The sequence below is a fragment of the Cheilinus undulatus genome, linkage group 8 (assembly GCF_018320785.1).
Source record: "Cheilinus undulatus linkage group 8, ASM1832078v1, whole genome shotgun sequence".
NCBI classification, from domain to species: Eukaryota; Metazoa; Chordata; class Actinopteri; order Labriformes; family Labridae; genus Cheilinus; species Cheilinus undulatus.
Window position 1 is genome coordinate 16370158 of NC_054872.1, and position 72089 is coordinate 16442246.

The window sequence follows — 72089 nt, forward strand, 5'->3', positions numbered from 1 at the left end:
TTGATAAACTTAAATACAGTGTGAATATGTGTTTATATTTGAGGGATAAACAATAGATGTGACAGACTGAATCATAGCTTTTTAACTCAAGCACTTCTCAGCTAAGACCACCTGTAGATTAAATATTTGCCCTTATTTGTCTTTCCTCCAAACTATAGAAAGCATCAATAGTGGTATCGATAAGGACTCAGATCAGCACTTTCAATGTGCTGTTCATAGAATTTAAAGAATAAAAATAAAACACCTAACAATAACAACCTTTAAAAATCTGTAAACATAAATATATAAAAATTAGGGCTGTCAAAACTGACACGTTAATGCGGATTAATCCATCATGATGTTTAATCTGATTAAAAATTTTAATGCAATTAACCCATCTACAGAGCAGAATGACTCAAAATCCCTGAAACATCTCTTGCAATGCATTTCGGGCAGTTTGTCCAAGTAGAATTACAGTTGAGCATGCCGCTGCACATGTGCAAATGGGCTCTTGATCTGGTAGTGACCAACTCCATATGGAAGACGCTAAACAGCACGTTGGCCCTCTCGATGTGAAACTTGAGTACCAAAAAAACCCCAAGACGGAACAGTCAACCGACATAAAGTATTATGCACATTCTGCAGGAAGGAGTTTTCTTTTCACCGAAGCACTTCCAGCCTAAAATACCACATTAACGCGAAGCATACGTTCGTCGTAGATTGAGTCCGTTTGCTTATGCAGAATGAAACACGATTAATATAGATTAAAAATGAATGATAATTAATCATGAATAATCGAAATTAATCCACAGAAACCCTGTGATTAATCGGATTAAAAATTTTAATCATTTGACAGCACTAATAAAAACATACTTAAACTATTTAAAAAAATGCTGTGATTAATCATGATTAATCACAGTGTAGTGATGTGATTAACTTGATTAATTTTTTTAATCGAGTAACAGCACTACTTAAAACCCAATAAATTATGCAGAGAAACCGTGTTCGTCCGTGAGCCTAGTCTCCCCTCTTAAAGGGGCAACGCTCAGATTACTGGGGGCTAGTGCCTTAAAAAACAGAAATAACCCTTCAAGATCAGACGATCCACACCATGAAGTAGAGTGGCTGTCTGTAACAAAGCCTTTGCTCAGTCACTGAGGATTGCTGCACAGGTTTTATTTTCATGAATTACACTGAATATGCATTAATTTGGATATCTATGGGAGTTACTGGGACACTTATTCATTCCATCTTGAACCTTTTAAGTGGGAAGTTTCCATTGATTTTTTTTTTATTTCAATGCATTCCTTTATGTAATTCTCTTTAACTGTCTCAGAATAATGGGTGAGGAATCTAAATGTGCAGAGAGACAGATGGAGTAAAGACGTGAAACAGAGAACCTGATCTGCCGCTCATGACAAATGTAATGAAGATGCAGTGAAAAATCAAATGACCAAACGTAGTGTTATTATCTCAATGAGCCATATCCTACAAGATTCACATGTGCAATGGGAAACCAATTGGCCTTGTAACGATTGTTATTGTTGAGCTCACTGGAAGACCCAAAGCATGGATGTGATGTGTGATATTTTCCTCCAAAGGTGATTACAATAGATCACCAATAGTTTCCCATATTTAGGCCTTCACAGCGTTCATCCAATTTTAGACTGCACTCCAAATATGTTTCATTTATCAAAATCATCTCCAGGCTTCATCCTGCAGCTTGTCTGGCTCTGGTACCATCTGCTGATGCCAGGACAAAAGCTGCTTTTTATTACTCAAGCTATCAGCATTCACACGCCACATTTCCACGGGGGCATCGTCGTCAGAGACCATTTTATTGATAATAAGAGCCGCTCCATCATCCAACCTCCGGTTCACCTTGGTCCAAAACCGCCCACTTGACTACACGGCAGCAGCCTGCCCTCTCAGCTGATCTGTTTTCATCAATGTGAAACACAGAGATCATTAGACATATAAGCTATATCACAGATCCTCAGTGTGTGTGCTGCAGTGTGTGACAGCACGTGCAAGCAGGCGTCCATCTATTTGAAAGTTCACTGGAGTACCAGTGCGTGAATGGTCATCTGTGTGCGAGTGAAGTTGTGCATGTGTAGGCGTTGGGGGAACCTGATCTGACTGTGTGGGAGGAACCGGTTCCTTTTTCCGCGCTCTCTGCCGCTCAGACAGACGCTCTGCTAGAGAGATCAGACTCTCAGACTAACTGGACCAGAAGTCATTAGGACATACTAGACACACATAGAAGATTTTTTTTTAAATCTATTGCTTCCTTTAAAAAATTCTCTCAGCAGTAAGATCATCTACTTCCATAATAGAACTAAGATCTTTTAAACAAGACACCCGGCGCTTTTTAAACCCTCGTCTCAGGAAGCAGCGAGCAGCAGGGACCACTTAGCCTCAAACAGTGCCCTGAGATTTAGTCTTTTGTTTCCCGGTGTTACGTTTTGGAAGGAAAGTTTGCTCTGGCACTTGAGTTTAAAGGGCATTTCAAACACAATGTGCCAGAACATTCTGTCTGTGATATAAGCGATTCTGCAGGAAGGATTTTGCAACAATCTTGGTTCGTTTTTTTGACTGCAATTCATACTTTTTGTTTAGATTTCAGCACAAAATCAACCCTCTAAATATATACAAACACATTTCCAAAAAAGTGAGGACACCATCTTGAACAGAATGCATAGAAACCCCTTTTTGAACTGAAATTGGTGAGAAGACATCATTTTCTAATCGGGGTGAACCCCTCCTCACCTTCACTTCAGATAGACTCAGTCCTTCTGGATTCCTTTGAAGTACACAGTCACATCAGTAACATGTTTCAGTTAACATCAAAAACAACTTTCCTGTCCTTTGGTGCCACTATCCTAATTTCTTGAAAGGCATTGCTTCTTTGAAAGGCATCAGATTAGAAATTTCAACCTCAACTTCAACTTTATAGAACTTCTATTAGGAACTTTATTTGTCTGAAAGCATTAGTGGGCATGTGGCTTAAATGTCAGCACAGCAGAGGAAACCATACATGAACATGAAATATATCACGTTCAGTGGCCAAAGTGCAACCAACCGTGGTGAGTAAGTAAAGCCTGGAGGCCGTTATGATAATGCTTGCGCAATAAGAAATATATGATGCCTGAATGTGAATATTGTCTTATAAAAGAACAAGCATTAATATGAAAACTAGTCAATAGATAGACCTTTGCATCTGACGTCACAATGTTTGTCTCACCTCAAGCTGGAGGCAAAAGGGACACGTTACTTATTGAACACCAGTGCTAAATAAATACTTTCATCCGCAAAATCCTCACTGTGATCTCTGCAGTGCACATTTTGTAAGGAAAGCTTAGAAAGCTTGAAATCTCAGGCAACAGTTGTTGTATGCAGCTGCTGAAGCTTGTAACTCCTTCACAGTAGAATAGTTGTCTTGGTGGTCTCTCTCAAGAAGTCTCCTCCTTGCACGATCACTCAGTTTGTGAGGACGGCCTGATCTAGGAAAATTTACAGATGTGCCATATTCCCTACATTTTTTAATGATGAATTTAACTGAACTCCAGGTGATGTTCAGTGCCCTGGAAATGTTTTTGTCTCCATCCCCTGACTTAAATTTTTCAATAACCTTTTCTCTGAGTTGCTTTGAGTGTTCTTTTGTCTTCATGGTAGAATGGTACCCAGGAATACTGATTCACCAGTGAATGGACCGTCCAGACGCTTATGTCTTTATAGTTCAATCACTTGAATTTTTATAGGCACTTGAAGGCAAACATTTCCTGTCTCTTTAAAATAAATGTATCTGAAGTAGGCTTATTTGATAGTATCTTTGTGTTATTTTTTAGTCAAATGTAGAGTTTTAATTTTTTGATGATCATCAAGTTCCTTATTATCTATTTTACAGAATGTCCCAAGTTTTTAAAAGGAGTTGTATTTCTGATTTATCTCTAAATCTCCACCTTTCTGAGTTATTTCATGAAAGTTTTTGTGACCTCATCCTCCTTAGCTCTCATGTGGAATGAGAGTGTTCAGAGGTGTTTAAAGTTCCTGGGTGTTTGTGAAATTACTCACACAATAAATCTGCTTTGTTTTTAAACGCGGCTTCCACTAAAAACTGAGTTTTGGCAGCAGGATCAAGTGACGTTCAAATTTTTGTTGGTATTTTTTTTTTCTTCCCTGGGCACTTGTCACATTGAAGGGAAAAAAATACTGTGTAATTGGCACCTCGGTCACAGAAACAGCTTGTTAGCATTGTTAAAAAATAATTTGGAAACACTGAAGTGGAGCAGCACAGGGGTCAGCCTCCATTAAAAGAACGGCTCATTTACATTCAGCTTAGTGGTGGAAAATGGAATAGAAATACACTATTATGAGCTTTAAAAAGCTGAGGTAGGACAATATAGACGGGGTGCAGACTGAACTGTAACATGTTTGGACTCTGAAGCTATTTTTGTCACCAAAACGGGCCAACATCTCTCTCGCTCTTCAGCCTAAGTGCACAAAGCTTTCAGGTAGATTCCAAAAACTGAAATTAAGCCAGCTGATGTGTCTTTTTCTTATCAAACATATCTCCTTTGGCCTTCTTTTCAATATTTCACTCAGCATGGGGCTCAGTTGTGTTTATAATCACTGCTATGTTTATGAGCTGCAAAACTGCATCCAGTTGGTGATGCTTCCTGGTCCGATCGCTCTCATTGGTTATTACAGGTCAGAGACAGTTAAGAATGGGGAGGATCAGACTCAACTGGCAGCAGTAAAATAATTGTACTGGCACCGCAGACTTAAGTATTATTTAGATAAATAGCCAGTTGTGACAAGCCCTGGATGGGATTGGTGGGTTGGCAAATCACACCAAAAACGCCTAAAAACTCCTGTATGCAGCTTGCCGAAGTGTAATGAAATATTTCCACTTGAAATGATACAAATACACTTGGATCTGAGTTTTATGGTTTAACCTCAGCTCTTGTTTCAGTGGAATGAATTTCTGCAGGACCTGTAATTTAGCTTTCTTTTAAACAAGTGACTGACTATAATATCACAGCTTCATTGACAGGGAGAAAGGAAAAAACGTATGTCTGATTGAGGGAAAAGAAGACGATTTTAATGAAACTGGCATCATTTAAATTAATAGGAGAAACAACTGCATTCCATTTCTAACTTCCTGATCGTTTTCCATAAAGGCCACTGGGATTTGAAGAAAATCAGAGCAGTAAGATGCTGGAAAATGTGGGACAGGGGCTGGAAATGTTGGAAAAGGTAACAAGAAAAAGGAAACAACTTAGTTAAAGAGAAGGAGAGAGGGGCTCACTTTCAAAAAATGCAGGAAAGACTTGAATGTGATCTTTATTTGAAGAAAGAGCAGCAAACTGGAGCACAGAATTACCCAGAAATCATGTGGGCTGACAGTTGAGATATGAGATTAATGTCCTGAGATGAGAATTCACCAAACCAAAACAAAAATAGGCTAATGCCATTTCAAACATGCATTCCTGGATATTTCAAGAAAATGTGGCTGGCTGTCCCTTCCAGCGAAATATCATCTCTACCTGATGGTGTCAAACTTTCCTCATCAGCCAGAAGGAGTGGAGTCCAAGGGGGCAGGACATGACGTAGAAAGATCCATACAGGAATGGCAGATCTGATGACAGCTTTGCCTTTAGATCAATGCTAAATATAGTTCTACCTATTTATAGACAGTTTAACAATTAGATAAGATAGGACATTGTCTGAGGCCTCAAGATATAGTCATTATATACAGTATGTGCATCAAATATGAGATATCCAGTTAAAAACCTTTTCAATGCTAATGCAGGTCCTTTAAAAAGTATTGCGCCCCTGGGATGTTTTACCATTTAATTGATTTGATTAAATCAATAAAATCAATCACTTCTTTTGCATTACATTCACTTTTGTCATTACTTTGTAGAAATCTGTTTTCACTTTGACTTTAAAGAGTTTTGTGTGTTTTTTGTTGGAAAGCCAAATTATATTGATCATGATTGATTTATAAAATCAATAGAAAAGGTGGCGCACTGAAGGGGTGAATACTCTGTATACTCACCCTGAAAATGTGGGAAAATTTCAGACACATGAAAATGTTGTATGTCGATAAACAGATGCAGAGCAGATTCACATTCTTCATATTCACAACTGTATTTATTGAAAAACTACGTTTCCCCATTTTTATGTGACATTTAAACATATACCATATAGAATATAGTTGTCCAGTTTACTGAGGTTACCTGAAGGCATCACATTTTCCATCTTTGAGCCCGTAAAGTTCACTAAATTACTCTAATTCAAGCAATACTGAATACTGAAACACTGTGACAGATCCATGGCTGGAAATGTTTGACTATTTAAAGACTCACTGAGGACAACCTTTACTATTGAGAGAGGACACCACAGACAGATCTGGATCCCTAAAGAAGAAAGACTGTGCACCCACTGCAGCCAACAAGAGGTGGAAACAGAGCTGCACTTTGTAACCACATATCTTTTATACAAGGACATCCAGGATAAGTCCTTACCACCTTGCAAAACAAAAAGACTTCAGCAGCACGAGCAATGAACAGAAACGTCCATATCTGCAGGAGTGTGCAGATGCTGCTGGGCATTATGTGAGTTGTGACAAAAAAGAAGAGCCTTAAACACCACACCACCACCATGGACAGGGCTGCTATGTATTCAAAAAAGAATTATATAGAGAGGGTTTTATTAAACATCCTTTTTTTGTTGTTTTTTTAACCAATATTTTGTCTTTTTTGAAGTTAAACACTGGTTTTTGATACCTATACCAATTATAAAACTTCATTTTGTTTTGTAATTTCTTCTTTGGCCATGCAAACAGATGTTTTTCCATACCAATAAAGCTTGTTGAAGATAGATAGATAGATAGATAGATAGATAGATAGATAGATAGATAGATAGGAACAGAAGGTAAGAAAAGAGGTAAATGGTGTGTAGCTAAACACACTGGAAAGCCATCACCCGTCAGACTCGGTCCAGTGGCACTCCAGGGAAAAGAGAGGAAGAGCAGAGGAGGAGCAGAGGAGAAGAGCATGTGGAAAGGTAAAGAAGAGGACAGCAAGGGGACACAGGCAGATGTCCAGGCAGCCGTACCTGCAAATTCAATTCTGCACTTTTTTCTCCCTCCGTCTTTCCTCTGCTTCCATCTTCAAACCCTGTCTGTCAGTTCTTTGCCCCAGGCAAAAAAAAATAAGAAAGATGGTGTATGTCAGAGAGAAAGAAGACAGAGAAATAGATAGAGCGATGTCAGAAGTCAAACTTAGTGATGTGAGCTACAGGTGTAGCTGCCAAAACTCTCTTTAATGCTCGGTTTAAGGCTTATTTCTAAAGGGAATATGCTAAAAACATACAAAAAAATATATAATCTTTCATTCACCTAAACAAAAAAGTATGATAAAATCATCATTTGGTATAAAAATAGACAATATAGGAAAACGCCAATACATGGAAATAATTTTACTCCCAGATATACAAAACATTTATTGGTCATCTTGATCTATTTTCCAGCACGATGACATTTTCAGGAAGTGATTATTAGAAATAACCAATACCACAAAATGTTCCAGCATGTTTTTTTTTCTAATGCCATGGCTTTTGTCAATGTTTCTGCACAGTTAAACCTTTCATTATTCATCATGAATGCTGGTTAAATTACATTGTTTCAATATATAATGTTATATCACATAAATATACATTTATATTTCAGTTTACACATCAATAACACACAGGTTTTCAGGAGTACAAATCTGTCTCTCATGTGCCTTAAGTTCCTCAGACTCTGAACAGAGAGTCACTTTGAACGATATGTTAAAAAAGTCCACCTTAAGTGTTGTTGGAGATTCTTCATAGCCTCGATACGAATGAGAAAGATCTTTAAAAGTACCGCTCAACTTTAAGAAGTGTTTCAAGCTTATTTGAAAACACAGTAAACGTTCTTGTAGAGGAATAAAAGAAAGAAAGGAAAAAAAGATGTTTGGTAGATTTCCTTAAACAGTCCTGTATGTGCTTAAAAGTTCGCAGAGTCTTTGAATGCATCACACATCTGATGAGTCTTCAGGTTGGAGAAATGTTAAAATCACTGAAAGAACTGTGAAGCAGTTTGTCCGTGTGGTTAGTGTCCTCGTTAACTTCTGATGGCTGTCTTCCTGTCTCTGTCTTTATTCTGCAAAAGAGAAAGAAAATATCCCACATTACTGAGGATTCAGAACTGAAATCCAGGACACAGCTTCACTTTAAAGTGTAGTCAAATATTTCTCCAGTACCAGTGGCATTTTCTTAGTTTCACATTAATCAAAGCACTCGAATATGCGGTTTTGATTTGTCATTTTAGCATTTTTAGTACTTTTTTATTAGACCAGAAAGTTGAAGTTTCACAATGAATATGCTCAGTCAAGAATTCACGAGTCAAACTTCTAATAACTTAAATGATCTTTATTTAAAAACATCAGTCATATATGGTCATAGGTAAGGCTGTCAAATAGCGGTGTGACAAAACTCTTAGCTCACAAGACGAGATGTAAAATGCATTGTTTTATTGAGATTAAATTATTAAGACAAGTAAATAATATCATGTCACCTGTTACATTTTAAAGAGAGGCTTTAAGTATGTCAGATACACGTTTATTTGGTCAAAGAAAAGAACAGTTTAATGTTGCTAAAGTTCAATTATTCATGTTACAGTTTACATCTTCAGTTTTAAACTATTAAATTCAAAATACACAGTAAATGCTCAATTTTAACTCTTTGACAAATGGTGTTAAATTTCTGTATCTAAAACAGAACTGATACTGAAGGATTCCCAGCTATGACATTTTTAACACAGCCTATGTAAATTTTTAATTGAGTAAAGTAAAACTCCATCCGGGTTTGTTATCAGATCAATGTTCACACTGAATAGACAGTGATTTCCTCAGCTTAAGCTTCACAGACTCTCTAACCCTTTTTTCTGAACCCTCTTTCTGTAATAGTTCGCATTCATTCAGATTCAAAGATCCTGCACGATCACAAGAGTACGACTGAAGAACCAACACACTTTTAAAATAGAAAGGAAAACCAGTGAATCAACTCAAAGATGCAGTGTGTCGTGGGAGTCATAATTCCAAAATATCAAACATGTCAGAAATCTTTTGATCAGGTGAAGCAGCTAGTCGGGTCGTGGCATGACAAACGAGGCACAACCCAACTTAAAGCCTGTTTCAGACTGGGAGCGTGACACACACGTCTCGACTGCAACATGCCTGGATTTTCAGTTTGATTGCATGTTAACAAGTCAGGGCTTTCAGACTGCCTGCATGTGCGCTGCATCTCGCACACCTGATACGCGGGGCTCAGGCTTGCAGAATTTAGAGGTTCAAAGTCTCGCCTATTTTTTCTGCACATTAGACAGGAAAATGATAAATGGAGAGCCATGTTTACATCGTTGTAGCAAATATGCACATCGAATATGTTTACAATGTGTTTCCTGATAAACCTGAGGAAGGCCACAAATGTAAATGCACCTGTTTGATAAAGTTGTTCTCCAAAGATCTACTATTAGTGAACTTTCTGTCTCCACACTGGTAGAATATGTCACAGGGAAGTTAAACCCAGTAAGTGCTTTTCTGGATTGTGCTTTTCAAATTAAAAGCCCGGTATAGCATTTCTGTAGAGAAACTCTTTTCACTTGTACAGAATGCTTTTGTTTTGAATAAATCCCGACATACTTCCTCTATACACTGAATCAAGTAGTTTGTATTTAGGTTTATTCAGGTAAAACTTGTGAAGAAGTTTAGGGCTTTGAGAGCAGGGAGATGCAGCTGACACGCAGCAAACTCGCACCCTGGGTGAAAGTCATACCGGCAGGAGCTGGAGCAGACGCGTGGCACACGCAAGCAGCAAACCACACTCTCAGTCTGAAACGGGCTGAAGGTTGGCACAACTTCCAAGTGAATAAGACTTGAAATTCGTGGCTGAATCAGATGGAATTCACAACGGTGTACAGCTGGCTTTAGTGGGTGAAGTCTGGAGGTAAGAGGGGAGGGGGTGCTAAGGGATGAAGAAAGCATTTTTAACTAGAGCATGTATTTTGATCTGAAAATCTGCCCTGAAAGTCATGCAGTCTGAATCAAACTTTCTGAACCAGGGTTGAAACTTCATCATTTTTAGTGTAGACTCACACAAACATACTCTTTACAGTAGCATGCATTCTTAGCAGTAAGTAGGACAGTGGTAGCTAATTGTAAAATACATAAAGAACTGAAATATGGCCTACGGGGTAACATCATGATCTGCATGATGAAATGCTTCTCATTTATCTGTGGTATATCAGGACACAGAGGCCTTGATTTCCTGGCTGCTGGGGAGACTTTCTCTATCTGGCCAGGAAAATAACATCACTTTTTCCCTCCACACTTAACCTCTGCTCCGCTCAAGTCTCAGGCTGTCCACTCCTAACTTTCCAGCCCACAGCCTCAGGGATTCATCAAAAAACACCACTGAGTGATATGCAACACAAGCTGCCTTCATCTTTCTCATTAGTTTTCACAGTTAATGTTTAATTAACTTACGGATGATCTTAAGCTATCATAACTTTAACTGTGGTCAGCAAAGATGGTGAAAAACTGGCTCTCTGGTTTCATTCAGAAGTGATGACGGGAAATTTAATTTGTAGTCAAAGTACACAAAGGTGCCGGATGAAAAACTCTCACAAGTGATCAACTTCTGTGCACCTCCTCTCCCTCTCGTATCGTCTCGTCCAACCCTCACCTCCCCCCCCTCGCCTTCCTCTCATCAGCCCAGCACCTGTTCCACATTTCCTCTCAGACGGAGAAAAAGGTGTAGGTGTTTGGAAAAATCCGTCTGACTGACATCAACAAAGGTGGGTAGGTGTTTGGAAGCATATCAGGCAGTAATGAGAGGGTGAGATCATCGGAGCTGGACAGAAATCAGTCCTCCTACTGACGGAGGTTTATGTGAGGCACATAAACAAATAGTTCAATACTTCCTCCAGCTGGAGCGGGAGAAGGCAATATTATTATATTACCATTACTTAGAACTGAATCAGGACCATATTTCTTCTTGGCAGCATGTGCAACATCATTTTGATTTTCTTTTAAATTTTTTAGGAGTATTTACAGTGACATTTTATGAACATTCTGTTGTTTTCAGTGTATGCAAACAGTATGACCATGGTGACATATGCCTGGTGGAATTAAAGAAACAGAGATTTCTATGAAACAGCAGAACTGCCATAGAAACACTGTTATTGGAGAGCTATTTGAAACCTGTTACACTAAAAGTAATAAAGAATTAAAAGCAAGAAATCCACCTCAGTAAACACGACCAGTTTTATTGCAGCCACAACACTTGAGTCTAGTTATACTGATCTAAAAGCCAAAATTTCTTGGACAAGTTTTGAGTCATTTTTTGATTTTGTAAATATAGTGTCAACTTGAGATCAGAATTTATGCATGTTTTCAGGGTGCTATGTTGATATAACATTAGTATAAATGTGTTCTTAAATATTTTAAGCCTTTTTTATCATAAGGGTGCTTGTTTATTGCCAGTAGATAATCGTTTCTATTTTTAAGTAACCTCTAGGGTCTCTCATGAGGGGTAAATCACATAAAAATACTGAAGTACTCAGGCTACTTTTATTGTGATACAACACCTGTTAAATACTCTAGCTCTTTATCTTTCTCAGTATGCAACTCTGAAACATAACAAGCAGTATTTGGTTTGTTTGCTTCCTCAAGTCAAAGCATTTTGTCAACCCATCTTTTTAAAGGTGCTATATAAATAAAGTTATAATCATTATGGTAACTGTTAAAAGTAAATCTAACCAACACTGCTCATGACATGATAAAAGCAGGAGATTATCTGGTGGTCCAGATAAAAGTCCAAAAGACCCTCACAAACTGCAGGCAGAGTTTTTTACAAGAAAATTACAAAAATAAAAAAAAAATTAAAAAAAATAAAAACCTCTGTAATGTCAAGGTGAAAACAGATTTCTTAAAAGAAATAAACAAAAATACATAATGTAAAATAAGAGACTACATAAATATTCACCCCCTTTAAAGTGACTGACCTAATTCAACTGAGGTCCACAAAGTAGGTGCTAGTAGTCTCACAATTAATGAAATGGGGATCACCTGAGTGCAGTGAATGTGTCTCAAGTGATTTTAGTATAAAGCCAACTGTGTCTGGAAGCTCCAGTCACTGGTTGATCCATATTCCTGGCTACCATTACACCATGAAGATAAAAGAACACACCAAGTAACACAGAGAAAATGTTATTGTACAAGTACAAAAGTACAAGTCAGTGAATGTTACAAAAAAACTTCAATTAACCAAACATCCCTGGCACTTAAATCCATCATCAAGAAATGGAAGGAATACTGTGCATGTGTAAATCTGCCTAGATCAGGTCATCCTCACAAAACTGAGTGACTGTGCAAGAAGGAGACTAGTGAGAGAGACCACCACCTATAACTACTCTTAAGTAGTTACAAGCTTCAGCATCTGAGATGCTGAGAGACTCTCCCTCGTCAAAGCTTTATGGAAGAGTGGCAAAGAGAAAGCCACTGTTGACTGAAGTTCACCAAATGCTGTGTGGGAGACTCCATAGTCAAGTGGAAGAAAGTTCTTTGGTCTGATAAGACCAAAATGGTGCTTTTTGGCCATCAGACAAGATGCAATTTTTGGCAAACACCAAACATTTCACATCACCACAAACACACCATTACCAATGTACTGGTACCGTGGTGGCAGCATCATGCTGTGGGGATGCTACTCAGCAGTTGGCCCCAGAAGGCTTGTAAAGGCAGGGGGTAAAACAAATTTGGCAAAACATAGGAAAATCCTGGAGGTGAATGTTCTGGAGTGGCTGAGTCAAAGCCAAGACCTCAATCCAGTAGAGAATTTGTGGCTGGACTTGAAAAGGGCTGTTCACACCTGATCCCTGTGCAACCTGACAGAGCTTAAGCAGTTTTGCAAAGAAGAATGGAGTAAAATTACAGTGTCCAGATGTACACGCCTGATTGAGACCTACTCACACAGACCCAGTGCTGTGATTAAAGCCAACAGCATCTACTAAATACTATCCTGAAGGGGGTAAACTTGGCCTAACTTCTGTGTTGGTGTGATTTTCTGTCTAACTCAAACTTTTTAAAGCACCAGGTGGATAAAACAAGTGCTGTTGTGATGTTTGTTGGCAAGTTTGTTCAGAAAACTGTTGGTATTTATCAGTGAAATTTAAAAAAGGATGCAAGTTAGAGAATAATAATAGGAACAAAGAAAAGTGTGCATGGAGCTATTTACAAATTGACATAAATGAGAGTGAAAGCAGAGTGAGCGCTGAGCGCCAGTGTTGAAGGCACAGCTGTAGCTGGTTCAGTCAAAACAGGCGGCGGGGGCTTTAAGGGCCGCCTGGTAGTCAAAACAATCTGCTGAAGACTAATCGGATATGCTCAGATGACTTCTCTGCTTTCTTTTTCTCCAAACACCCACACAGACACACAGAAACCAGCACAGACATACCACACAGATCCCTGGGGGGTGATTTGTCCAATACTAATCTGATTACCTGATGCTGTTTACTCTAGATACGATTTAAAGATATAACCCCATGGAACAGTATTGTTTGATCATAGTTTACTATAATTATCATAAACACTCTTAACGGCATCTTCATCATCTTAAACCTTTAGGATGTTTTTCTGATTCTCAACCCGCTCTGCTCCTTTACCTATAAAAGATGATTTTCCACACACACACTCTCCCTCTTTTCCTGCGTTAAGCCATTCTGTCAAATATAAACATCTAATTTAGTTTTTGGCTGAGTGAGGAGAGGAACGACCGGTTGGAAAAAATAATTCCACTCGGGTACTGGCCTGACATTCGTAAAGGAAGATTGGTATTCAAGCGTGAAATGAAAACTGGTAATATCCCTTTAGTTTATTGAGTGAAAATATGTGAATATGAGTCGCTGCTCTCTGGTGTGTCTTAGACGCTGAAATTACCCTCATAAATGATCATCGATTAGAGGAGTATAGTCGGACGTAAAAGGGAGAGCAATGAAAAACACATCAGAGTTTTGAAATGATGCTAATGAACAAACCAAAGAAGCCACAACCATTTATGTGGTTTGGACGTCACATATGTACTTCAAGTTCACTGTGGTTTGTTCATAAACATCCTGATGTATATCTCAGATTGACTAATCACATCAGCTGTCCTTGAAGGTATTTCAATATTAAACTCAGCACAAGCCTGACTTCATTTACACCAGTCTAGGGTTTTCATGGTACTATATGACACTAACAGCTGCTTAACACCATAGGATTAAAAGTCTTACACAACCAATATAAAGTACTTTATACTTTTAATACCAAAAATAGCAGGATCATATCTTCACACTGTCTGAACTACACATTTGTTTTAGTGCTAAAATATATTTGTGTGATTCAGCCCAGTGATTCTCAACTTCACACACATCAAACTTTTATTTTACACTTTTTCCCATTATGATAAAAGGTACATTTGGATAGTTTTCTAAAGATCTCAACTTATTTATCTAATCTTTGGAAGCCCCAGGCAAAGATCAGTACGAGGCCCCTCCCCATTGAGCAAAAACAGCGAGATTCTAATAAAAATGTAATCAGAACAACACCTGATTCATATGACAACATAAATACAAGTCTTAGAGAGAATATTTTGCAAGGCTTTGTTTATCCACCTTATTCCTGGGGCTGCTACAGTAAATCTGAATATGGGCGAAACTGAAGTACATAAATACATGTGTTCTAATACAGCAGCTAACGAGAGAAGCTAACAGAATGACAGTTGTTTCGATAGGAATTCACCTTGAATTTGTGAATATTGATATATTTTTGTAATCACACATTCACATTGTTTGTATTGTAAGCTGTAAGTAAGTAAGTAAATAAGGTGGAGACCACATTATTGGTGGTCTACAGTAGCTATGAATGTGGGTGGAACTTCCCGTACAGTAACAATAATAACAAAACGCGATTCTTCCAAGGGCTTACTAAAGTGATTTAGTGTCAACAGTGGTTGTTCTGAAATAAATAAATATTTGCAGCAATAAATACTGCTTCATTTTTGTTAAATCAATATGAGCTAAAAGTTTTAAATCATATTTTCTGTAATGCTCAGTGCCTGTTGCTTTGTTCTTGGTACTTACATTGTGACAAAGTTAAATTTGTCTCTCACAACAGAGTTTTAAACATGCTGTTCACTGTCTAAGAGCATCTGGGATGTGATTCTTTCAATATTAATTTATCATTAATTCTTAATACTAAACTTGACTTTCACCAAACTGAAGAGCTGGATAGTTTTATCAATATAATTCCCACATTTTAAGAGGGATTAGTTTGTGAAATAAAACTTTCAGCATCCCCACAAACTAGAAATTTATCTGAAGATCGTCTCTTTCTATACTGACATGGAACTAATAAAGTTAGCTAAATATGTTTGTCTCGGTTATCTGAGGTAATGTCGTTACATTGTACTCTCAAGTAGAGAGTGGAGAAATGATAACGTTATCCTGATTGAGGTGGAGCAGTCGAAGTTTACATATTTTGATATCCAAATTGCTCTAATAATCACTTCCAGCGTCTCATTTGTATTCAAAGTCCCATTTAGATAGAATGGAGTGAAAGTTGTGCCCATATTTCATGCAAAGAATCATGGGGCATAGGAATAGGGTGGATAGTCTTAAAATATGCAGTAAAACTTCTACAAAGTCTAAATTGTCCAAAAACATTGTAAATATTTCTATATCTTAAGATTGTAAAAAATTTCCCATATGTTTCAAATAGCCAAAATCTCGCCTAATTTATTAATTTATTAAAAATCCTCATGATCTTAAGTCATGGATTTATCCAAGCAAGACAGACCACTGTCCAAATTGCAGAAATAACATGGTAAAATCTGGAAAAAAAAAAACAGGTGGAACTTGCAAGGAATGAGGCAAATATGTTGGCAGCAATTGGAAAATTGGGTGGATGTGGCTGGGAGCAAGGGCTTCCAAATGTTAGCTGTTGAATGTCCCATTATTTTATAACTTGCACCCTTTTTTACTTGTGCGGTTTAGACAGTGTTCAGGAGTTTACCTGCAATTTCTGGCATTCAAAAACAAAGAACTGTCCATTATCTAGTTGAAAAGATATACTTTTTAACCCCTACCTATGAGGACTGTATCTATTGTATCTATCCCCAGGTAACTGCCTTCCTTTGCCTAATGGTAAAACCACCTATGCCCATTAATGTGTTAATTTCTAGAGATCCCTAGAAAACAAACACATTTACATGTGATCATTGGAAACTGAATCAAATGTGGGCATGTTATGTCCTCCAAGGGCGTCTGTGATAATGCACATTTCATAAATATGTATGTTTTTTTTTCCTGTTTCTTTGTTCAGTCATATGTTTTGCTCCATCTAAGGTCCAAACTGCAGCATTTTTAATACTTTTAATACATTTGAGTGGTTGGAAGTTTTTGGAAATTTGGGTCACAATTTCTCTAAAGGAAATGAGGTGGCTAGACCATTTAAGAATCTCTGGTGAATGACAAGAGAATTATGTTTAATGTTTTTAAAACTTTGGCAGTTTTAACACTGTCAGTCATTTAAATTACATTGAATTATAATCAGCTATACATTGATTTAAAACCAGGGCTGTCAAAGTATAAAAAAAAATTTGTAACAGACAATATCAGAATTTCTGTGCAGCTCACACATTTTGAAATTTCACCATCTGCATTTTTAACAGCATTTTCTTTTTGGATTTTGCTACTGTCTTAACCCTTAGAGTAATCGACTTCCTGTTTGGATACATACCTGATTTTATTTTGAAAGAAAAGGAATTTTGGGTAAATCAAAGATGATGACATGAACTTAACCATGGGAAAGGACTTTGTTATGGATTCTAAAGGAAACAGGAAAACAGTAAAAGGGTAAATGTTTGATATCAATAGCTGCAGATGACTTTTGATGTGTCCGTTGAGCTGGATGAGTTGTTGAACAGAAATGAGTCATTGAGGAGCAATGGTCGACTCATTTTACATCACTAGATGACACTGCAGTGGCTTAACCAAAATGTGCTGGAACAGACAATAAAATATGGTATTAATGCTATTAAAATGATAATGCACTAATAATGAAACTTGATTAATCATGACTAATGAAATAACATTGACAGTTGTATTTAAAACATATGGTAATATAAAGTACCAAAGAATTTAAAATTGGGGCATAATGGAAGGACGAACAGAAGTCCTAGGTGTTCAATGTTGAGTAATTTCTCGATTGACACCCCATAAAATTATGCTGGCAAACCTCTGCACAGTCTACATCACATGTTTGTTTGTAATATTTAAGGACAAAAAAATGTGTGTCATATACAGTTGTGCATACGTTTAAGACACGTAGGGCACTATGGATTCATCACATGTCACAACCTGAGGCTGAGGGTTCAACACACGTGTGAAGCTCGGCAACCAAGGTCAAGCTTGATGGCATCTCTTTTGTCCAGGCCTTTTCACCCTTGGTTATACAGCCAGAAACTGCCTGCGGTTTTAAGGCCCTTGGGTCATCCACAGCATGACCAAGGCTTCTAATCCTACCAACCCCCTGAATGAATGGTACCCTTGGCCTTACTCCACCCCAAAGTTGTGGACATTGCTATATTTTCAACATGTTATTTCCCCATGCTCCTGGTCATATGCAAAGACATCAAGAGCACAACTTGGGTTGTGCCAATCTTCCTTACTGAAACCTCAACTTTTGTCCCAAACATGCCTAAAACTTATACACATGTGCAAATCTATGTTTTCTTTCTTCCTTTCATGGCTGCTTTTGGTGAAAAGCAATATGGGTCATTTTTTACTTAGACTCAAGAAGAAAACCACTAAATCGACTCTGAGGTGCATATCAACACTTGGAGTTTATCACAGAATCTTTTTTAAATGTGTATCAGCTATTGTCTGCTAACACAGTAATTCTTAAATGGTTAGTCGGGGCCTAACAATGGGACAAAGACTCCTACATGACCCTGTACCTGGAACTAAAACGCACCAAAACCCCTTTAAGCCATGCTTGTTTTGTCCTGTCTCTTATATTTTTTACATGCTTTGTCCTGTCTGAAGTCCTAACTATACTTTCTTTCATTAAATAAATCTGATTGGTCCAAAGACAGCATTTATTTTGTCAGAAAATGTGCTCTGAAAGTCACATTGTAATCCTTTAAGGCTTTTGTACTTTTTGACACTTTCAATCATTAAAACTGTGGCTGTATCAAAAAATGCATAGCATCACAGTTTCTACGACTGACAACCTTACTCAAGCCACAGATGCCTCCACTGTGCTGCATTAAACACAAGAAATCCCTTCATCATCAGAGCTAAGATTAGCACCCTGTGACAGCCAATATGTCATTAGCCTTAGTAGATATTTATAAAAGAAACTGCTTAATTTAAACATCCAATTTCTGCTTTTCTCTGTGTTTGAGTTTGTTCTTCTCCTGGCTCGACTTTCTGTGTTTTTGTTTGAATTCGCTCTGCGAGCGGCCCTCTCCCTAAAGACCAAATGACAACAGAATGATAGTTTTGCTAATAGATTTTGTTAGTTATCTGAGCCGACTTCTTGTGTTGGTGTTAAATTAGAGTTTAACTGCTTCCATCTGTGCTGAAAATATACAGACAGGTTCATGCATGAAGCCTCACGTCATACACAGAGCCGGGTCCAGACACAGGCACACAGAACGTGGGTAAGAATATCTTTGAAAATCTGCAGCTGTACATAAAGCTGCCTTCGATGCACCTCATTAGCATAGCTTGAATGAGAAGCAAACAGGCTGTGCATACAGCATTACCTCTCGGCAGCGGTGTGCAGCATTTTATCAGTAAATGAGGGTCATTTTAGTTTTCATCTCTGACTTTATATATTTTATGCACACAAGTGACGTAAGGCTTTTTTTTTTCCATTTAAAACTCACTAATAACCAAATGTCTGTGAAAACCGCAGCCATTAGTTTACTCCTGCATCAGTCTTATCCGTGCATTAAGACTCTCGTATGGTGCACGCTCCACTTCATCTCTATAAAGAAGCAAAGTGTAGCCTAAAAACCAACTGTCCAAACCGGAGGATAAATAGCTGAAGTTGATTATCCCGCTGAGTCGTTGGATATTTCTCTGCCTCTCTTTAGCTCCTTCTCCATCTCTGTTTCCACAACTTCCTGCACACCATTAGTTCAGAAAGTGTTGAAAGCTCCGTAGTGATCCAAGGCTGCTTAAATGACTAATCATATATGAGGCTTTTTTTTGGGGTGTCTAAAGGCACGATGAAGTGCCGTCTAGCTGAGAGGAAAAAATAGCAGAAGTGGAGAGACTTTGATAAAGCCTCTCTGAGTGTGGTGGTGCTCTGTATTTCTCCGAGTGAGCGGCGAGGGCGTTTCACAGAGTGGTTTTCTTTAACATCGCCATCAAAGCCTGTCGTCAATGTGTTTCTAATAGCAGCAGCCGAATTAAACACTGGCTGAACAGGCCTCAGCAGAGGATAAATCATTTACAGAACAATTAGCTCATTTGTTGCTCTGCTCTGCACCGCCAATGACTTCCAGACACAGGGAGCCCGCCAGTGTGTGAGCGTACTGTACGTATAAAAGCTGTAAAAGTGTCACTCTGTGTCAGTCACATCCATCTTAAATTAACAAACACACACAGATCAAATACCCACAGTGTTCCTCTCTCAAAAAGCACATTTTACTTTGCACATGCACAACAAGACTCACAGATAACTCAGTTTCCAAATGCACAGCACAGTTTTAGTGCCACTGTCTTTCCACACGCCCTGCTTTCCAGCCACACGCCAAAATCCTCACGTGTAAAAGTTTTACTGCAGCCTGGGATGAAAATAAAAGCTCTTCATGATATTGGGAGCTGTCACTTGTGCTCTCTGTTTGGCTAAATTTACACGTTTCTTTTTAATTTCTCTAAATTCCAAATAAATAACATTCCTCAAAGCCTCAACTCGTGGCTTTAAATGCTTGTAAACTCAATTCAATATAACCATCTCAAAAGGGCAATGCTTTTTTAAGCTACCACACTGTAAGTATTAATTTTTATTTCGTTTCCAAATGTGTAAATACTCCTTTAATTTGTAAAATGAGCTTCTGTAATAAAATGTTTTGGAGTTGAGAGTGGAAAAACAGCAGATTGATTGCTGTTACTGGCAAGTCTCTGTTTGCGTTCGTCACTGAATTGAACTGACCCTCTCACTGTGTCAGGCCAAGAGAAACAAGACAGCAGCACAGGAAGATGTAAAAATGTTTCAGAGGTTGTTGACTAAGGACAACAAAGTAGTAGAAAAGCTAACTGAAACCATCTTTTTTTGATGAAAGATTTTATTTAGAGACATTTTATTTAAAGAAATTTGTAAAGTAGCATTAAAGAGATTCTCAAAGGAGTTTTTAAAGCTACTGTGAGGAAATGTCTGTCTGCTTTTATTTTGGTGACACTCATAGACAAAGCCATATTTTTATAGCTTTGTCCTGTACATAAATGAAGGTCATTCCTGACAAAGGTTTACACAGTAATCTTATTAATCAGATTTTGCTTTCTGTCATCCAATTTTTGTATATTTAGTTTTTTCAAAGGCTAACTAAATTGTTTTCTAGACTTAGAATTACAGTTTATTATAGGACCTTATCTGTCTTTTTCTCATTCATTAACTCTTAATTATGGAGACCTTATAATAATATCAGAATGGGCAATTTACAACACAGAAGACTCATACCTCTGAGCCCTGTGCTATTTTGTATCCATTTTGTCTTGCCTGGTCTTTTTGTCTTTAAAAAGTTTGTAAAACATCAACCCTCTGGTTCACAGTCAAGCTCTAAACATCCTCTTTACATAACAACCTGGGCTTTAAGATAATAAAAATTAAAACTTAAAGATTGATTTGTATTACACACAGCCAAGAATAACAAAGGCATAAAATAGTTGTCCCATCTCCAGGGGACGAAAAAGTAAAAAATAAACATTCTGTGTCAAAAAAGTCAAAAAATCTCAAAATATGCACATATTTACTAAAAAGTGCTTTTCGAATTTGCTTCTTCTTTTGAGTGCCATTAGTTTGCCCATCACAATACATTGTGGGAAACATTATGGTGACCAACGCAAAAGCTGGTGACAGGAACAATCAAAAATAGATTGAAAAACTGATAAAAAAAAAATAGACTCAATCTCAGAGTTACTGGTGTGGATTAAATCTTTAAATGTCCCAGAAAGTCACCCAAGTTCCAGGCTTGCTAGATAAGTTTCAATAAGAGCTACGAAGGCATGGACAGCATCATTAGAACAGCAAAATGAAGGGTTTCCAGAGGTAGAAGTATGTGAATACGATTCATGGTTCAAAAGATAATTAACTTTGAGTAGGCTTTCTCTCTGTGTCGGTCTCAGATGGTTAACCTCTTGGTTCCCAACCCAGGACACCCCTAGGGGCAAGACAGTCTGGCTGTAGACCGTGGATTTCTAATGACCCTTCTAAAAGACCGACACTTTGAGACGTCTCTGTCAGAACGGAAATGCCACAAGTTGCTGGTATTTCCAGTTTTAGATGTTAAAAAAAGTAAAATAAATAATCGTCTTTTAAGTCTGGCAGTTACATTTATGAAATAACCACATCACAAACATTATTTACCAAGCAACATTTCTTACATAAAACAGAAAAAGGTCAGAGGTTGGATTATGTATAGATCTGTTTTGGAGGTAGACACACAAACGGTGGCTAGCTTAAGCTTTGTGAGCTTGTAAGCTTTAGGTAAAGCCAACATAGCTATGCTGGCTATGTAATTATCATTACTAAGTAAGGCATTGTATCTTAGCTAGCTTTAGCAAACATAGCTAACGTAGCAGCTTACGTAGTTAGCGTTAGCTTCATAAGTATAGATATCCATGAACTTTGTGTACTTTAGCTATGTTGGCTACATTAGCTGTGTAGCCTAGTTATCTACACAGCCAACAGAGCTATGTAAGCTACATTTGCTGTGTTACAATGTTTTCATGGAGGACAAGCTTTCAGTGAGCAGACTGTTTTTCTCTGCTTTAATAAACATTTTGTAATCAGGTTTTTGACTTTTAGCTTTTGGTATCCTAACCTTACCTAACCTAAACCTAAACCTAAGATTAAGCATGTATTTCCACTCAGACCGAGATGTCTCACAGTAACTGCAAGAGGCAGCATCTGAGAACTACAGTCTCTGCAGACCCCTCTCCAAGGGGGGACGCCAAAGATTTTAGAGGGTACAAGGCTTTCTTTGCTCTGTGGTTGCCACAGTTAGAGTTGACTATCATTAGTTTACACAAAGGTCCTTCATTAAGAAAAGCATGCATAGTGTTTTTTTTTTTTTTTTTTTTTTTAGAGTTTAATCAATGAAACCGTTGAAATCAGAGTTGATTTTTGACGGCAATGTGTCATGCTTTCTTTTTGTAAGAGTCTTGGTGGGGGGGTTTAGCTTGTCTTAGGTATATGTAGGGGGTGTCCAAAGAAAAATGGTTGGTAAACACTACTATAAACTACCTTGCAATTGTAAATGTCAAGTCATCTTACTTGTTGTCGATAGGGACGGCAAAGACTGTTGACATAGTGTGCTTTGTACTTTTAGGGGGGCATCTTAAACTTCAAAATGCTCCCACACTTTAGAAGTGGTGAAAGCTGCCCGGTATTACCTTGGCAAAGCAGATGGACTGGCCCATTTCCGTGTTTCTCACTTGCACAGTTTGGGCCCGGTTAGAAATGACAGGACCAATCAGCGTCAAGGGGCGGTGCTTTCGGATAAGACATGCAATAATGTGGCAGATTTACACAAAGGTAGATAAAGTAGTTTACATTTTTCAAGCTACCGTGTACAGGGATTTTAGGACTAGAATTACCTTTGGACCTCTGATAATTCACAAATGACTCCCTGACCATGTTTGGTGTGGTGCATTTGCACGAGATTAGTGAAGTCTGTAAATGTACTCAAATTTACAGACGTTTCTGAAGGTAAACATGAGGGTGCTGCAATGACATCAGTGACTTTTTATTTCTTAAGTTTATACATAAAAAATGCACATGCCATGTGAATCACGTTCTGCAGGTGACGTTTCCTTCATCCTATGCACACTGTTCACAGTTTCTAAGAGAAAACATGCGCTCAAGCATTTTTCCCCTTTCTCTCTCTGTGTATATGAACATCTTGTCCATGACTAATAAATTACTGAAACATTTCCTCCAACTCTCCCGTTATACATGGAGGCCATGTAAGCACCTGTGTGTATCTGAAGCTGGTCAGACAGAGGAAGAAAGAGAAAGTTGAGCATCTCTCCCAGTAAGGTATGAAAACGAGAGAGTTCTGTTAAATATAAACCTCTTCTGTTACTTTTTACAGTTTTTATGCAGTTCATGCTGATAATATCATCCTACACTCTATAAATTTGGGATTTTTACACATCCACCACAGCCTACAACTGCAGATAAGCTGTTGCAGCCTAACCAATGAAGGTTGAGGGACACATTTCAAATAGTAAATTGTGTTATGAATGAAATTCACAACTAAATAATACCAATATAAGATCAGGCACTTGCAAAGAGAAACTGTGGGAAACAGAGCAGAAGCGTGCATATTTAGAGAGCAGCGGTGCACCCATGCACCTTTAGACACTAGAATTTAAATGAATAAGTAAAATAAAGCCATTCTTACACATAAACTGACATTAACTGAAAGAGAAGCACTTTTAACATGTGTCAAAACTTTGTTAACAATCTCCTACGCAGCCTCTTATCTTATTTCAATCAGAAAAATTTGCAAGAAAAAGCGGCATGGACTGTAGAAAAAAAAAAAACCTAAATTACAAAGATGCTGATTCATACGTGATTAGTATTACGGGTGGACCAGTGTGCATGCTGAAATATGGTAGGTGATTTGCCCTTGAATTTTTACCCTGCAGATTACAGCTATGATTGATTTGCAAAGGATTAAAAACACAGACGTCCTGCACAATTATAACAAATTACAAGAGATCCCTGGGTAATACTAATCCCTTGCCATTAAAATTAGACATTAAGTGCCCATGTATAGCTGAAATAATCCTTGTTTGATAAGTATGGAATATTTGGGGTCACTGCTAATGTAAACTTTTCTAACTCCTCTTAAACAAAAGTATATCCTCCTGCTCTAACTGGAATAAAACAGATTAAATAACTATGGATGTCTCTTTATGACCTATAAAAGCAAACTAGGCCTTCAAAGACTAGACTGAATATTTCTATGTGGAAATTTTAACAGTCTGAAGCTGCAGCATGGTGAAGATGTTAATTATCGCCAACAGCCTTATTTGGTACATGTTCCACCACAAATATTCTGGATGATGGATGTATTTGTCAGACAAAAGACAGCAGAATGAGACATGCATGAGCAGGAAAAAAATCAGCAGAAAGAAGAGGTACTGCTTTGTCCCAAAGATGAGAGTAATGTGTGCTCCTAAATCAGCTAAAAGGCGATGGAGATCATAGAGATTGTGTAGTTTTAGTTACAGTATTGTCTGTATATGTTAATCTGAGGTAGGTGTAAGACAAATAGCAAAACAACCTTGTTTAACTCAAACATTCACAGTTAGTGATATGTTGGATGTCCACAGGGTGCTGAAAACAGCAGAAGCTTAAACGTTCTCACTGGAGCTCTAAGTGCCAAATAAATATGTATTTACTGCGCTAACTGGACTGACACATTTCAAGGTGGTTTGAGAAGAGATGTGCTGGAGATAACGCAGCCGCCATGATTAAAAAAGCAGGAAAGATACAGGTTAAAGGTAAGTCCAGTCCACCTGACAGCAGCCGCAGAGGCCTGCACAGGATATCTGCATCAATCAAGCCGACAGCGCAGGGATTTGAGCAGCCCCCTGCTCACCTTAATCCTCCATCCTCAGCCCTGAACATCTCATTTACAGATGGATCCATCAGGAGCGTTCTTTTTTTACTGCAAGTATCACAAGCACAGGTTAGACTTTCCCTGCCAGACGGCTGCTGCTCCACCCTACAAATGCTTTTTGAACACTTGTCAGGATATATGTGGACCAAGAGGAAGGACTTGGCCTCCGATCAAAAGATACTGAGAAGAAATGTCCCACAGTGCGCAGACAGAGGGCTGAAACTAAAGAGGATAAAAGAATATCTCGTGGCGGTGCGGTTTAATAGATTTACAGAACAACCGCCCCACTGAAGCTGCGCAACAAAAAAATGGCAACACCAGACAAGAAAAACAAGGATTTCTTGTTCTCCAGGCGCACAATGAGGAGATTTTCATTGATCTTCAGAGCTTTAAATATGTTCACTTTGACAAGAACAGCCCAAAGAGGACAATTTATCTCAAAATGGGTTCATATTTTTTAAATCCTGTGCATAAAGTCCCACATAATGAAATCCCATCAGTATAGCAATGAATATGTAATTCTCCCTCTCAGTGCAGTAGTCATTACTAACACACTGTTTGTTTTGAAACTGTTATACTGTATGGACACATAATAAGAGGAAATGAGCGTATACTTTTCTCACTTTCACCCTCTCCAGCTCTGGAAATAAGCATAATTGTAGCGGTGGGTCTAAGCAGAGCTGACAGCTGTGATGAACCTCAATGAGCACAAAAACATACAAAGAGAGCACAAAGTCTCGTTTTACCTCCACAATCGTTTCCTCTCTGTAATCACAGCTCTGACTCTGCCCTTTAGCCCACTTAAACCTTCTGAATGGCCACTTTTCCAGGGAAAATTAAATCCTCTCAGGTGCTGCCAATCAACGGTTAACCTTTGAGATGCCAGGTCTGCGTCCAAACCCAGAAATCACTCTGATGAAATCCTCTAGTTTCTCATAGCCAACAACTCCATTGCAATAACAATTGTTTACAAATACTAACTACTAATATGAGTAAATGTCTTTTAATCAGCTTAAGAAATTTAATAATTTATCATATTCCATTTTTATTCTTAATAATATAACATACACTATATTCTTTTCAATCAATCTGCCTCCAAAATAGTCCCAAGTATTAAACTTTTACGACTGATATGCAACTTTTGCTCAGTGAATGAGTACACCAGCTTATGAGGGTATTTACTGGAAAAAAAAGACTGTTTAATAATTGTTATAGTGAGCTAGCTTAGTGGTTATGTCTGCAAACAAAAAGGGATTTTATCACTAGGCAAAGGTAGGTAATCGTCTGGGGCATAGAGAAATCTCACTTCACCCTGGGGGGCAAACAGGAATATTTATCAGGAGCAGTTTCTGAGCAGTACTGCAAAGTTTCTTTCAAATGTACTGTTTAGCCAAAAAATACATATACAGAGAAAAAAACTGTCTTTTAAATCAGTGGTTCCCAAAGTGGGAGTCAGGACCGCTGGGGGGGGGGGGGGGGTGTCCACAAGATTTTTTTCCAAAATAACAAAGAGAAGTGTGATATCATGTTAAAATGGTAAATTTGATCAATTATTGTAGAAATATTGTTAAATGAGTTCCGGTTTAAAATGTAGATCTGGACACAATGCTTTGTGCAACATCATAGGGAAGGTGGGGTCTCTGATGCTGTTAGTCTGGGAACTCCTGTCTTAAACCATACTGAACTAGAAAAACAGACCTCCGCCATTAGCCCTATCTCCCAATAGTACAGAATCCTTTAAAAAATTCCTGGATCCAGATGGGGATCCGGATCACTCCCAAAATCTAATCAGTTCTTCCTTATGCCATTTCTGACATTTCCTGAAAATTTCATCAAAATCCATCCATAACTTTTTGAGTTATGTTGATAACAAACTAACAAACCCACCCGATAACATAACCTCCTTGGCTGAGGTAATAAAGGTAAATTACTTAACCAGCATATTAAAAGTTACAGTCCATACTAAAAATCCCATAAATACTTGAACTCGAATGGAAGTCCCTTGTACTTCCTTATTTGTTTATCTAAATCAGGGAAGACTAGAGAAAAACATTCATCAGACCTGCCTGAGGCTCTATGAGGCTGTTTAACTGTCCCTGCCTCTGCTCAGCTTTCCTCTCTCTTGTTGTCTTTGCCTGTTGACATTATAAAACACTTTTATATGAGCTTCATTCATGTCTTTTGAAGGTTTCATACTATTGTCCCTATTATTGCTGGTTTCTCTGCTTACTTGGCAGGGCACTGAAAATGATTAGATGTGTAGTCCTCCTTTCCTGGTCATTTTTACTGACCTGTCTGACAAACAAACACAAACATGCATGGAGTATTCAGGTTATTTACACAAAAGAAGCAATGCTGACTAACTGAAGTAATACTAAAATATGTCTGATATGTTTCTTTCTGTAACTGTAATGTTTTGCTGTGTGAAAATCCAGAACTCAATAAAAACTGCAGTTTTCCTTTGTTTTTGAACATTTATGCCACTAGTGAGTCACTTTAGTTGGAAGGTGTGGACTGAACCAGGAAATCCTCGTCCATCATGTTCAGTATACCATCCATTTTGTATTGTGGTTGGATCTTCTCTGAGTAAGTAACTTCACTCATGGTGCAAAGCTGTCTACTGCCAGAAGTAATTCTGGGAAAATGCTGCACATATTGGGGGATGTTTGTCAAATAATTTGAGTACAATCACAAAAGTGTGATTTGTAAGTTGACAAAACTTGGTCCTCAAACTCAAACTTAGTCCCTGCACGTGGGTCTCACTGAGTCAGTAACTTCACAAAAGTTACAAAAGTATATAGTGCCCAAAAGCATACTGGGAAACCTTGCAGATTGAACAAAAATCTAGGCAACCCTGGTACACTTCACCTGAGCTCATAGCTCTACGTTAAAGGAACAATTCGCAGTTTTAAGTTGAAATAGCCTACAAAAATACACTACTGCCACTGAATCACAAATCTGGATTAGATTCATGCATAATATTACATTACTTCAGCGAACACTTAAATACACTTTTTAGAGTTCGCTGTTTGTCTACCCTGTCCATAAATCAGTAATGGGGTTGGTGTTTTTATTGATTTTTTGATCTAAGTAAAGCCCTTTTACTATTTTTACAAAAAAGTCTGCTTATTAAACTGATTGATAAAGTCAGGGAAATCTGAGATTTCTTTAGGTTTCACCTGACATATCACATGAAAAAGGAGTGTTTTCTCCGTAACAGTGAACACCATTGACTGTTGTTGTGCTAATAGAAAACAGCTCCATGTGAATGGCGTCCAGTTAGAGTCAAAGCGTCTACAAGTGAAGGTTTTGACATGAGAACGTTTCAGACTAGTTTTCTACCCAGCATGCATTTACAGGTCAGTGGTGTGTCTGCAGCAGAGAGCTGACAGCAGCAGATAATATTACAGCGCTCCTACTGACAGCTCTGACCTCCACCCGGCTGATCGATACGCAGGGAGAGGAGGGAGAGGAGGGGGGGACGAGAGACAGAATAAGAGACTAAGAAAGGATAGGAGAGAGGAAAGGAGACGGTAAGGGTGCGAGATCAGGGTGTCTGGGTTTCTGCGGACGTCTAGGCTTTCACTCACAGAGGTTCAGAGGGGAGGCAGCAGGGAGGAGGGGGAATCACACTGCTGAGACTCAGGTTATCCCCCTGCTAGAGGGTCTCTGGGTTTCGACACTGAGGAGGGTATTAGCTTTCACACACTGCTGGGGTAACGGGGGGAGTCTGCCAGATGTCAGCTCCTCACCCATAAATCCTGCTAAATGGGCAGCGGCTGGGTTTGAGGAGGGGGCCGTTTAGAGGACGTCACCTCTCTATCATCGACTGAACAGGCCGCTGCTGTTTGTTGAAATCAAACTGGAGAGTTAAAAGTTTAATTTTAGTCAGCTGATAAATGTAAGGAACTCATCTTTGCTGCTTTTTTTTTCATCAGAGGGACGAGTTTCTCCTGCAGGGAGTGTTTCTGATTATGTTGATTTCCTGTGTGGAATCAATCAAACTGGAGGAAGCTTTACCATATTTCTATTAAGATTTAGACTTTTAGATGGTTCAGACATGGGAAGGTTTCAGACTGAAAACAACTAAACTTTTGACTGATTTGTTTGATTTGTATAGAATCCTTAAGGAAAAATTCATTTGTGTATATATCATATGTTTTTATATGTTTCATTTAACTCCATTCTCTGTCAAATAGTTGTACTTTAATGAAGTTAAAAGAAAAAACACTTGGGACATCTTTGAGTTTGAAAATACTCTACATTCTGAGTTTTTAAGATGCCTTTTATTGTCTTTTTTAAGATTACTTTTTGGATATATTTTTTCCTTTATTTTGACAGAGCAGCTAGAGACAGGAAATGTGAGTGGGGTAAGACATGCACCAAAAAGCACTGGGATAGGAATCAATCCTGCAACTAGTGCAAAAAGGACTGAAGCCTCTACATGTGGGCACCTGCTCCAGCAACTCACCCTTACCTAGTCTTAATATTCTGTATACACCCCTGTCTTAAAGATCTAAAATGAACCCTCTTACCTACACTCAAAAAATAAAACAATTATATCTTAAACCTTTTTCTTTTTACCATAAAGACAAAAATCCCAGAGGATCTGGCTGCAGACCTCTATGGTGGGGCATTTTGGGCTCATATGTCACAGACCTCTACAATGAGACAACCTAAATTGTGGGGTGGGAAGAGACGTGCATTACAAAAACCAGAACCAGAATGACGCACTGATTGATGTGGCTATTTTTCACAACACTTATTCTGTTCTGGGTCGGGGAGGGGGGCTGGAGTCTATCCCAGCTGTCATTGAGCAAGAGGCAGGGTACACCCTGGACTAGTCGCCAGTCAATTGATATAGAGACAGAGACAGACAACCAGGTATGCTCACATTCACACCTATGGCCAATTTAGAGTCACAATGGACAAGGACAAGGCCCTGACTGGGAAGCGAACCAGCAACCTTCTTGCTGTGAGGCAACAGCACTAACCACTGCGCCGTTGTGCCGCCCCCAACAGAAGCATTTTATAAATGAAAATCAAGATTTACTGAGGGGTATACATTCTAATCGAACCCACCACAAACTAAGAAAAACCCAAAGAGGGTTAGGGTTAGGCACCTGAACCCTAAAGGTTAGGGTTAGGGTAAAGAGGAGGGGGCAAAGATTAAAATTAACACACTTCAAACTAAGGAAAACCCCAAATAGGGTTAGTACAGCACTTTCCGTCCCACGGTTGAGTTTGTAGAGGTCCGCAGCCAGATGCCCCACGAAAAACTTGCCGTTCATCACAAACTTGGCCAATACTTGAATTTTCCCTCTTCACTCTGCAGTAAGACTGTGTTTAATCATCAGACACTGCTTATTTATTTATTTTAACTTGCCTATCATAAGTGATTTCTTTGCTTTATCAGAGGATTATTATAACTGTCATGATTGCTAAATTTACTGCATTGTTTTAGTTATGATTTATTGCAGGACATGTGATATAGTTTGTTTATAATGTACTGAACCACGATGAATTGAATTTCAACCAGTTATCATTTCCCATTTCTAACTATCCCTCCCCCTCACTATGTGTAAAAATAATATAGGTTAAGAGTTAGCAAGATTAAAAACATCAAGAACATTAAGGGCAGTTAATTTTGACCCTAAGACAAAATAAACAAGAATCTGTGAGGAACTTTTAGAGCAGTGATCATCAAATGGTGGCCCAGGGGCCACATCAGGCCTCCGACATCTTTCCATCTAGCCCCCAGAATGGTATTAAAAGAAACGGTATTCAGAAAATGTGTGTCTTTTTTCATAAACTCTGTACAGCTTTTAAAACAACTCCAAAAACATTTGAGGTTTAAACAGTTTTATCAGGAATGACTTAATTTTTCATCCATTTTACAAAATCAGTAAAAAGAAGTAATAAAACAGTACTTATAGAGACTTATTGAAAACATTTTGTTCATATTTTTGGTGCACTCAGCTTGTATCATATTATAATCCAATAATTGAGGTATGAACCACACTGTTTACTGCCACTGTTTAGGAAACTCTTTCATCTGAATCTGACCCCTCTGTGTTTTGACAGGCATTATAATAAATGTTAATCTTGTGGTCAGTGGTCTCTAAAGCATTTGTAGCTTATAAAGAAGAATCAAATATTAATCATTGTCTGTTTTATAACCAGTTAAAGACTCCTAACTGTATGTTTAAGCTAAAAAAAAGAGCATGCGACTCTTTGTTTTCTACTGATTTTCAGTTTCAGCGTCGACCACTGATGTTTGTTCTTCAGCAGTCGTGATTAAAACCTCTCATATTCAGACTGACGTCAAAACATTCTTAAAATAATACACATGGTTTTGGAAGGACTTCATGGTCGCCTTGCCATAAATCTAACTGACTGTGTAAATACCCTTGTAAACTTTAGATATTTTTTTTTAAAAAAGAGAAGAAATACAAAAACAGAACAGATTGGTCAGGATGTTTTTAAAACATCTTGTCCGTGTTAAGGTTAAAAATGAGTCCCACTCCTGCTTACCCTCTCTTGGCTTCACAAAAATCCTTTCTGCTTGAGAGTTTCAGAAAGTGCCTTCCACCTTTAAGCCACCTGCTTGTGTAAAAGGAACCCCCAACAGAACAATAACACAAAGTCCTTCACCCCCAGAAGAGGACTTTAAAGAGGTTCTGCTTTTTACTGTCCCTCAGGGCCAATCAGGTTTATGGGCACGCTCACTGATCTCAGGTCAGCTTTAAACACCACATTGACCTCAAAGCTCAGCACACTTTCCAAACAGAGGCTCCAACCCAGAGTCTCAACATCTTTTCTGACCCAAATCTGGCTTTTTTATTCTTAATTCAGGTTGTTTAAAATGGTTATAGTATTTTTCTCTTGATTGTGTCACACCGTGAAATCTAGAGGGTGGAAATAATTCATAAATGAAGCTTTTAAAACTCTCACTAAATGCAGCACTTCTGTTTTTACCATTTTTAGCCTGTTTTTGTTAATGCGATGTGTTTGCGTCTGCTCACCATTTTCCTCTGGTTGCTGAGGCAGAAAGTACAGATGTGCTTTGGCTGAGCTGATTGGTCGGATCCCCGGCTGGGGGAGGTGTTGACGTGGAAGAACGGTGGTGAGGGAGCGTGGCACGGCTGTCCGTCGTGGAGACCCTCGCCCAGGAGCAGCACGTTCCCCAGATGGCTGATGTAGCTGCTGGCCAAACGCAGCGTCTCGATCTTTGACAGCTTCCTGCTCAACATAAAAGAGGAAATTTACAGTATTCATGTGAACACTTCTCACTCAGAAACACCTGTATTGGTGGCAATCATCTGAGAAGCACAATAGTGCAGAATTGATGTAACTTCTACACGCTATTTCAAAATACGGTGCAAAATCAACAGAACTTTAAATCTGGAAACTTAACCCTGGTGAGCATCTATTATAAGAAATATGGTAATCTCTCAAGATTTAAGGTAAAGGTGTCACAGATCAATTAGAGGCCTGTTCTTGAAATATTGTGAGTGTAATTACGAAGCTTTAGTCCAGATCTACATCAGGATCAGATGATTAATATAAACATATTTCAGGTTTGTATTTTTGCAGAAGACTGTCCCGTGTCCCTCGTGATTCTGCGTACCTGTCTGCAGGCTCAGTGGGGATGAGCGTCCTCAGCGCTGTGAACGCAGTATTCACAGAATTGGTCCGATCTCTCTCCCGAGCGTTGGCTGCAGTCCTCTGGCGACCCTCGCCGATGGGAGAAGACCCCGGGGGGCCCAGCCTCCCCATCATGGCCCCCATGTCTACTCCTCCTCCTCCTCCTCCTCCCCCACACAGCTTCCTCTTCCTGTTCACCTTGATGTGAAAGGCAGATGGCGACGAGGACAGGCGGTAGGCGGCAGAGTTGGAATTGTTGGAGCGCTCTTCAGAGCCCGAACCTTCGCTGCCGTTCTCATCGTCGTCTTCGGAGAGGAGGGCGATGTCGCCATACAAGAAGCGGCCTGCAGGAGGCGCTGTGCGTAGCATCGCGAATGTCATCTTTATCAAAAGATGCTCTTATTGGTCGATCTTTGAGTTTCTTCTGTCAGGCTCCTGAACTCTGTTTTCAGAAGTTTTTTTGCGTATTTTTCTGTGCTACTTTCAAATGTTTCCAACGATGAAATTATCACTCCAGCTGCAACTTCTCTTCTCTCCAACACTTGATGAAGCCAAGTGAGTGTGATGTAGCCCCTAAGATGCTGAGTCAGGTTTAATTTAACGGATCAAATCTTGATCCTTAGTCATCGGTCATGAGTCTCAGGTGGCTGCAGGTTCCAGGTCAGTCTTGTTTTTTTTCTCCTTGTTTGTCAAAAATCCCAAGTCCTAGCTCTTCTTTTTGTTAATCCTTTAAAGAAAGTCAAATTAGAGTGGCATTTTTCAGCCTAATGCCTCTCAATCAGTCCTCTTTCTCTTCTCAAAGCTTCTCTCTCAGTCCTTTGGCTCTTAACTTCTCTGTTTCAGTCCCAAACGGCTCCCAGTCTGCTGCAGAAGTTTGTCTCTCCTTTAGTCGCCTCCAGCTTCTCTTTACGTCCTCACTCTCCCTCTCTTTCTGCGTCTTTGCTCCACGTGTGCCTGCTGTCTGAGTGTTTCCGTCTGCCTCAGGTCTTATAGCCGGTGGGAGGGCCTGGAGGACTCGTCCACTCCTCCCTCTGGGTGCCGAGGGTCCCTCGGCTGCTGTCGAGAAGCAGGCCAGAGAGACCGGAGGCAAGAGGCGAACCCTCAGCAGCAGTTTGTTTTGGCTGCACGCTGATGTGTTTAAAGGCAAAGTCAACCTAAAACAGAACCAGAGTCGTCCTCAGTCGGCAGGATGGTTTGGTGGTCTTAGGGACCACAGAGGCTCTGGACCAACATTCTTCATCTGAACACTGTAAACACGTCTGATTTGTTGGATACAACAAAATAAATGTATCATCTGATGCAGTGAGTATTACATGCCTGAGACTGAAGTCATCAAATGTCTGTTTAAGTTTGTTTTGAACTGTTTCTACGAAGACAGTAAAACTTAAAAAATGTTTCTTTTCTGCCCTTTTCTACCACAACAGCTGACATGATCTGTGGTTTCTTGTACCCCTAATCTTGTGGAGAAAAAGAGCATATTTATTTTTTCTTCTTCTGGCTGGCTTATCAGACAAAATATGGAAAATACTGATTTAAAGACTTACAAAATTTTGAAGTTTGCAAAAATGAAAGAGCATCTTATCCTTTCAGTGTTAGCAACTCCCTGTAAGATAGTCGCTCATACTTAAATCCAAAGAAGATGCACATAAATTGTGTCATAGTTAATTTATAAAGTAAATATTGTTACACACATGATTATTTTCATTTATTTTCTGAACCTTTTTTTTTATTGAGTCTCAGATAAACTATGAGCTCACGCCAAACTAGAACAGGGTTTATTCTGAAAAGAACATGAGCCACAGCCATGAATGTTTTTTTTTTCTTCTCCAAAGCCATTAATGGTAAAATTTTCAAAAATGGTAAATTGGTAAAGTTATATAAAATAAAGCGGTGGTTCTGAACTGGTCTAACCTATAAGGGCTCACACCAACTCCTTCATGAGAATCTGCGACCCACATTTCTCTTTTTCAACCGAACACATTTTAAAACAAAATATGTAGATTTTTTGCACTGAAATATCTATATTAACTTGAAAATTGACCATTCCTATGTTATATATATATATATATACACACACACATTTTTTTTTTAATTGAGGTCTTACAATATTTCAAATATTATTGCAAACTCACCTCTGTGACATGGAAACCCCTGACAGTCGTCGTTTCCACTGAGTTAAGACCAGCACTGCTCAGCGCCACCCAGGACTCACTTCATAAGGCGTACTTGCTAAACAGTAAACCAACAATTGGTTTTAATTCCTAAATTTCTCATAATGGGGGAGAAATTCTCTAGTATGCTGTCACATACTTTGTGGTATAGCTCCGGTAAAACAGTGTCAGTAATGTAATGTGAAGACGGCAGGGCAGAGCGTAGGTCTAAAAGCTCAAGAAGATGACAAAAACCCAAATTCTCCACCACAGAGATGGGCTGGTTTTTCAAAGAGATGAATTCGACCAATTTTTCTGTTATCTTTTTTGCCTTATCGCTCCTTCAAGGGAACTTGTCTTTCCCCTTAAAGCCCAGAGTTTGTTGCTTCGGTGTAGCTGCCTTCACTGTTGCTATAGTGAATTCACTGTATTCCGCTGCACGTTTTGTTCGGAGGGTACAAATTAAATTTGTAGTGTTAAATGCAGCTCTGCTGCTACCACCTCGCGAAACAGTCATGTTACAGATGCTGCAAGTGGCCACTGGACTGTTTTCACTCTCACGTTTGAAGTTTTTCCACACCGCTGACATTTAAAAATAGGACTGCTAATGTTGCTGCTGCTGGTTTGTTGTGTTACTGGTGCATTGACAGCCTGCTGTAAATCATGCTCTGATTACAACAGCTGACGTAAATGATCAGATCAAAATGCGCAGTTCAGAATGCGGATCTCCAGTCAATTAAAAATGCTGTCCAATACATACCATCGGGACTGGGACACCCCTGGCTTTATGCTCAGCATTACTTACAAAAGCAAAAGAGCCACATTTTTGTTGCCTGTTTCAAAATAAAAACACCTTCTTCTTCAAAAGTTGGGAACATAAGGCCAGCATTGCTGGATGTTTCCATGACAGGACCTGCAACAAACTATTCAGTCAACAGAAAAGCAGATCATGCAAAAGGTAGCCAGGTGGTTAGCACTTATGCATTGCTATCTGATGTGCACACAGTATCACTATTAAATGGCTTCTGCTGGCCATTCAGGGGCCCAGCTATCTCTGTATGCTATATCTGAAATAAAAACTTTGAATGCTGTTTTGCACTGCTAGCAAACCATGGCAAATTTAGCAGGGGTTCCTGTAAAAGGTTGGGATTACACTAGACATCTACTAAAACAAAGACAAGAACTTATGGTAAGTCATATCTGACCCTCAGCTTCAACTGTACACAGCGGTTAATGAAGAGAGAAGCTCTTCCTTTTCTCTGGACATAGATTTATTCTTCTGTGTCGATGGTGATGGGTGGGGGCTTGAAAATATTTTCAGCTGCAAAAGTGGAGCCCGGCATAAAAGGTTTGTGAATCACTGCTCCAGTGAAGCAGGCTGCTATCATAATGTTCGACTGTGCATTTGGTTGACAGAAGCGGATGTTTTCTTCAGACCACATTCTTGACAGCAGAAGCTGAGTAGCGAGAGTTCCCTTTTTCTCCTCATGTCCTCTTTCCCTCCCTCTGCCTCCCTGCTTTGGGCCGTGTTTGTCCCTGGACAGCAGGCTGGGAGGCGTGCAGCCGCAGAGCTGGACAGTTCAGGCTCGTGGTCAAAGCCAGAAACTGGTTTCATTCAGCCACAGCTGAAGTCTTTTATCTGCCGAGCTGCAGGGCCTGCAGGCCGTTTGTCCTCCAGGGATTCAGATTTCTAGGGTGGAGTGTGTTTGGTGATGAAGGGGAGGCTCAGGGGTGTTTAGACAGGGAGTTGCTTTTTTTATCACTTACACTATTTTTAATAATCTGTCTTCATCAGAGAGAAGAGACAAATGAGAGGAGACAGCAGAGGGAGTGAATAGAGAGCCAGGAATAAAGACAAGAGTGGGAGAAAACTAATGAAAGACAGAGATCCATCTATCAAGATATCTAGCCAATATCCTGCAGATGCTTATTAACGATCAGTAATAAAGTGTCGAGAGGAAGCCTGAGGAATTCAATTCAGCCTCAGATTTTACTGAAACTTTTACACAGCCTTCCTCAAACTCTGACCTGCTTTTCTTGCTTAAAGTCTTTTGGATTTTATTGTCGTTGATCGAGCAACTTAACTCATTTCCAAGGAACTGACTGACCCTTAAATTTTATTTCCTGCTTCGACTGTGCAGAGTTTAAAGGTTGACAGCCTATGTAAAACTCAACTCTGAAGTCTGTAATCCTCAGTGGTGCATTATTGAAAACTCTAAACCCGGCTGCCATCGCTGGTATGCTTCTTTTGTGTAGATTGGCAACAGAGAGCTGCTGCTGAAAACTAATAGCACAATGAATAATCTGTCAGTTACACAATGTTACAGTCGACATTCATCACTGTTTTCCTCTGCTGTCCATATTTCTCTCTCCTTCCCTGCACTTTGTATCTATGTCTACCCTTCAATCTCAGTCTGGTGTTTATTTTGTGGTATGGACTGGATGAACTGGGGCTGAGCAGGCTGCAGCGCAGACTATAGAACCAACACCAGTACACACATGACGGCCTAAATGGAGGAAACCCACCAGCTAGTGGTCTATAGTGGGAGATCAAACCACTGTCTATACCATAGACCATATTAAGATGGACGCAGAAAATGCTGCCTGGGAATGAAGCCAAAATATTTAGAGCTGTCTTGACTGACCGCAGTGTTTTCACTTTTTAGTCATGTGAGCGCACAGGGCCTTCAGGACAGAAAGAGCTTAGGGGACCTGAGCTTTTTCTCTGAAATTAAGTCTTTGAACAGGAATTAGTTTGGCCAAAAAAGATTTGTGCAAATTTCACAAAGGTCCTGTTTCTGCAGAAAATAAACAACTGGAAAAAGTTTGATCCTCGGAAATGTTTCTTTCCAAAATTCTCACAAATTCCTTAATTTTTAAAAGAAATGACCCAAAATTTCTGTGAAAATTCTTAAATATTCCTAAAGCATCCCATACAAGGTACCCTAAAATGTCTTGAAATATTCCCCAAATTTTTCAGTGAATCTATCATACAGCTGAAACTTTCCAGTAAAAAAAAGTCCCTGAAAATTCCTGGTAATTTTCAAGTAAATTCCAAAAAGATACAAAGCAAATTCCCCAAAACACCATAGAAATGATGGAAAATTCACCCAAACATCCATAAGGAATACTTAAAATTTCCATGAAAATTCTTGAAATTTCAAAGCCCCATTCCCTAAAAAAACAAACCCATTTCCAAAAATACCGAGAAAATGCCAAAGAGAAAAAAAAAAATCAAGCAAGAAATCAAGCCAATTCCCCTAAATTTAACTTTTAAAAAAATGATGGATCAAATACCCCCGAAAATCCAGAAATGTCCTTTCAATGCCCCCCCCCAAAATAAAAAGAAATCAAAGCAAATTGTTCCCCAAAACTTCCAATAAAATTCTCCAAAATATACAGACAAATCCCTGAAGTTTTCATGACAATTCTTGAAAAATTCCAAGCAAACTCTGAAATAAAATATCCTGACAAATTTCATTGAACAGTCCAGATAATGAAAACATTCTCAGAACATTTGAATCAAATGACCTAAACTTCACTGAACAGTCTGGACAGTTATCTCAGAAGTCTGAATAACAGAAATGATTAAGATGTTGTAAAGCCATAAGACATAAAGTCCTCATATGTGTAGGGTCTTAGGAGGTTCAAACTCTTTGCCGCTTCAGCACTATTTACTAATTTAATTTTCCACCTCTTTAAAATGACAAACACATCACATGACAAGCACAGGACGAGGAGATATCAAAATAGAGCTAAATTTGCAGGTACTTGTGTCCACTATACAGAACCTAAGACACTTCAGTCACTAATTACAACCAGGTCCTTCACAAAGCTTCACTTTGTTGAGGTTTACAAGTATTTAGAGAAGAATTTCTCCTCTTAATTAAACAGCTACCACGGAAAGAGAGTACAGATAGCTTCAAGTGTTCAAAAAGTGTGTGGATCAGTAATCCTGCCAACTGAAACAAAGAGGGGTATGCTCCATAACTGAGGCATAGGTTAGTGCTAATTTGTTAGCACAGGGCCAAAACTTCCTATCTCCAAAATCACTACCTTTCAGGGAATCAAAAACCATGTTGAGGGGTCATAGCATTTATAATGACAATTTTTATTACTTTAAAAAGTGTTAAAAACCCTCCACAATGCCCTTTTGGTCTGGTCCAACAAAGTGCAGTGTCAATAAAGTTCTAATTATTTAAAGTTATCACTAATGATCAAATGTTGTTGGATTTAAAAAGGAGCAAATGTAATGCTATGATTAACTAACCTTGCAAAGCAGATGGATTTGCCCATTTCCAAGTTTCTCATTAGTGAATCCAGCTTGCAAAGCTCCCATTTGAACAGAATTGGCCCTATAAGAAAGTGACAGGACCAATCAGGAGTAAGAGGCAGTACTTTCGGGTGCGGCAGAGTTGTGACGTAAGAGAGCAGCGACAAGAGACTGGTGCAATTATGGCGGAAGAGATTAGCGTGGATACTGCTAAGGCGTCACTTTTATCAGAACCTTAAAGACTTACAGGACGTGACGTCCAGCCACCCTGTGAGTTTTTTTGAAGGCCCTGCCCTTTCCCAAACACCGTCTATGGGAGCTTTTCCAGGTGGATGTGTGAAACAAATCCATCAACAACTCAGCGGACAAATCTGTCTCCTGTGTGCACCAGATAATCAGAGAGGAGACAAGGTGGATGATGATGCAATGAAAGCCCATAGCTGGCTGTCTGCAGATACAGGAATCTGTTCTGCTGTGGACTGTATGAACTGGAGGGACCTTTTATTAATGAATTAGATGTGTTCAGTTCAGTGGCTAAACCAACCAGATTCCCTCTATGCATGTCTCTAAATGCTGTTATCAGTGCCAATCATTGAGTGTTTTTGTAATTAGCATGATGTAAAATTTTGCAGTAGAAAATGACAGGGCTGCATTGACCATATTAGTAAACAGTCAATAACAATACACAAATAAAACTGTGGAAATTCAGGTTTCACAATACTGTAACAGGGATCAGATTCAGAGAGAAAGATGAGAAAAGCATCAGGGGTTGGCACTCAGGGATCTCGCCTCAAGGCAACACTTGTCTGATCCTGCTTGAACGGCCAAGTCTGTGTGGGCTAACGTTCTGTGGTTTATGTCTAATTTTTGCACTGCCATGCTTGACATGCAAATTCATAATAAATGTCCTTCAATTCCTGGCAGACAACAACAAATGCCCAAAAAAAAGACAAAACTGGACCACAAGGGGAATGGAAACAAGTAAGCAAAGTGGTTTGGACCACATTCATTTTTCCACTCTCCTCTCGATCTCTTATGACACATCCGGTCACTGGATATCAGATTTGTTTAAAAACAGTTGTCTGGCTGTGAAACGTCTGAGGCTCAGGCTGGATCTACATTACATCCTGTCGGTTGTAAAAGCGCCTTCCTTTGCCCCAGGTGCTCCACAGAAGACTTTACTGCAGATCAGATACCAACATCAAATCTTCCCCTCTGTTAGGCCGGCATTCACGATAAGACTGCTGAAATCTCTCTGTGAAATAACAGCTAACACTATACACCTCGTTCACTCACACAAACATAACTCAATAATTCTGGGCTCATATAGTGCAGTATGACTGTAAAGCACAACCTGAGTGCTCATTCTGTATGTTTCCTTGGTTACCACAGACTGAAATTCAAGAGTTTAGTTTAAAATGCTTGCACCAGTGTTAATTAAGTCGACTAAAACTATGACTAAAAATGTTCATCGACAGCCTTTTTTCCATGACAAAAATTAGACTAAGACTAACAAAATAGATCTATGATGACTAAAACTAACAAAAACTAGGTTAATTTTTTGTCAAGGTGACTAACACTAGACTAAAATGTAATGTAGTTTTTGTCAGGCATTCAAAACCTGTGATATTTCTCCACTGTGGGTAAATTTGTCAAAAAAATAATGCATCTGTATCTCTTTTGTCCCTCAGCTGTAGAAGCAGGGACCCCAGGTTTGGCAGGGTGTGTAGAACACACTACCATGATTTGGTTCTAGATTTAGGCAAGAAAATAAATGCTTGGACTAAAAGTAAAGACTGAAATGTGAAGACTATTTATGGACTAAAACAAGACTAAAATGTTTTGAGTTTTTGTCCACTAGACCTAGACTAAAACTTAAAAGGATAGAAATGACTAAAATGTGACTTAAACTAAAATGCATTTTATTTAAAGACAAAAACTAAGACTAAAATTAAAAATAGTTGCCAAAATTAACACTGGCTTGCAAGCCCTGAAACACTCGTTGACCATCTGAAACAAACAGTATACCTAGCTGCTTTATCATGAAAACAATCTATGAAGATAAAAGTCTTATCTTTCATGTTAGGAGGGGAGGACACATCAAACAGGCAGACCTGATGTTGTCCTGGTGCTTTTAGACGCTGGCTGACAGTTGGCGTAGGTGCATCATGAAAAAACAGCCCTCAAGTTTAGAAGTCTGGCTCTGCACTCTCTGTCCCAGTGTGTACTGTTGTTCAACCAATCAACCATCAATCGATCAAATAAGCCTGAAATTTACTCCGTTGGTCAGGAGCATTAACTGTACTGTTATATACAGCCTTGATTATCAACCTGGAGTAAACCTCCACTGAACAACTGTGGCAGATGTCAGGTATCCTGCAGTAACAATACAGCAAAGGGACAGATGCTGGGCTAGACTACACCCTAAGTTAAAAGTCTTTATTCCCCCATTTATGGTTAACCATCACGTAACACAGGCAGGAAGTGACCAACTTAGTGGAAAACTTCACTCATGGTGCAGAAGTGTTCAACATCAAAAACAGCAATAATAATAAAATCATCTAAAACACTCTGCTCGAGGGTATGATGGGAAAAGTCTGCCTGCCAGATTTGAAATGCCAGTGGGCAGAGCTTAGGTCGTTTGACTCTTTACAGCAGTGAACTCAGATAACTCCAACACTGAAACCAATCTAACTTAGAATAGAGTTGAAATTACATTTCAGGTGTTAAAACCAACTCGGAAATGTTTAACCTTGATAATTCAACATCTTTTGCTGTGTATCAGCCTTAAGTTTCACAATTACTTCATCTCTGTTATCGACCTTTGTAGCCTCCTGTGCTCATTGTAACTAACATATCATTGAGCTGATATTTGTCCACAACCTCAAAATCAACATAAGCTCTGAGCTGGTGTCAGAAACAGCCTCATTCTGCATAAAGATGCTGAGGCTAATTCAGAGGTATCAAAACTATGGCCCGGGGGCCAAATGCAGCCCTTGGCCCATATCTAATTGGCCTGCAGCAAATTCTAAAACATACATGAAAAATGGCCCACATTAAAGCATGAAACGTTTGCTTTATTGTAGTGTATAGTTTATCTGGTTTCTCTTACTGACAGACGAGTGTAGTTTTATTCTACCTTGGGGGCTCTTTCAGGGAGGTAACACAAAACTACACTCGTCTGTGAATGAGAAAACAGACAAAATTATAGTTTGTGAAGACAGTAAGAATTTATTCGGATTTGTGTATGTTTTACTTTCAGCACTAGGAACAGCTAATTTGCTAATTCTGTAAACAAACATTTTGACACAACAATTCATTAATGTCCTTGTTTTCTAACTTAACTTTAAAGCTTATCAAATCACTTTGTGTATTTTTACCTATATTGGACTGGATTGACTTACTTTGATGTCATTAAGGGGAGGTATATGAAAGTGGCCCCACCACCCTTGAACTTTTCAGTATGTGGCCCTTGGTGGGGAAAGTTTGGACACCCCTGGCCTAAGTGGTTTAGGTTCTGTATTCTCTGCCACTGTAGTAGTTGTTTTGGCTGTGAAATAACAAAAGCCTTAATGAAAAAGGACGGCAAAGAAGGGAGTTGCCAAATGAAAACAAACTTTGCCTTTGGCGAGCCAACATCGCTAAGCAATCAAACAGTTCATTGCTCTCGAGAGGGAAAAAACATGACAACATGAGATAAACAGTGAGGATTTGGATCTGATTCGGATTTGGATCCATTTCTGACTATAATAGGCAGAGAGAGCATGGTAAAATGATTTCAGTGCTTGAATCTATCCTGATTTAACAACAAATATCTGGGGAAATCTTTTGATCTTGATCCACTATTGGTGCAGGGAGTATAAAGACCAAATGGTAGCTACATTTGTACAGTATTTTGCTGCTTTTTGATCAGCTAATGAAGAGATCATTTTGGCATGAAATTCATTAGGTCAGAATTTTAGTTATAAGAAAATTGAATAGGCATTTTAGAAAAAGGCATTTAATTCTGGGCAGTGGAAGTCTACAGACTATCACAAGCTTACTTGAGCACTTCGAGCACTGACCCAAAAAGGATATTTTTTTTTGTGCTGCTTGATTGGTTTTCTTGTCTTTCATACCTAGATGCCTTGATAACTAACTCTGTTCAGACTGACTGTATGTACTGTAGGTTTGTGACTCCCCTCTATACTGAATTCTATTCCCAAACCAGTCTCGCTCTCTGTGGTCCATCATTACATGCATTAGCATGATCCTCCTCTGATTTGCATCTCCCTCGAGTATGTGGCTGCTCTCACACAGTATCCATTTCTCTCTCAATTGATGCCCGCAGGCCTGAAAACATGGACTGGGTATAATGTAGACTGTAAAGTTTTCATAATCACACACGGCTGCTTTGGCCAGAGGAATGTTATATAAAGGAAATAGCTACATTACAGCACTGTAATGGTGACATTTACATAAAACTACATAAAGTGTTGACCCAGGTCTGAACGCAGACTCTGGGTTTTACAGAATCATAACCACTGGCTGTCAGTTATAGACTGAGAAATGATAGTGAAGCTTTTACCTAAAATTGCATTGAATATAGATTTATGATGTAGACAGCAGATACTGTGAAATGACACATGCTATAATCATTCATGCAATAGACATGGATATACTAGTGCTGAAGATAATGCTTTGCTTAAGATGTAGATACCATTTAGACTTTGAAAAATTTTAACAACATTGAGTCCTTAAACTCAAACTGCTTAAGCAAGCTTTTTTTTTTTTTTTTTTTTTTTTCCAGGTAAAAAGTTTTAAGATATCTCCAATGATGCTCTTTGTACAACAGCAACTCCACATAGGCTTGCTAGTTATTATTTTAATTATTGATATAAATAAATATTATCAATCAAGATTGATAGATAATGGGGCACCACCTTGAAAACAGGGAACAACAACCAAAAAGGAGTAAAAATCAGTCTCAGAGTTAAATCTTAAATAAAAATATTGCTAATGATGAATTAATATTTGTATTAAAATAAATAGACTGTATGAAATCACACACTGCCCCTTGCAACCAGGGATTATCACACAGAAGACACAATTACCCCTGTCAGCTTCTCTTAAATTTTGAAGAGGATTTATCAACCAAAGCGGCACCAATTATAATCATCAACATTATTATAAAGCTAAACTACATTCCAAACAAACTATTTACAAAGCACACAATGTGGCCAATTTGTGTTTGTGTATGTATAAGAAAGAAAGATGGACAGGAAAAACAAGATGGTGAAAAAACACAAAAAACTGTGGCAAAAAAAGAAACTGTTCCTCACAGCTTCATCAAACAGAAACCCAGTCAAGGGACTTTGATTCAACGACAGTTGAACTGGTGTTTCTGTAGGTGAAGCCACTATACTGGACATAAATGGACACAGCAAAGTCAATCAACAACTCTTGAGCCGAGACAAGACAGCTTTCAACAAATGCCCATTAAACATTTCCTGGAGCTACTTCTGCCCAGACAATAGCCTCTCCCTTGTGATCACGCTTAGAGTCCGTTGTCCAACTAGATCCAGGATTGAGCAAAGGTGAATCCATTGTCATGATCCCTGTCTGTTAAGTCTATTTTTGTTCACTTTTATTTTTGCACATTCATGTCTGTTTTATGTTTTGCGTGTTCTAATTTTTCTTTTCTGTTTTAGATTGATTCCGCTCCGCTCACCTCGCCCCGCCCTTCCTCACTGACTCCCGATCCCTCATGTGTCACTCACCTCGTCTCCTCCCACTGCTGCTCTCCGTCCTGCATGCTGCCCCTCACACCTGTCCTGCATCACTGATTAGTCATAGTATAATACTCACCTGCACACTCACCTCCTTGTCAGTCCGTTGTTCTCCATAGTTCACGTTCCGGCTCTTTAGTTTGCTCTCGTCTTGTCTACTGTTAACGACTCTGCCAGTTTTCCTGTCTCTGCTCTTGCCTGATCCCTGCCTGTACCTTTGCTTGTGAGTTTTTGGATCTCTGGTTTTTGACTCGGACTGAATTAAAGATTCTGATTTTTGCTTCCCGTCAACTGGTCTCCTGAGTGGTGCATTTGGGTCCTGCCTTATTCTGTGTTCTAGTCCATGGTTCATGACATCCATAAATGTTTCTTCCATGGTTTGGGTGTGTCTACACAAGTGAAAAGTCTGAATCAACTGTAGTTGAGAGCAGGGCTCGCACTGTCCCTCTGGCAGTAGGAGAAGAATTGTATTGTGTGTCCTTCGGCCACCGGTGGTTTTTCTGCAGCACCCCTGGAAGAAGGAAGAAAAGTATTTGATTAGTACTTGATGAGCCAATGGCTGACTGTGCCAAAGTTTTAGGTGAAGCTGGGAGAAAAAAGCAACACAGTGGAAGGAGGCTGCAATGGTGATGGAATGGCCTTAGGGGAGACGATCACAGATTTTATTACCTGTGCCACATCATTTGGACCCCTGTGGTTTTCCCTCCATACAGTCCAATGGAGAATGTCCTTTTCACACCTTGGTGTGAAGTGCTAAAATTGGCTACTGGAAAGATGAGTCCTTAGGTTTTGATGGCTCTTTATTTTTAGATCAAAGAAATTGTTTTTAAGAATTATTTAGCGTGTATCTGTGTGTGTGCACCGCAAAGAAAAATCAGCAAACATTACACAGCTGTTTCTGGAAAATAATGCTCCCTTTAGATTCAGTATACCCTATTACAAAAAGGGTGACCATCTCGTGCAGAAAAAAATGATGAGATTATGGTGATCTAGCAATCAGAGGTCTGACTCAGTAAATGTTGTTTAGTTAGCCTAATGTTGTTTAGTTAGCCTAATAAAGCCAGGTGTATGAATTTTCATTACTTTGTTAACATATGACCTAATAAAAGATGACTAACATAAACAAAGTCTGTTATATTACTTTCTACCACTATTATTCTGATAGCTGTTAAATAGATCGAAGGCTGTCAGCATACAGAGCTTATGCATTTTTTGTTTCAAAAATATCATAGTTCATTAAATTGAATGCAGTCTTTGAAGCCTAAAGGTCTTTATACACTGGTTCGGTTTTTTTTTTTTTTTTTTTGGATACATAATCTGAAAAAACAGCATCATGCCCTTCAACATTGCACACCGAGTCCATTGCGTTTTTACTTTTCTTCATTGCAAAATTTCTTTTAATTTGGCAAATTGCTTCTACTGCAAGCCTGTGACTCTGTTGCTCTTTAAAACCTATCTGAAAACATCTATCCTAATAGAGAGCTTCATACAGAACAAACTTGTGTGCTGGAGCACTGAGCCAAGTTGGAGAGATGGAGAACAACTCTTTAATTCAGTTATGACTTGTGAGTAGGCCACAAATGTATGCCTTTACCTGTTGTTTCAATTCAATTCAATTCAAGTTTATTTATGTAACACATTTAAAACAGCTTCAGTTGACCAAAGTGCTTTACATGAAGGAAATTATTTGCCATGGTTGATATCCGCATAATTCTCAGGTAAATGTTTAAAGTGAGGGTTCAGTGTGACAGAGAGAGGAAGCAACCAGCACTGATCTGAATCACCAATCACCCATTTTAATGACTTAGACTGATGGGAAAATAAAATCGAACCTGTTGCCAAAAAAGCAATTATGGACGAAAGTTTCAGCGTCAGTGTACTAACATGATTTTAACAGCATGAGCTGAATGAATTTCTTTTTTAACAGGCAAAAAATTCAGACAAAAAAAAAAAAAGACAGTGTGCAACGGCCTTAAACGTTAGACTAGAATGGACTAAAGTTGAGCAGGTGGGGACGTCACACTATCTTTACTTAAGCGCACCACCTGCATACAGAGCAGGTAAAAATATGCAGCGCTCTCCAGTGCTCAAACTCATTACAATGTGTGAACCGGCTTTGGTCTTCCATCATCCAGCATCTGATATTGGAAATATTTTTAAAACAGTAAACTAAATCTTAAATGACACGGGTCATATTTGCTTGCTTGAAGACGAGGATTGTCTTCTACATGAGAAGTGAACACTGTGCTGTTAACCTCATCTCTCCATGCTATTAAAAAAATCAATCACCTCAGAGATTGTTCTTTGTATAAAATATTAGTAGGGAAAAGGGTGCTTTATGAATTAAACGCTGTAAATAAAGTCATATTTGATTTTATGCTATTAAAAATATTAAGGCGAAAAAAAAAGACAGATTGTAAAACGGTATGAGGGAATTTTTGGGGGAGCAGAAAAAAGTTTTGTGCAACCTCTGACTAGCTGTCACTCTAATGACTGATAACTAGATTATTTTCAGCTGGCACAATATGTTTACCCTCTAAAACAACGTGTTGCCTGTTGATGTGGAAAACAGCTGAAATAACTAGTTTTAGCTTAGCTTGTTGGCATACCCTCAAAGCTGAACAGATACGCTGAGGCGGAAGAGCACATGCATTGCAAAATAGTGCCAAAACATGGGACTTCAGGGTGAAAAATAAGATGCTTCAAAATGTTTTGATAGAGTGTATGGTAGAGGTGGGCAGTAAACCGGTATTAATACTGTCACTGGTAAAACTTCTGCCATGGAATGAATGTCTGCAACACCGTCATCACCAGTGTTGCCAACTTAGCGACTTTGTCGCTATATTTAGCGAGTTTTCAGACCCCTCTACCCCTCCACTCTTTTTCAAAAAAGCGACTAGCGACAAATCCAGCGACTTTCTCTGGTGTTACTGGAGACTTTTGGAGAGTCTGACGTTAAAGCATGTATCATTGTTGCTCCTCTCCGTCGGCCCCTCCCCGTCCCAAAGCACTCACGGGCAGGACAGTCCTCGAGGCAGTCTGTCTCAGCCTCTACAGTCTATGGTCTCAGCTGCAGTTGGAGCAGGAGATGCTCACGCCCCCATGTCAGACTGCAAATTAATCGCTTTGTGAAGGTGCCTTAACAGTTTTTTCTGTTGTCCCTTTTTGGTAGATTTAAAGTTGTTAATGAAGACTTTATACAAAAGATATTTATAAATGTTATGGTTAAAAATGTTCATGTTTCACTGGAATTTGATGTAGGCTTGTAAGTGGACCATAAGGCTTAAAACTAAACCAAACGTAAGAAAGCTAAACTTCTAAGAAAAACAGAATAATTGATAGAATAATAAACTAAAAATAAAAATTAAAGTTACTCTGCCAGAGTATCTCTCGAGTCATTTTTTGCCAGTCCCAAGCCCAGATAAAGGAGGAGGGTTGGAATTGTGACGTTATAAAAACAAGAATCAACAAGAGCAAGTTCATTTGTAGTTCTATACATCTTAAAAATCTTTTTACTCACTTTTTGTCTCTCATGACGTTTTCTCTCTTTCCTACAGCATCCATTACAATTAAATGCATACCCATGATTATGCAAATTAGGTGATGACATCATTTAGCGACTTCTGACGACTTTTAGGACAGCCAATAGCTACTTTCCTTACTGAGGAGTTGGCAACACTGGTCATCACAGGTTTAAATGCCTACGTTGTGCTGGGATTCACACAAGGCATATCTGCTCCCACAGCTGGCGGAGCGAGTGATTAGTGATGGGCAGCTCAGGCTGAGTCCAGTCATTAGCACGTTTAGCTCTAGTCTTATGTGTAGCCAGATCACAAACCGGACGTCACTCACTCTTGCTGCTGTAACTAAGCAAGATTATCAGGCAAAACACACGTTCTTTCCTCTCTAAGTTTAATCGCTGTAACGCAACAGAGTCTGTGGCTGTTATTATTCTGAAATGCTTTTATTGTGAACGCCTTCATCAGGAAATGTGCTCAAGTCATTAGCAGCTTAACACACCTCAGCAGCATGGAGAAGAAATGTGAAATTTAGAGCACAGTTAGACATAAGCAAACCTAGAGAGATAAAAAAAAAATTCTGTGCTCCAATGCTAAGACATTAAGTGAGTATGCCAGAACGCTTTTAAATTTTGTAATACAGTGATATAAAACCATTACCGTCAAAGGCAAAAAAAAATCCCATGATATGCAAATGACTGAAAAAACATTGTTATTCGACCCATTTTTACATAAAACTTGCTTAATTCAGTGAAAGTGTACCCATCAGTAATGCTGTATAGCTGAGCTTCTCTGCTGGTGCGACCAGCAAGTCCTTCTTAAAGGGGCAATGCACACTAAAGTCACTGGAGGCTAGTACCACTATTATTGCCAAGTACCTTATATGACCCAACTTTAAAATATCCTTTTTAAAGATCTGCTGTCACTTGTGCTAAATTTTTAATTAGAATAGTTTCAAACTCTTGTGTGCATCTTTCAGCAAATACCTTTCCAAAATGAGTTGCAGTTACAGAGATAAATAATCACATCTGTGTTTTTAATAAATTGAGTGGAGTTCTCCTTTAAGAATGAAGCAGCAGCAGCACAGTAGTAGAACACCATCTGATAGTCATTACCCTCCTCCCTGCTCTCTCCTCCTCCTCTCCTCTCGCTTGATACTCTTCTCTCAGCTCAGACGTATTATTCATTAGTCTGATGAAAAACACCCACCAACTTATCCTCACTCTCTCTCACACACACAATAACACAAACGCACATCACGCTCACACAAAGTCCCAGCCCAGCTGAACTGCTCTGGCGTGGGTCAGGGACCTGTCAAAACTCGGAAGCAGGTCTGGACCCGATACGGTACCACAGAGCGGGGAAGGAGGGGGGACTCTGAGGAGCTGAGCTATTTATCGTAGTCCTTGGACGGTCATTCCTTTTTTTTTTTTCTGAAAGTGATAGAAGGAGAGGAAGAGACTTGTTATGGTGCCACTGAGCAGACGTCTGGAGAGGGTCATTACCAAAAAAAACTGTCTGCTTCCCAGCGAGGACAGAAAAGAATAGAAGAAGAAGAAGTTTGAAGACAGGAGGAAAAGTAGGAAGGAAATGAAGTAGGAAAGGAAGGAATATAGAGGGGAGAGAGCTGGCGGCGGCCTGCCAATGCTCCAGACTGCGTGGTGTATCGCATGGGGATAAAATGGTCGGAAGTGCTCGCCCCCCTATAACTTGCACCCCCACCACCAGCCCCAATTTCAGCCTCATTCAGCCCCAGCTCCAGCCACACTCGGCTGCGTTTCCCAAGAGAGGCCGACTCTACAGCTGGCCTTATTAAACCGAGAGAGACAGAGAAAAAAAAGACGAGAGAAGGAAAGAGAGGTCACACAACTGGAAGACATCAGCTGAAACCGTGCTGGCTCTCTTTTTTTCCGTTCATATCCCGTTTTATGATAGAGTTTCTCACAAACACTCTGGCGGAGCACTGGGTTCAAACACATAGTAAAAGGCTATTGTTTGATTCGACATCCCTCAGAACACTGTAAAACAATGAAACAAATGCCTGGAAATTAAAGTCTGTGTGACTTTTATCTCAATTGTCTGAGTGTGTCTGAGGGCTGTCGTCATGCCTCTGAGCCGCGCTGCAGGAGTTTGTTAGAATCAGGCGGTGTTTGTGAACACACTGCAGCAATAAAAGAAACTTTGAGGGCTTGAAGTCTGTTTCCAATCCATTATCTGGTGTTCATTTGTAATTTGTTTCTTTTCTACTGCAGCTTGACTGAGTTTGACTTTAACCTTTAGGGGTTTTCATCAGGATCATCTCTGCTTTAGAATAAAAGCTCGACACACTTTCACACCTAGACTAAGGATTTCCACAAACAGTTACTCACCATTGATCTGCTCCACTTGGGAAAATGTTGGTTAATCATGCTGCTAAGTTACATCTCACATCCTGTATCCAAAGACATAATCAAACCGGCAGCACTGTACAGCTAACAAATCTATTACTCACATCTAGTTACAGATTTTGCATTAAAATGTAATATAACTTATGTCCAGATTAGTAAAGACCAGTCTATAGACCCAGGGCTTGACATTAACTTTTTTGCTCACCAGCCATGGTGGCTAGTGGTTCTGCAAAATTACAAGCCACTCAATATTTCCACTAGCCATAATTTTGGTTTTCGGAAACTATGAGCTATATGCCAAATTTGGTACTAAGGGTATGATATGACACACATGCTCTACTTTCCCTCATCAATATGATCAATATCAGCTCTCCTCTTAATAAAGCACCTCTCCCTGTACTCATACTTCACTGTTAGAGACAGACAGTCATCTAAGAGTCAAAACTCTTAGATTTTTGTTTTCTTCAATGGATATTAAGTTTATGCTAATATTAAAATACAGTTAATTGGCTGTTAATTCGGAAAAACTACAGCATATTACAAAAACATCTCTAATTTTCACTCTGACAGATGTCTACCAGAGAATGTTGAGTGTTCAACTTCTCCTGTCCTCTGCTCTATTCTCCTTTAAACTGTATGGTGGTAATGTCTTTATACATCTGTCTAAAGTTAATTAAAATACCTGTTTAAATAATAGATGACCTACATTTGGTCCATGAAGCTCTCATTTGGAGAATATTAAACAACTGGACTGTCTAATGTATAATATAAGAAACAAAAAACAATCACAGTTTAGTTGAATTCTTTTTTACTCCTAAGTGATCAGTTACAGACTTTAATCCTTCTGCCTCTGTTTCTCACTGCCTCAGTGAACTGATTTAAAGTTTCAGAGATTCTCTCGTCTTTTATATCCGTTAATTATCGATATATGGCAAATCCTAATATACCCTGAATATGCAAACGTTTAAAAGTTTTCCATAACATTTAAAGTATTACGCACATTTGCGCAGGTTTTATCATTTAGATGGCCCTCAGCAAACAAAGAATATAGATGAAGTGTTAATCAAACCATGTTCAGACACATTACACACCCTGGCTCCCACGAGCAACAGAGACAGAGCTGGAGCACCAACACATAAAAAGCGCTGATGCGCTGATCCTCCATGGATAGAGAGGCGCTTTAAAGCAGAAGGAGAAAGTTCAGGTCTGAGTTTATCGTCCAACATTTTGAAACACTTTCTCTAAACAAATAGAAGCCTCATATTACATAGACTCATTACATATACAGTGAAATATTTCAAGCCTTTATTTGTTGAAATATTGATGATTGTGGCTGACAGATAATGAAAACCCAAAATTCAGTGTTTCAGAAAATTAGAATATTACATAAAATCAATAAAAAAGGATATTTTAAACAGAAATGTCAGGCTTCTGACAAGTATGTTCATTTTTATGCACTCAATACTTGGTTGGGCCTCTTTTTGCATGAATTAGTGTAGCAATGCTGCATGGCATGGAGGCATTCAGCCTGTGGCACTGCTCAGGTGTAATGGAAGCCCAGGTTGCTTTGATAGCAACCTTCAGGTCGTCTGCATTGTTGGGTCTGGTGTCTCTCATCTTCCTCTTGACAATATACCATAGATTCTCTATGGGGTCAGGTCGGGCCAGTTAGCTGGCCAGTCACACAAAGTAACACCATGGTTAATGAACCAGCTTTTGGTACCTTTGACAGTGTGGGCAGGTGCCAAGTCCTGCTGGAAAATGAAATCAGCATCTCTATAAAGCTGGTCAGCAGAAGGAAGCATGAAGTGCTCTAAAATATCCTGGTAGATTGCTGCGTTGACTGTGGACTTCAGAAAACACAGTGGACCAACACCAGTAGATGCCATGACAGCCCAAATCATCACTGACTGTGGAAACTTCACACTGGACTTTAAGCAACATGGATTCTGTGCCTCTCCACTCCTCCTCCAGACTCTGGGACCTTGATTTCCAAATGACACGCCAAATTTACTTTCATCTGAAAAGAGGACTTTGGACCACTGAGCAACAGTCCAGTTCTTTTTCTCCACAGCCCAGGTAAGACGCTTCTGAAGTTGTCTCTGGTTCAGGAGCGGCTTGACACGAGGAATGCCACATTTGTAGCCCAAGTCTACGATTTGTCTGTGCGTAGTGGCTCTTGATGTGCTGACTCCAGCCTCAGTCCACTCCATGTGAAGCTCCCCCAAAATTCTTGAATAGATTTTGCTTGACAGTCCTCTCAAGGCTGCAGTTATCCCTCATGCTAGTGCACCTTTTCCTACCACACTTTTTCCTTCCACTCAACTTTCTGTGAATATGCTTGGATACAGCACTCTGTGAACAACCAGCTTCTTTAGCAAAGACCTTTTGTGGCTTACTCTCCTTGTGGAGGGTGTCAATGACTGTCTTCTGGACTTCTGTCAAGTCTGCAGTCTTCCCCATGATCGTGTAGCCTACTGACCCAGACTGAGAGACCATTTAAAGGCTCAGGAAACGTTTGCAGGTGTTTTGAGTTCATTAGCTGATTATGATGAATATGATGGAGTGTTTAGTACTGGTACTGGTATCCAGTAAGTACTGTGTTGCCTTTTTCCGTCCAGACTGGGCAGGATTGACATTTAGATGTTGGATGCCAAAGGTCAATAGTTAGATCATAAGACAGTAAAATAAGCCCTCTCACACGCTTTGATTTTTATTTAAATCTATGCCTGGCTTCATTATAATCCATCTTTCAGCTAGCAGCTATACCTCATTTTTATTGTACAGTAAATTATATTAAATTTAATTGTAAGCAAACTATATTAAGTGACACAGCAAAACCACTCTAACAATCTGATATGCTCTGTAATATATTCTAGTGCAGGTTTAAGGTCTGGTCAATGTCAGCAGATATAAAAAATCAAGACAACATTCATTTTTCTGCAGCCAATCAGATCCCTGAACAATGCTTGTAAGTCTCTTCTGGGGAGTATTATTTAACTGTTTCCTGTTGAATGATGGTCAGAAACATAAGATGAATGGAGAGACTCTTAACGAAGGTGTAGAGATTGACTGGAGTTGACTGAGGGCCAGTTTGGAAGCACATGCTGTGAGCTTTGTTTCAGTCTGAAATATCTGAAAGCTCTCTGTAGACATTAATGTGAGCCTTTCCCTCATGGGAAACTGTTAGAGGCTTTGTTACAGCTAAATCAGTTCAATACAGACAGCTGCAGTCAGCCCACAATCCATTCATGATGTGGAGTAGTAAGTGATATTAAAAAATCAGAGCTGTGATTACTCAGCTCAAAAAAGGCCTCTCCAGTGTGAGCGGATCCGGCCTCCTTTTTACTCGCTCTGAGTTATAGACGACATAAAAGCAGCTCCCCAGACTCTGCACTTAAAGGCTGTGGTCGGTAGCAGCTCCCCCCTCCTGTTACGGAGCAGCGCTGGAGCGGTATAGTAGCAGGCTAAAAGAGAAATCAGCTGTGATGTCATCGCCACTAATGAGGTGGCAGGAACGAGAGTGACCACCTGACTGACTCACAGGCTCACCTCGCTCCCTCTCTGTATTTTTAACTTTCTCTTAAAATCTCCCAAACACTCACTCCCTCTTTCCCCTCCCTTCATCTGCACCACCTCTGCCTACCGCTGCTGTTGTTTTTCTGGTTTGTGTGATTTCCCCAAACTCTTCAGCGTGCTTATCCAGGCTGTCCTGCTCAGTTGTACCGCAGGTTTTTGACTGCAGCCGTCTTCTGAGCAACACTTTAATGAAGAAGTAAGACAGCATGAGCTCACACAAAAACACACAACACAACTAAATTCACTCATAGTTTACCTAGGTGCCAAAAACTTTGACCAACAGGTCATCTTTAAACAAAAACACTGGTGATTGCTGTATACACCATCTGAAAAGCAGGAAGGACAGACTACCCGCTGCTGTAAGAACTCATGAACTGTGCAAAAATAGAGTTTCTCAAATATAAAATATTCAGTATTTCAAACTGTGTGAAAGTAAATTACAATGTATAGGTTTCACTACAAACATCCCAGGAAAATTACTGTCCATATTTCAGCTAGGACAGAGGTCCACAGGTAATTCTAATCATGTGTACTGCATCAACAAGATAATCCTCTTAATTTGGTTAAATCTGTGGGTTATACTATTTCATGTTTGTATACTATTTTCATGTTTTTTCATGTGAGGGTTTAGAAACTTTGTATTGTTCAGGTGTTGGTTAGGTGGTGTGCTAAAATATATGATTATAAACAGTATATTGTATATTTATAGAACAGAGGTACTAAATGTGTCATAAATCATATAATTGGTTTATGACCAAAAAGTTTCTTTGCATTATTCCATTTGACATTTCATAAACAATTCATTTAGTCAGTAAATTATGCCATTGTCCTGAGTACCATATCTCATGGCTGTCTATTTTGACCACTTGCATTGCAAAATGTGGTATTTAATTCTTCTCATGTCAGGTCTTTTACAGATTATGATTATCTTAAGTTGCTACAAGTGTGTAGGAACCTTAAACAAATTGCTATTTGAGATTTCAGTTATGGAGCATCTAACCTGTAAATTCCACATACTCTGCCTACGCCATGTTCGAGGTGTGCAGTGTTTTTTTCTCTGAACAATGGCGTGCATCCTCACACACTGGATGTGTTTCTGGAGTGAGGCGTAGCAGCAGAACGCAGCCCGGAGCAGCTAGAGACAAGGGATCACAGGTTCACCTCAGAACTATGAGTACCAGTGGCATGTAAACAACGGATAACTTTACATTTATGAAGCTGATTAGGTTCACCTACATATTATTCTGTGATATTTTTGCTTTTACCATGGGTGAGTACCTGTGGAAGTAAAAAAAATATCAGCTTTCTTGTAAGGATGTGTGGTTATAAAACTCAAAACTTAGTTTTTCTTTTTCTTTAGCATTGTGTTACCCTTTTGACTGACTGATGACCTTGTGCAAAAAGTTGCAAATAATGTTGATATAGTGATAAGTCTAGTTGTGTTTTATGTTGAAGTTGGCTGGGTGCTTTGCACATTACTCCACATTTTTAGATTATTCTCCACTACTTTGATTGATGCATTTTGGCAGCCAGCTCTGCTGAAAGTAGACCTGGCATTCATCTCGAGCTGGGCCGAGATGGGTCAGAGAGTGTGCTGTGGAGTGTGCAAAGGCTGACCTGAAAGGGAGCAATCTTCTGCAGAGTGCACTTCACTTGTAGATTACTTTACAGAATGTGGAATTTGAGGGCAAGGTCCTAAAATGGGATTATCATCTACATTTGAATAAAGGCCAGCTTTTTATTGGAAGACATTGTGAGGGCCAGATTTTCACATTATATAAAAATATGAATTGGTTTAATTAACATATTACTGTTTAAATACTTCATTTTCTTACAAAAACATCTAATTTTCTGCTTTTAATGGTCCCTATCAGCTACTGCAGCTAGCCACAAGTGAAGTGGAGTGGAGTGAAGGAGATATTATGGCCGCATACTGTTGGACCTGTCATGTTCTTTTCTGAATTTGTCACCAGTGTAATGTGTGTGATTGGTATAAATAAATAAATAAATAAATAAATAAATAAATAAATAAATAAATAGAAATGATAACATGCAGGAAACAAGTCTCACACTAATGCAGATTCAAAACACTTTGCATTAACAGAAAACATTAACACAGATCGCTTCTCAACAGAAGTACAGATGAACATGCTTTAGTGTTGAACAACAGTCTAATGTGAGAAGGCAAAATGATATTCATGATACTTCAGATCAGTGTTCTCAAATGGTGTGGCAGGGTATTCTGGTGTGCCTTGAGTCTAGTTTAGGTGTGCCATGAGAATTTCTGCAACCATAACAGATGAGAAGCTTCACACTATTTAAGGTTCATCGTGTCTGTGACTAACTTGTGTTGTGTTCACACCAGACACGAGTTAAATCATTTACTCAAGTTAGTTACATGTAAGATCAATGTAAAGATGTGAGTTGATGCAAGTTTGCTGCAAAACGCACAAAATGAGTAATTTGTGCGAATTTGTGCCAGGCTCAATGCGCTTTTCCCTGCATTTGCTTGTTCCCGAGGGTTGAAAAATCAGAACTCAAGTGAATCACTCGCACCCAGATGACCAGTCAACACTAAGATCCCCAGGTGATGTATTTCACACACGTCACTGGAGGATCCCTGGAGGACCAGCCTGAGGGGAGGAGGTTAATTCAACTGGAAAATGGAGGAAAAACTTGTGGTGTCTGTTTGTGGCTATCCCGAGATATACACCACAACGTGCCTGTTCAGGAAAAAAAAAAGGAGCTCACTTGGAGGAAAGTGAGTGAGGAGGCTGGATTGCCTGGTAAGTTGTGAAAACATATGTCTATCACCTGATTTGAAACATCTACGAGGGATGCACGATATTGGATTTTTGCTGATATTTACAGATATATTTTAGCCGATACCGATATTTAATATGATTTACAAAAAAATTCAGTACACAACTTAAAGTTTGAGGATGAAAAAAAAAACAAACTTTTTTTTCTTAAAACACACTCAAAAGTTTAAAGAATGAGGATCTCCAATAACAAGATCTCAAATGACATAGGTCTGTTGGTCCAGCTTAAAAATCCACTAATTTATTATTATATATGGCCAAATTTTACAGTCAATACAGGCTGATATACAAGGCCAAAATATCGGATGTAAATATCAGCAGAAATTTTGATATCTTGATTATTTGCCTTTTTTAGGCAAATACAGGTCACAACTTGTCCACAAGAGCGTTTTGGAGTTGTTGGATTGTGTATTTGATGAGTTTGACGAGGGAAAGCCGGAATAATGTCTGCTTACATTGAGTTGGCACAGCAAGTCCGAACTCGGCAGCGCCGATCTAAAAATAGCTTGCACCAACAACTGAAGGTAATGAACCTATTACTGAGACTATAGGAATTATGGCAATGGGCAAATTTGCCAAAATGTTGAAGTATCCCTTTAAGGCTGAAGAGCCATCCATCTGTTGCTGGTGTGACAGCGTGTGCATTGATTCATTCAAGCTAATCTTCTCTCGTGCACACCAGATTAAGGCAGGGGCCACCGATTAGATTATTTGTGATTGGAATAGGATACTTAAACAAAGATTTGGCACTTTTAATACAAACTTAGAGGGGTTGTCTGCCACAATCAACATACTTTGCTCAGCCTAATATTTGGACTGAACACAGTTGGTCTGGCTCTGCACAAAAGGAAACAAACACACTCCTTAAGAACTTTGAGGGCTCTCCAATTAATGAGTTAAACTTCATAATTCTTTCTAAAAGCCAAAGGAGAGCCTATGACTGTGACTTTACAGACATCAAGGCTATTTTCACCAGATTGAAACTTTAAAATACAAACACAACCACGCCAGTTAAAGTACACAAAACAAATATTCATGTTCAACTTGTATCTGTCTCTTTCATTTACACTAATTAAAACTGTTAGGGTTTTATATTAGAAGCAAATGTTAGCTACAGTGACACCTTTAAAGCTTTATGGTGGCAGGTATGGGTTGAATCATTTCACCGAAAGTACTTAGTCTACAAAAGTGACATTATTTTAATGTCCAAGTCATTTTACTGAACTCCAAACTCTGAGCTATTCCTTTTGGTCAAAGCTTAAAGATTTCCAACACTCTTTCTTTTAACAACTTTTTAAATGCCCTTTTTTTCACAAGCTTGACTTTGGAAAAGCTTTAGTGGAGGTGTAATATAAATAAATATTAAAATGTAAAAGCAGTTTTATTATCGGGTCAAAGCCAAAGCTTTCATACATCATACTGTATTTTATGACTGTACTACTGTGGTGAAGCAGCGAGGCGACTTTCCCAGAACAGACCTTGATGAGTGAAAAATAATCTCTCTGTAAAAGCATCACTGGAATCATTGGGCAGTGGAGGAGTGACGAGACACTTTTTTCTGCTAGTCCCGCTCCAGGAGCTTAAAGGTCATGGTTACCGACAGAGCTCCAACTGTTGAGATGATATTAACGTGGTTCTGTCTCAGTAGCAGTTTTATGGAACTCCTTCAGGGACAAACTGAAAAAAAGTTTCTGGTATGCATAAGAAACTGACCATGTCTACTAGAAGAATTTTCTGCTCACAAGAAAGTTTGATGTGCTTACAAGAAGCTTTAGCACGCTCAAGACCACTACTAGTGCAATGCCAATGGCTAAGATGGCCTAAGATCAGAGTGAGGTCATCTGTAACACTTACTGTTTATGCTACTGATCCCTGCATTGCGGAGTCAGTTCTTTTTGAACACTGGTTTTTCAGCAAGTATGATTATTATTGGGTCCCAACTGATACAGATTTTTCGGGGCCAATGCTGACACCAGTATTAGGGAGTTAAGAATTCAGATAACTCATATATTGGCCAATTAGATTTTTATATACATTTTTTAAAATTAATTAATAAATTAAGCAAGGCTAAGCTATTTTGCCAACCCCACTCACATGTTCCAGAGGGTCAAAATATTAGGAACACCTCTTACAACAACAGCAACACTCATTATACTCTGAGTAATGAACATGAAGAAGATTGAATAATCTCTCTGACAGTGTCAACATTTATAGTCATACATTTATTGAAGTAGATCTCATGGTAGAGATGTTATTGGTGTGGATTACATCGCACAGATGTGTCTAATGATGGTTAGTGAGTGTATTTGTGTAAGATATTTCTAAGGCTAAAACACAAATGCACTGTAAGAGATAGTGTTATGTAGGAAGTGTCGTAATTCACAGGACTCCTCCTTGTCAGGACGTGCAGGAGGATCCTCCTCCCCTGAGTGTTAAAGGCAGTCACGTCTCTATGCTCGGGAGCTTTCTTCTCTGGGAGCTCACTTTTTCCTATCTCTGCGCAGAGCGAGGGTGAAGACACACAGATGGGTGATATTTGTGACATTTGTAACTTTATATGTAATCTTTAATAAACTTTGGGTCAATGACCATTTAACCTGAACTAATCCTCTCTTTGTCCTTCTGCCAATAAAAGAACAGAGCAAAAGTCTGACATTTGCAAATGATGAATTTATTATCTTTGGGTAATAGATAAGCACCGTCATAACAGTTACTGGAAAAACAAGATCTGAAATGCTCCTCTCTGATGTCCCCTATATGTGCTTTCACATTGTCTCTCCTCTATATTTCTGAACTGTGAAGTCATTACGATCTAGGTCTAGTCTTATCTTGCAGCAAGCTGCTGTTTGAGTGATCCTAATATTGCGGTGAGATATTGCATCATTACATTCATTGTGTCATTGCTGACCTGGCTAAGGTTTATAGCTAGCTAATGTTAAGCTAGGTTATCTTAACTTTAGCTTGCTAACATAAACAGTTAAAAGGATACAGGAAACTTAAGGATCTATTGTTTATTTCACAAACTAGAGATAAACTTACCTTTGAGGATACTCAGCCATGCTGCTCTGAGCTCTAGCTTACTCTGCTGCAAGGAGGTAAATATGTAGTGTATGACATTAAAAGAAGTCAGAGCGCCCTCTGCTGGATAGATAATAGAACACAGACATCATGTCTAAGTAAAACCAAGCCTTATCTCCTGCTCTTTATCAGTGAAAAAACAGTGTTAACATCGGCATCTATCGGCCGTTGACTGATTAATGATTATTTTCAATAGACTATAATCGTCTGATTAAATCAGTCTGGCCCTAATTATTAGTTATGGACACTGTTTCTTTTTTAGCACCTTAATTATTTCAGGGAACAAAGGAGATTTAAGTGACTTTGAATGGGGCATGGTTGTTGGTGCCAGACAGGCTGGTCTAAGTATTTCAGAAACTCCTGATCTACTGGGATTTTCACGTGCAAACATCTCTAAGGTTTACAGAGAATGGTCTGAAAAAGGGAAAATATCTAGTGAGTGGCAGTTGTGTGGACAAAATGCCTTGTTGATGCCATAGGTGAATGGGCAGACTGGTTTGAGATAATGAAAGGCAACAGTAACTCAAATAACCCCCTCACTACAACCAAGGTATGCAGAATACCATCTCTGAACACATTACACATGGAGCCTTGAAGCAGATGGGCTGCAGCAGCAGAAGACCACACCAGGGGCCAAACCTGAGACTTAGTTCGCATGGGTTTACCAAAATTGGACAATGGAAGATTGGAAAAACCATTGTCTGCTCTGATGGATTTTGATTTCGGCTGTGACATTCAGGTGGTGGGGTCAGAGTTTGATGTAACCAACATGAAAGCATGGATCCATCCATCTTTGTATCAAAGGTTCAGGCTGGTGATGGTAGTGTAATGGTGTGGGGGATATTTTCTTGGCACACTTTGGGCTCCTTAGTACCAATTTACATCATTTAAACGCCACAGCCTACCTGAGTATTGTTGCTGACCATGTCCAGGCCTTTATGAGCACAGTGTACCCATCCTCTGATGGACACTTCCAGCAGGATAATGCACCATGTCACAAAACTCAGATCATCTCAAACTGGTTTCTTGAACATGACAATGTATTCACTGTACTCCAGGGGCCTCCATAGTCACCAGATCTCGATCCAATAGAGCACCTTTGGGATGGGGTGGAATGGGAGATTCACATCGTGGGATGCACAGCCGACAAATCTGAAGCGACTGTGTGATGCTATCGCGCCAATATGGACCAAATTCTCTGAGGAATGTTTCCAGCTCCTTGTTGAAACTGTGCTGCAAAGAAGTAAGGCAGTTCTGAAGGCAAAGGGGGTCCAACCCAAGCAAGGTGTACTTAATGTACTTAATTAAGTGGCCAGTTAGTTTTTTTTTTTTGTTTTATTTAAAAAGAAAAAAAAATAGATGGTAATTGGTGTAAGATGAGGAGGTGAAGCTCTGTGGGATGTGGAGAACAGAAGATGTGAGTAGAAGAGTTCATCTGATGAACTTGTTAAAGGAGGCTGAGGGTCGGAGAGAAAGATGTGTGAAGTCAAACCTTTGTGTTAAGTGTGTGCGTCTGTGTGTGTTTGATGTTACAGTCTTGTAAAGCAGCAGCTGGAGAGGGCCGTCCCCCCGAGAACCACCGCAGCCGGCTAGTAAACCACACCGACACACAGACACAGATACAGTCTTTAATAAAGCCATTGCGCTGGAAACTGACCAGACCGGGCCGATCTGAGGCTCGTTTAAGGCGAGAATGACTCGGTCACGCTCTCTTTCATAAACATTCACATCCTCTTAGACAGAAAATAGGACAGAAAAACGTCCTTATACTGAATTTAAAACGTATTAACCAGCAGATCTCTGATCAGATAGTAAAAACTATCAGGGATGAAAGGCAGAAGTATTGAAATAGTGAACTTCTCTTGACTGATGTTATCAATTACTAGTATAAGTATATATATAGTCTGCATATGGTCCCACTGTAAAACTGTAAATGTACTGTAAACCTGCACAGTCCAGATGTGGAGTTAGTAATACAAGCCACAGCAGGGGGGGACACCTTGTGAGTGCTATGAAGTCAGAAGCTCAGTGAAACTCATTAGAGAACTCAAACACCTGGAATAGTCTGATAAATACCAGAGAGAGGTAAAGTTTCTCATCTTTGTTCAAGATTTTGAACATTTTCAGACTTTATTTATGTATCAAGACTGATCAAGTAGCAGGGACTTCTAAATGTCTGCTGATTTATGTGAAAATGTAGGTTTTTAACACTGGTTTTGGTGTTTATTCACATGTGCAAATAAGAGACAGCAGGTGCAAAAGCTCAGGCAACAAGTCTGTGTGTTTATGGCGAGTTTCTGTGTAGACAAACATCAGCTGCAGACGGAGCTCCAAATTAGTCTGCACCACAAGAATCTCCATATTTAAGGAAACCGCTGTTCTTTGCACATTCGCATGTCATCAAATATCTTTTTTTCCTTGATTGTAGGAAATATATTGGATGACATCATGCTGCAGCTGACTGGGAGCAAACAGTCCTTTTTTAGAGCAGGGAGAGATGATATAACGCAGTCCAGATGAGCCTCTCCAAGGATTGTCTCATTATCACACACGCCGCAGCTGCATGACCACGGTGTGTGTGTGTATGACTGACTGTGTTTATATGTGTGTGTGCAGCCCGTGTGTGTGTGTTTCTGTGACCATTTAAACTCTGCTCACAGTCAATTACCAGAAAATGACTTGTGTGGACTATTTTCCCTCCAGAAAAACTAATGATAGGGTTTGGGTTAAGGTTAGGATTTGGGTTGGACAGCAGGAAAGTCCTGGACTGAGCTCCATACGGAAGACGTGAAACCAGAGGCGGAGCCAGAGCACAGCGAGGCAGGAACTGGACTCCATCCAGATCTGATTGCTCCCACCCCAAAGTTTTTAGTCTATCTAAAGATATTTTGGGGGTTCCCGGTTTAAAGACACTATGTTATTTCTCTGTCATGAAGACTATTTTTTTATTATAAATATTAAACAGACCAGACTTTAGTTAATCTTTCAAAGACCATTAAAGCTAGGGATGCTCTGATCTGGTTTGTTGATACTAGTCACTGATCTGCTGATACTAAAACCCATAACACTTCATGTTTTGATAGAGCAGTTGGTTAAGCTGTTGACAGTGTCAGCTACCTTTTATCCATGAAGAAGATGAGACTAGGACTAGATACACATAGATCTTTGGCAATAAAAAATGCTGTTGTAAGTTAAGGATTTTTTCAGAGACTACAACCAGACTAAATGTTGATAATTCTCTACTGAGCGTATAATCTGTAAAAACACAAGGAGAAAGAGAGTATAGATAGTGCATTAACAGGAGTGTTTTACTTTTATAATTTATACTATGGCTAGTAAAATTAGTTCACAGCATATTTTTCTTATAGTTTAAGTATTTGTATGTTATTTTAGATTTTGAAATGTTTTTTATTGTCAAGTGTTTTATTTTTATTCCTTTAATTCTATGTACAACACATTAAATTGCTTTATGGAAAAAAATATTATTTATAACTAGGGCTGTCAATAGATTTAATTTTTTAATCACGATTAATCTCACAATTCCATAGTTAACTCGAGATCAATCGCAAATTAATTGCACTTTTTTTGTCTGTTCAAAATGTACCTCACAGTACTATTTCTCAAGATTTAAATACCCTTATCAATACAAGTGGACAAAAATACTTTCTTTATGCAAAGGTTTGTTCATGTCAACAACCTAAAACAACAACAGATAATGTCCAGAAAGTTCTCTAGTCTGAGCTCGAAGATACTGAATGCTCCAAAAATATACTGAGAGCATAACATGGTAAACTCAAGCCACAACAGATGGAGATACTGACCTTAATGTAACATTACTGAATACCACAATGTGGAGTCAAACTTTAGACATCTAGAAGTTAAATCCTCTGTTCTCAGCAGCTGAACACAGAACAACAGATCTCATCATCACACATGGACATAAAGAGCATGGTCAGTGAAGTTTAAATCACTCAAAGATCATTCCTGATCCTTCACACTAAAGCAGAGAATTTCAGCCTCACATAAGGGAAAAAAAAGGTTCACAGAAACATCCCTTTACATCCCTTTAATTACACTACAGATCACTGGGAGAAGTTAAGTCTCTGCTGAGAGATCAGCAGTAAGGACACATCTAACGGTGGTTTACTGTTCTGATGTCAGTCAGGTGGACACATCTGCCCTGCTCAAGAGAAAAAGCAAATATTTACTTTAAAATGTCTGCTATTATTTATCAAATTTTTTACTTTCAAACTAAAAAATGCCAAAATGTAAAATAAATGCTGACAGTAAGAAATGACTGTCATCAGCCCAGTAGATTTACTGGAATGATGTCAATAAACACGCATGTGAAGCTGCTTTTCAAAACTCATGAACACAAAGTAAAAGAAGTCTCATTTGAGAACCTTAAAGGTGTAGTAAGAGGACTTAACCATCTCTTCATTCTTCAGATCACAGAAGAGCTACAATTTTCATCTAAAACCGTTTTTTTCTTCCTGAATAAAGAAGACCCACAGTCTAATAATGCCTTTTAGCTTATATTATGATACTCTACAGAGCTCATTCACTCTCAGGCTCACCTGTAACCTCTGCTCCCCTGTTACACACCAGCCTCTGCTGCTCTGTCTCCTCCTCCTCATGTTGCAGCTGTATATTCACCAGCATCAGACCCGCTCCTATAGGGACTGCAGAGTCTTTGACACTTTTGCAGCATCTGGATTGACTGTTTGTTTTAAATTTGGCATTTATTTACAGTTCCAGTCGATCATTTTAGTAAGTTTCGTTTTCTCCGGATACTTTCACTTTCAAGCAGGAGCTGAGTCGGCTTGGGAGAGGGGGTAAACGGACCTTTAGGAGATGTGATCAGACCAGTCAACAGTCAATATATAGTATCAGCGCAGCTGTAGTGCCGGTTCATAGCAGATATAAATAAATTAATAAATCATACAGGCCCTAAAGTGCGTCAGCACACCGGGAAACGCCTGGTATGCCAGATAGTGAGTCCATCCCTGCTTGCGGTGTTGTCTGAGCGTCTCCGTAGTAAACAAATCCAGCATGTAGGGGGCGGCTCTCTGTATTAGCGCTGTGCTCGGCCAGCAAGTGGTGCGCCCTATTTAAGACTCTATGAACTCCTTGTAACTCAGTTCATGTTGACAGTAGGAGAAAATAACGTCAGTTTTATCATACATGATCTGAAAGCTGAACCTGTCATTCAAAAGTCTCTGTGCTGTATCCATTTCTGCTCACTTGTACTGCATCAGGACGGCGCCACTTTCTGATGTGGCAGACTACGGGATGGGTCGGGGGGTCACCCCGAACGCGCATGCGTTAATCGTATGACAAAAAAATTAGCGCCGTTAAAAGTAATTTGCGTTAACGCAATATTAACGCGTGAACTTTGACAACCCTATTTATAACTCATACATTCAAAATACTAACATTTTCTTGCATTTTAGTTTAGAGACAATACAAAAACAATAAAATGTTCATTAGATTTAAATATTTATTCTTCTTTAGTTACTTTGAAAGTCAGGCCCCCAAAGAATCTGTCAAGGCAAACTCTGGCCCTTGTGCAAATGTAGTTGATGACCCATGTGCTATGGAGGAGCTGTCGTCTTATCTATTCTGTCATAGTTTAATTAGCCCTACTAAAGTCACTTTTTCAAAGGTCCAGTGACCTGCTCGGCACTTGGCATGGACACACACACGTGAGCCTTTGCATGCTGCGCATACATGATCTGTTTTACTTGCCGTTTGTGACTATGCCCATGTTACACTCTTCTCTCTGTCTCTCCTGCTCATACAGGAGAGAGGGTAACAGGTTCACTGATACATAAACTGAGTCGGGGGGGGTAAAATAAAAAAATGTTCTATTTGTGTTTTTGATGTTCAGCCAAAGTATGTGCTACATTTGGTCAAAGTGACCTTAACCTCCGAGCTAACATTTGCCAAGTGGCAGAATGTACCTTTAAAATAGCCTGCAATATATAATTTTTCACAAAATGTATGGCCTGGATGTTTTGTATAATCTTCATGCGTAAAGGAGGGGAGGAAGAGGAGGAGGAGGAGGGAGGGGAAGCTGTGTTTCCGACAGTAGCCAACACCTGACAGGTTCCCTCACATCCGACTTCATTCGGTCTCAGAGAGACTCCACACATGGTAAACCCATCACAGGCACCAAAACACACACACATACTCCCACACACTGCCTCTTTTTTTCATTCACATACAGAAGACACATTTTTTTCCCAGTCTGACCTGGAGACGACTTTAATTCAGATCTAAAAAGACAGGAAGTACAGAGACAGAAATATTCAAAGACAAAAGATCATTTAGCTCTCATGAAGTTTGTACCGGTGAAGTCGGATATTAAGATTAGCTGCTGTGAAAATTTGAACAACTGAACGAGGTTATCTTCCTGTTTTCTCACTTTGAATGTCTAGCCTAGACAGCAAAAACATGAGTGTTGAATTCTCAGTGTTAAACATTTCAGTGGTGATTTTAATACTCTTAAGTGTAATTTTGAGTCCATTCAGAGTAAATGGTCTTCAGTGTGGGAGTTATTTGACAGTGTTGATCCCCCAGTGTTAGTCCATCACTGTATAGTCAGTTGATCCAAGCCCCAGCTGCTGCAATTTCAAATCTGGGGGGCAGAGTTTTCCCATCATGCCTTTGTGCAGGGTGTTTAGTTGTGTTTTAGATGTTTTAGATGTAATAAGATGTTAAGATGTGTTTAGATGTTGCCTGTTGTACAGGGATCACTGCTAGATTCACTTGCAAATGTTTCTTGAATAATGTTAAGTTCTTACATTTTTGATGTTAAACATTTTTGCACCACAAGTGTAGCTGTCTTCTAGATTGGTCACTTCTTGACGGTGGTAAGAGCTTTCCCACCATAATGGGGGAGTAAAGTCTGCCAACTCAGGGCACGCTCCACCCCCGACCCCCCCACCTCCACACACAGCACGCGCGCCCCTCGCTCCACCCGAAGGAGAACAACCTCTCCCACTGGAAGCAAGTCTAAAGCGCGGCACGCAGTCCTGATCAGCAGGATGAAATCACAGGAGAACTGTGATTTCACACAGGAATAGTATGTCAATAGCGGACTATTTTACCTTTTGGGGTTAATGTATAATCCTTTCAGGTGTAAGTCTATGATATTGGTACTGATGATGATGATATGATATGATATTGATACTGCACGGCCCAGCGTAGACCCATATGTACAGAGGCTATGCTAAGGTCTAGTAAGCACAGCAGTGTACTCATGCTAACAACAGCTAACACGCTGCACGCCCCACCGTAGAGGTCTCCAGCTGAACGCCCCAGCCTAGAGGTTTTGTTGAGGTCTGCAGCCAGACCCTCTTGGAGTGGAGTGCTGCTGCCGGTCTGGAGTGCTGGCTATAGAAATGCTCTGATAGACCAGAGAGGGAGCAAAGTGCTCTGCAGTACGATTCGCCAGCGTTCCGCAGCACGTATGCTGTATATGGAAATTGGGGTTGAGTCTGCCTCATTGCTCCTTGATTGTAATTAAATACCTCACAGTGTGAAGTGTCAAGCAATGATGTCAGGTGAACCTGATTTTCAATACACATTTTGAGAAACTTGCATGTCATGTTCCTTATGAGGTCTTTGGAAGAGGGGTAGTGGTTCTCCACAATATCTACACCCACTGGACTTGGTTGTATTACACTCATTAGTGTTAACACACCAGAGGTAAGTGTAGTTTGGTAGAGTTGATTTTTCAACACTGACAGTAGTGTAGAGTACTGTCAACACTACTCAATGTGTAAATTTTTAACACCATACAGTGTTAGAGTGACACTGGCTCTGTGTAGTAACACTTTGAAAAGTGTTAAATTAACACCCAAAAGTGTGGACACATAGAAACACTTTTCAAGTGGTGATTTTGCTGTGTACTGATGCCAGGACTGTAAAGGTGGAGGCCTGGACATCCTCAGGGCTAAAAAAATCTTTTATTTGTGTGAACTTGCAAGTCTGGTCCAATTCCCAGGAATGGACTACCCAAGAATTCAAGTCTGAAAGGGCTCAAGTCAGATGACTGTCCTCGCTCTCTCTCTTCAACATGTCTGTTTCTCCCTCCTAGTGTCTCTGCTGGAAAGCCAAGAGCACTGACATTCCAGCATTTCTTTTGTGAGTTCTGGGTTTGGATCATTTTGATTTTATTAAGTATTTGCAGCGCATTTGCAATTTATGCATTTATTTTTGACTCAGATGTTTCCATGATTGTGTTTTGGTCTGGCTTTGGTTGTGCTTCTAAACTTGTATTACTCCTGTTCTCTTTCAACTGGAATGCATTGGTCCATTGCAGGCCATATTCCCTTCTTGGCCACCATAGAAAATCTTAATGAACTAGTAAAGAAAGTTCATTAGTTAAAAAATATTGCTCATCATGTGAGAGGAGCATCACACAGAGAGACAAATAGAAACTAAAGGAATGAAAAAATCTGCCTCTAACACCTCCAAAGCTCGTCAACTTAGCACAATATTTGTCATGTGTGAAAGACGAGAAAAAACAACACTTTGTGGTTTTTCTGGGTTTTCTATACCAGTCTATTTACAAGCAGGGCGCCTGAAACACCTCAAAATGACGTCAAGGGTTTCCCTTTCCCATACATCAGCCTCTGTGCCAAGGCAAAACAACCAGCTAAGCAGTAGTATTTACTCTCACCATAGAGGAGATGGAGTAGGATTGCTCCAATGGGTAAAGAGGGCTTTCTCTATCAAAAAAAACAACAACAACAACACACAGACAGAGAAACAATAAGAGAAAAATAACAGGTTTAAGTGTCAACCAAGAGGTTAACATTGACATCCTCATCAAAACAGCGGTCCTTGTATTGGGATCTAATAAGGTAAAAGTGACTATTTGTTTTAATCTTTTGCTAACAGCCTCTAATAAAATCATACACTAATTTGTACAAAGGCCAGTTTTTTTTCTCTGGAGACATAGAAAGGGCTAGCCTGGCACACCAGATGGATTTGTTTTTTACACATCCATCTGGTAAACCACTCATAGACAGCAATTTAGAAGAGCAGAGCCTCTGAAAAAAAAACTCAGAGGGTGATTAGATGAACATTCTGTCAGTCACATCTTTACAGGCCAATCAGAGCAGCAAAACACGTGATGTAGACATGTCGGTACTTGACTTTTGTCGTTTATGAAAAGAAAACAACTCACTGCTGTTCTTTGTTCTTCTTTAAACAAAGAAATGTTGTCAAGTTCTGATAAAACTGCCGCTTTAACAGCATTCGCGCAAAGCTCTTCCACCTAGTGGTGGGAGTATTGGTACTAAAGTATCGATATATCGATGTTTACCAAGAACAGTTTTGGTATCGATCCCTTTGGCAAAGTAACGATACCAAATGAGTACTATAAAATATGTCTCACCACCGCTTCTCCACTGAGTACCTCCCTGCCCCTCTCTCTCTCTTCCAGACTGTTTTGGCTTTACTGCCAGTCCGTGTCACATGAATTTGGAGACCAATCAAACATGCCTTACCTGCTTGTCCATGTCACATGGCTCTAAGGTCCAATCGGACATGTCGATCCTGCTGTAATATGTGACTTTGACGACCAAACATTAATGAGTAACAGATTTCTGCAACTCCACTCGCTCGCATTTTATAGTCTGTGATGTGAACCTGGTTGTCTTTCTCACTCAATGTGGTCCCTAAGTACATTTCAAAATTGTAAGAAGACAAAAAATACTGAGATCACATGCCAATACCATAAAATGTGTAAAGACCAAATTGTAGAAACATAACAAGATAAATATTTCTATGAAAGTCTTTGATGACTTGTATTTCTTACATTTTTGTTTCAAATTAGCGGGTGTAGATGGCTAACCGTACTATCTGAATTTTAAAAAAGAAAAAAATTGGTTATGTTGTGGATATTTTAATTCTGTGTACAAGTTTGTGCTATGATTATAGTTTTTTTTTTTTTACCAGATTAAACACTGTAATTTAATTGAATTTTCCCCCTAAATTAATTTCTGAATGACCTGCATTCGCCTTTTTAACTGCCTGAAATGTGTACCTTTTGAAAGTTTGCAAGCCCAATATTTTGTTCTTTCTTCAAAAGTATCGGTATCAGTATCAGTATCAGTATCGATAAAATTACATCAAAAAGTATCCATATCGAATTAAAAAACATTGGTATCGCCCATCTTTACTTCCACCATAATTGCACCAGCCTCTTGTTGCTGCTTGTTTATATCATGACTCTGCTGCGCCTGAAAGTACTGCCCCTTGAGGCCGATTGGTCCTGTTTCTAATCGAGCCCAAACAGTTCACATGGGAGCTTTGCAAGATGGATTTGCCGGTGAGAGACGTCCTGCTGCAGTCTTTTTGGCCTCACTCCTGACTGCGTCTGCACAAACTGCAGGCACCAGTATGCTATGGGAGAAGGTTATCTTTTGGCCAATTGCTGCAAAATCTAAAATGTTTGTGAAACCATGCAGCAGAAACTTGTCAGACCACTGTCTCTCATGTCTACTGTAATCATGTTTTTTGCATTATCTCTTACTACAGCATGCACTACAGACTTGTCCATTTTACGCGTTTGATGTACATTGGTAACTGTCATCTATCTGCGTGAGTCCCTTTGCAGATGGGCCGATGAGCGTTTACAAGCCCCCCCATCAGCAGTTTCACTGATGCATCAGCGCATCACTATAAAACACCTTTACAGGAGCTTTACATTTTTGTCTAGTTTTACACTACGTCCATGTTAGACTGGGACTGAACAGAATAGTATAGTTGGAACTTTTTATATGGATTAGGATGAGGTTTGCTGAACTGTGGTTAATAGAATAGCTAAGCTCTAAGTTTTGACCCATAAACACCTAAAACCTTATTGTGTAACTGTTTTAACATTGGGGTATGTCAGACATCTCTTGATTTTCAGCAGCAAAGATACACTTCCTTTAATTTGACCTCAATAAAAAATAGGACATAAAGTAAACTCAACTGCAGCCTTACACCACAAAACAAAAATGTTTCCTTAACTCATCCCGCCTGGTTAAAAGAAAACCTGATCCTATAGTCGGCTCGGCTTGGCTGGAAGAGGCTCAAAAAAGATGTAATTTTGTCAGCTGCCACTAGACGGGGTGAGAGCCGGGGGGAGCCAAACCCCTGCCCATAATAACCACCAGACATGACTCATTCAGCGAGGAATACCACAGCAGCCACAGACAGGTCTCTGGCAGACGAGGAGCAGAAACCCGACCCTGCAGCCCAGTTTGTGAATGGAACTGAAATGAGCAAAACTAGAGTGAATTTAATAGAGCTCCTATAGGACTCAAAGATTTAAGAGTTTTAAAAATTCATAAGTATTTGGTTTGGCTTTTTTTATGAAAGTTAAGAGTCTGAGAGGCTAAATGTGGTGATTTTTATTGATACCAGTTCAACAGAAAAAAAGTCTCTCTCTCTCTTTTACAGTCTCTTTTTTTTTTCCTCTTCTTTAATTCCCGGTTGGTTTCATTGATTCTTTTGGCGAACTTCCCCCTAATCAAGTCATCCCGCAGAGCTTCTCAAAGACAGCACAGGAACAACACATCACCTTGTCAGATATGATTGTAGCTCTGATCATCGTCAGTCTTTGCCCGGACTTCCCCCCATGGAGAGCACCACTCAATGTGAAGACTAACATATGTTGGACAGTCAAATCGTTATTTGCTTATGTGGAGTCCGTCCAAGGCTGGAGGGCCTGCAGAGCCAGGAGTCTAATCTGTGGGCACGAGGAGGAGGAACATAGAAATAACATATTGTACAACTTAAAGAATGGCAGGGGAGCAAACTGTGAGCGCTCACGTTACACAAAAACAGCGGGCAGGAAGTGTTTTGCAACAGCGGAAAATCTTCAGG

The 72089-nt window shown here is 39.4% G+C and overlaps 1 protein-coding gene across 1 annotated transcript; it reads right to left on the reverse strand.

Moving 5' to 3' along the window:
• Positions 1 to 7858: 7858 nt before the first annotated feature.
• LOC121514076 (basic helix-loop-helix transcription factor scleraxis-like) lies at positions 7859 to 33553 on the reverse strand. Its single transcript, XM_041794153.1, has 3 exons — positions 32609 to 33553; positions 32004 to 32220; positions 7859 to 8173 (listed from the first exon to the last, which is right to left on the reverse strand). The coding sequence occupies exons 1-3, from the start codon at positions 33004 to 33006 to the stop codon at positions 8135 to 8137; spliced, it is 654 nt and encodes a 217-aa protein (XP_041650087.1). The 5' UTR covers positions 33007 to 33553; the 3' UTR covers positions 7859 to 8134.
• Between the last annotated feature and the right edge of the window lie 38536 nt (positions 33554 to 72089).

Excerpts from the sequence above, each read along its gene's own strand:
- LOC121514076 (XM_041794153.1), bottom strand. The coding sequence starts at position 33,006 with ATGACATTCGCGATGCTACGCACAGCGCCTCCTGCAGGCCGCTTCTTG. Across the intron at positions 32,221-32,608 it reads CCCACTGAGCCTGCAGACAG|GAAGCTGTCAAAGATCGAGA; the intron begins GTACGCAGAATC and ends TATGTTGAGCAG. Across the intron at positions 8,174-32,003 it reads TCAGCAACCAGAGGAAAATG|AATAAAGACAGAGACAGGAA; the intron begins GTGAGCAGACGC and ends TCTCTTTTGCAG.